Below are 72,089 nucleotides of genomic sequence, written 5' to 3' on the forward strand. Positions count from 1 at the left end.
CCATTGTCCGTGAATGTCAAATGACACTGTCATACTATTTGCTTTGATTCAAATAATCCAGCCTTAAAAATTCTTCCTTAAAAAAGGAAGACATGTTTCATTCTGCAAAGCACTGTTTGCAGAATCATAACTCATAATCAAAGACAATATCGTGAAATTGGATGTTCAAAGAAATCAATTGGTCACAATTTTTGATTTCTTTGGTCACATACTCATCACAGGTGAAATTGGTCTGAAGCCCTGATATCAGTATTTTGAGCAAAACATCAGTTCTGATGCAAATCTGAGAACAGAGACTGAACACAAGCTAAAGAATTTTGTGCTGAACTTTACATGTCGATTAGTGAATATTCTCCTTTCTGCACACTAAATTTGTATGTTTCTGACAGTCACTGTCAGAAAATATAAAATTACATGACATTATAAAATTACATGAATTGCTGCTTCAACTTTGCATTTCCCAATGTGTAAAATTGACTCCAAATGGGGACTTCCTTCTTCTTTCCCAAAGTATGTTATATTCCAAACTTAGGTGCAATTGTTTTAAAAAGCCTCAATTGAAAGAAGGTTTCAGCTGGGTTTGAATTCATCAAGTTGTGTCTGAAAAATGAAGGTAGTTAGCTGAAACACTGGATAAAATAACTACCTCCTTATCTTAGACTTCCTCCCTGAGAACCCTTCTACAAGTGACCAACATGACCAGGGTGCCAGTTTTCAGTGGATGAGGAAGTATAGAATTTCAGCCAGTAGGAGAGAAATTCTGATTCCTGTCTCCATTCCTCCACTCTAAATTCTAATAATTCACATCATTATAGTGATTTGCATCAGAATTTTAAATTCATTATTTCTTATATCCGTATTTTTTAAGTTATTTTGAGTTAGATGACCGCTATTCCCACTTAGCACTTCTACTGCATGAAAATCACGTGTCCACTATCTTTGCGCTCTTCGATGAACCCCCAAGCTATTATATGGGGGTACCAAAAATGATTAAAAAAAAGTTGTCACTGACCCAAAAGATTTTACTATCCTCGACACATACACACCAAAGGTTTTCCTGTTTGTTTCTGGTCTCCCAATTTATCCAAATAAAACATCATGCTTTCCATTCCTCATCAGACCCCAAATAGAATGTATTCTCTTCCAATCTGGAGATGATTTTTGAGCATAAGTGATCACAGATGGTGCATTTACTTCATGGCTACCATCTTCTAAGATATATTCATAGTGCTAGTCTCCATTCCATTTTACATTAAAACAAAGTTAATTTCAAAATTTCTGATTAGAAGACCATTGAGATGTTACACAGTATGATCCACTTGAACAGTCACTTTTCTCTTTGTTAGAAATAAAAATGGGAGTCTTTCCTAATGACTTCTGAGCAAGGATCTGATGCTATTTTAATGCAATTTTTATTTTAATGTAAATTTTACTGAATTTTATCTTAATGTAATTGTTTACTGAATTACTCAATAATAAAATTTTTGACTGTAATTTTGACTGAATTATTTTTTCACTTAATTATTTTAATATTTGCTGAATTTTTTACTGAATTAATGTAAATTTTACTGAATTTTATTTTAATGTAGTTTTCCTGAATTAGTAATGAAATTTTTCATAAAATGTAATTTTTTACTGAACTACCCAATAATGAAATAGTATTAAAATGTAAATTTTACTGAAGTGTATCATACACACAAAAATGTGCATAAATCATAAGTGTGTAAGTTCATGAACTTGAAAAAGAAAGCATAGCAGAAAAAGTATATTACCGACACTTTAGAATTCTCTTGTGCCCACACCCAGTCATAATGCATAATCCCCTTCCTTTTTTTTTACTTCTATTGCTACAGATTATTTTTACCTCTTTCAAAACATTTAGATAAATGGAGTTTATTTATGGCACCAATTTCTAGCAACGTGAGGGCGGTCATTTTGGAAATGCCAGCAATTCTAGCAACACAGCCAACACCACACAAAGCAGAAGAATGATGACCCAGTCAAGTCACAGAATCATGAATAATAGTCAATGCTGGTTGTGTTAAACTGTTACCTTCAGGATTAGTAATAAATAAAACAAAGAGTCATATCTCACTGGTTTTAATGTTAGTATATGTGGTGATTAAAAATGTTGATCATCTTATTTCTGTTTTGGGCCACGTTCCAGTTACTAATGTTGCATAACAAGCCACCCCTGATGTCATAAAGTGCCAGCCAATTCCTAGTAGTCACTGATTTTGTTGGTCAAGAAACCAGACTGTGTACAACTTCTGCTGCCCAATGTTTGGGCTTAATTTGGGAAGACCAGAATGGCTGAAGGCTAGAAACATGTGAGGACTACTTCTTCACATGCCTGGCTGCTAGGCTGGGATCAATCCAGCTTCTGCAGTCAGATGCCCCTTGATAAGAGCACTTACATTTGGGCTTTCCATGTGGTTTGGGCTTCTCACAATATGGACACTGGATTTTAGGGTAGAGCACACCAGAGGGAGCATTTTGACAATCAGGTAGAAGCTCTCCAGCCTGGTATGACCAGGCCTCAGAGGTCACATAACATCATTTCACCATATTCTATGGGCAAAAATGATCATAATCCCATTGATATTCAAGAGGAAGGGCCATACACACTATTTCTTAATGGGAAGGGTGTCAGTGTAAACCCCCGCAGGCTCTTTGAATATCCTCTTAAAATATAATGCTTGTTCGAATCTTTGGGATAAAAAAAAAATTGTTTCACTTAGGCTGTTTTTCTTGTTGATTATGTAGAAATCATACATATGACATATACAAATGTTACATATCATGTATATTTCATATATGTCTCAAATCTATTTTTATATATCATTTCCTCTCCATTTTGTGGGTTGTGTTTTCACTCACTTCATAGTATATTGTAATAGACAAAAATTTGTAATTTTAATATAATCCAATATGTCATTAGTCTTTTTATGTCTGGTTTAAAAAATGCTGTCTTAATACAAAGTCAAAAAGTTAGTTTTTACATGTTACATTCTAGAAACCTTATTTCTCTACCTTACACACTTAGGTCTACGTTGGAATTGATTTTTTAATTTATTTAATGTATTTTTTGTGTATTTTAATGTATTTATCTTTTCTTCTTCTTCTTCTTTTTTGTTTTCTTGTTGTTTTGGAATTGATTTTTGTATATACATTAGGAAAGGGATGTGATTTTTTCTCCCCTACATGGCTATCCAATTGATCTAGCATCCTTTACTGAAAGAGCAGGAGCATCTTTGTCCTAATTTGAGCAACCATATATGTCTGCATCTGTTTCTAGACATTCTATTCTGCTCCACTAATCTATCTTTTCTATCCTTACTCCAACACCACAGTGTCTTAATCACCATAGTTTTGCAGCTTTATAATAGATTTTGATATCTGGTAATGTAAGTCCTATGACTTTGTTTTTGGTTTTGTTTTTGTTTTTTTTTCCCCAAGATGGTCTTCACTGTCTTTAGACCTTTGCATTTTTATTTAAATTTTTAAATCAGCTTGCCAAATAGCACACACACAACCTACTGAGATTTGCATTGAGATTGCAGAGAATCTATACAAGAATTGGGGAAATTTTGCATCTTAAAAAGAATATCTTCCAATCTGAATATGGTATAAATCTCCATTTATTAGGTTTCTTAACTTCTCTCAATAATTTTTTATAGCTCTCAGTGTAGAAATCTTCCATATTTTATTAAATTTATTCTGCACTATTTGATATTTTGTTGCTATTATAAATAATATTCTAAAGTCTAATATTTTTATAGATTTGACTTTTTTTGATAGCATATAGAAACACAGTTGATTTTCATATTTTATCCAGCAAACTTTCTCAATATAATTATTTTTTGATAGATTCTCTGTAGATTTGGATTCTCTACAGAGCCAATCATGTCTGCAAATAATGACAATTTCTTTCTTCCTTTCTAATCTATTTAGAAATCTGCTTTTAATCTCTTATATCTGTTTCTTGCCTTATTGCCCTGATAAGACATGATGTTAATCATAAGTGGTTACAGCAGTTGTCTTGGTATAATTCCTGATCTCAGAGGGAACACATTCATTTTTTTCATCATTCAGTATGATTCTTGTAGTATTTTAAGTGATATTTTTAATATTAAATAAGGGTTCTTCTTTCCCAGTTTGCTAAGAATTTTTATCATAAATGAATGCTAGATTTTTGCATCTATTAAGATATGACTTTATTCTCCTTTATTTTTTGAATTTGCTAAACTACATTGGCTAACTTTTTTTTTAAAGATTATTTATTTTTGAGAGAGAGAGAGAGCATGAGAGAGGAAAGGGACAGAGGGAGAGACTCTCAAGCAGACTCCCTGCTGAGCATGGAGCCTGATGCGGGGCTTGATCTCAGGATCCATGAGATCATGACATGAGCTGAAACCGAGTCAGACACTTAACCAACTGAGCCACCCAGGCGCCCCTACATTGCCTGACTTTGAATGTAAAACCAACCTTACGTTCCCTATATAAATCTAATTTGGTGTTGTGAGATGGTGTAGGCTTGTAGGCCCCTTGCGAGCCAGGGTCATTTGAGAACTGCAGTGAGGTTAAGGACAGCCAGGCAGGCCTGGGCCAGGAAGAGAAAATGTTCTCTTCCCCTTATCTCAAGTTGCAAGTTCTAAATGCCTGGATCAGCAGGAAGTGGCTCTTGCCTAGATTAGAGGTGTTCCTTCTTAAGACAAGAACATGATGACTCCAGAGGAAGGGTGGCTGAGAGAATTCTTTAATGTATCTTTCTTCAAGGATGTTAGCTTAATCCCATTATGTGCTGAAAGTACACGTCATTATGTTTATCTGATTGCTGCAAGTATATAGCTGTGTGGAAAATAAACGACAGCATGCAGTTGCAAGTGCTGCCTTTGCTCTGCATCCCCTGTGTCCTGGTCCTTTCGCAACCCTTACCCAGGGACCCCAACGCACTAGACGTTGACAGTGTTGATGTATTATTCTTTTTTTGGGAGGCTATTGTTTTGTTGAAGGTGTTGGCTTCTATGAATGTAAGTATGCCATGAAGTTTTGGGTTCTTTTCTTATAATGTCTTTGACTGACTTTTATATCATGTTTATGTTCTATTTATAAAATGAGTTGCCAAACATTTCTTTTCTCTCTGTTTTCTGGAAGAATTTATATAAGATTGGTGTAAAAGAAAAAGATTGGTGTAATCACTTTCTTATATTTGTGAAAGTATTCACTGGTGAAGCATAGGATTTCCTTTTTGGAACATTTCTGAAACTATAGATTTAGTTTCCTCAAAAGAAATATTCAGATCTTACACCTTGTGTCAGTGATATGATGTTTGCTTTTTCAAAAAGTTTATCAATTTCACCTATATTTTCACTGGTAAATTTGTTAAGATTCCCTTACCAGTGAATTGTACAAGACTGATGAATCACAGATCTATACCTCTGAAACAAATAATGCAACATATGTTAAGATAAAAAGCAAGAAGATAGCAGGAGGGGAAGAATGAAGGGGGGGGAATCAGAGGGGGAGACGAACCATGAGAGATGATGGACCCTGAGAAACAAACTGAGGGTTCCAGAGGGGAGGGGGGTGGGGGGATGGGTTAGCCCAGTGATGGGTATTAAAGAGGGAACGTTCTGCGTGGAGCACTGGGTGTTATGCAGAAACAATGAATCATGGAACACTACATCAAAAACCAATGATGTAATGTATGGTGATTAACATAACAATATAAAAATTATAAAAATAAAAAAAAAGATTACCTTACCATTTTGATGTCAATGGGATCCACAGTGATATCCCCTTTTTCTTTTTTCTTTTTTTTTTGATATCCCCTTTTTCAATTGAGATTGGAAGCTATGTTAAGATTTTTACTTTAATCATTATGAAATGTTCCTCTTTCTCATCAGTAAAGCTGTTTAATTAATGTCTACTTAGTTTTTTAACATATCTCCATAAGATTGTTTTTTCTTTAGTTTGCAATTCATCTCTTTCTGTCCTTTTACTCCCAGATTTCTCTGTCCTTATGTCTGAGTTATCCTATTAAACAGTGAGTAGCGCTTTAAAATCAAATCTGCTAGTTTTTGTCCTTCAATTGGAAAATTAATCCATTTAGCATTAATGTAAGTGCTGAAATATTGAGGTTTAAATATGCCACCTTAATATTTGTCTTTTACTTCATTTCATCATTTTTTTTTTGTTTTTTCTCTCCTCTCTTGCTTTCTTAGATCAATGAAGAGGTTTTTTTTTTTAAATAATTCTTTTAACTTTAATTGCTCTATAATTGGAATTTTTTGTATTATCCTTTCATTGGTTACCTTCAAGTTGACAATATGCTTCCTTGTCTTATTAGAGTGTACTTTAAATTAGTACTTTTCCAGCTCTTAGAAAATGCAAGGATTTAAAATAATTTAATTCCACTTACCTTTCTCATCCTATGTGTATTGCCCTGTTTCTGAGTTCTAAAAATACTTGAAACCTCACAGGGAACATTATTATGATGTCGTAGCATCAATATTCATTTAGAGTCACTCACATATTCACATCTCCTGATGGCTTTATTTTTTGGTTGCATTTTTTTTTTCCACCCAGGGTCACTTTCCTTTTGACTAAAATATTCCCTTTGGCATTTCTTTTAGTGTGCTTCTGCTGGCAAAAATTATCTCATCTTTTTTTCTTTGTCTGAAAAAAATCTTAATGCCATTTTAAATTTGAAGAATATTTTCTTTTAGTATAGAATTCATAGTTACCAATTCTTATAGTACGATAAAAATGCCATTCCAGTTATTTTGCTCTCACCACTTCTGTAGAGACATCTGCCCTCAAGCTTATTGTGGCTCTTTTGGAGGCAATGTATCTTTTTTTTTCTCTGATTCCTTTTAAGATTTTATATTGGTTTTCAGCTCTTATAGTGATGTGACCTAGATATAATTTATATGTATCCTTATTGGCATTTGTATCATTTCTTGAATCTATAGCTTGCTGTCACTTCTCAATTTTAGAAATCCTTGGCCATTCTCTCCTCAAGTATCACTTCTGGCCTATTCTTGCTTTCTATTCTCCTTTAAGGATTACAATTACATGGATGTCAGGCCATTTTAACACAGTCCAAATATCTCTGATTCTTTTCTCTGCGTTTTCCCTCCTATTTTCTTTCCATGTGTGACACATGCTGTTAATGCAATGTTTTTATTCCTTAAAACTTTTAGTGTGTTCTTGTGGACATTCAACTGCCATTATTGAAAAGTTTGTCCACAAAAGAGTCTTTTCCTTGGAAGTGTAAGAAGCCATACTGTCATATACATTGAAGTCTACCAATTCTTAGAAATTAATTCCTGCTGGGAATAGCCCTCAATCAGTGAGTGTGGGAGCTGATACATAAACATTCCAGCCCTTGTCCCCCAGGTGGGTTGATTCTAAAGCAAGTGTTTTGTACCATCTCTGAGTGAGATTATCTGTACTTGACCAGTAACCTATGGTGTTGGTAACCTGTGGTGCAGGCACTGGTCTGAGGACTACATTTTGAGTAATGGTGAAACCTTGCTTGATAGCCGTTTGCCATGCAGTCAACAGAACTGGTTCAAAATGTGACTCGGTTACCATTAGCTGGGTAGCCAGGGAAAGGTCATTTAACCTAAGCCCCAGTTTACTCATTTGGGTCAGGTAAATAATACCTATGTTTGGGCTTTGTAGGAGAACTCAGTGATAACTAACCTCTCAAGAGGCACTCAAATGTTAGTAGAAACTGAATAACATAGTTTACATATTTAACAGATTGTCTCTGCTTCATCATCTTACTGACTGGTGTTTTTTCCATGAATAGACATCATCAAACATTTAAAGGACCTTGAAACCTTGTTTGATGGCCCTAAATGGAAGCACAGCTACTTGGAGATCCTTGACAAAAACCTGTCCCCTGTCTGAGAAGTGTACCCTCTTCTGAGTTGGCACCTCAACTGGGTGGAAGGAATTCAAGAAGAGTAGAGGAGTCAGAGGGTGCCTGTTCACCCAGATGCACCTGCAGTCAGATACTTCTCTGTCCCCTGTGTTTGAAGAATTGCAGAAGCATTCAACTGTCAGCTCAAAGTCTAGGGAATTACTATAAACCCCAGGAAAGGTTGGCATTTAAACTACATTAGGCCAGATCGAGGATGGCATTTTGTTCTTTGACTCATCATTATAGCAACCATTTACTGTAACTTTCCTATGACAAACATACACGGCTTCAGTCTTTACAACAATCCTGACAGATGAATCATCTTAGATATAAGGACAGTAAGGTTCAGAAACGCTAAGCTGCCTAAATCACAAAATGCCAGTTACTGGCTAATTCTAAAATGCTAGCTAGTAACTTGAGCTCTTTAACACTGTTTTTACCTCATCCAGAAGCACGAGTGCTGCAGCTATGGTGTCCAGATTGGTCTTTAAGTGAACAGAACAAAATCAAACTACTAGACCTGGTCCCAAAACTTACAAAAGCTGTAAAGTCCATCTAAACCACCAAAAAGTACTTAAATGAAAATGCATAACTGCTATACCAGAAAAAAGTACCTCCCATCATGAAAATGTCACTGAGGGTATTAAAAAAATCTTAGTACAACATATCCACAATTAAAAAAAAAAGGGGGGTCCAAAGATCCTATATATCTGATATGAACTATAATTCATATTAAGAAAGGCTTGGAGTTTGAATCCAAGATCACCTAATGTACCCACTTTGACCAATGCAGTAAGTTTCAACTTCTCTCCAAAAATAGTCCTGAGATGGTATGTGGTAATTCTGCCCGGGTGCATTTCTCTTTTTTTTTTTTTTTTTTGCCCTGATGCATTTCTGCTCCAAGGTAGAAAGGCCTAAGAAATCCACAAATGTAAAATCACCCCGTGAAAAACATATATGCTAGTGATAAAAGGAAAGAAAGAGCAGAATTAAAATATTATAAACCAGAGAGTGTTTTGTTTCTGTTAGGTAAAGGGATTTCTTCATAAGTTACTTTAATAAAAGGGAATTTCATAGGTAAAAACCAATATTCAAAATTATAAAACAAATAGAATTCTCTGTGTATAATCACTGCATCAGAAATTTGCAAGATACTGAAGAGAAATTCCTTAGTTGACCAATGTGGTTTGAAGGGGTAATAAAATTTTTTTATGGCTAAAGCAAGAGTCTTATTTCCTGTTGGCCCCAAAACGGATGTTTCATTTCCCAAATAAGTAGGTTCTCCACTGTAAAGAAATATTCTCGTATAGTTGGTTTCTATCTTCTTGAACTCTGCTCCAAGTTCAGCCAACTTCTTATATGTCCTTAACACGAATTTAGAACAGTCATAGAATTCAAACCATGTCTCCGCCTCTCTTGCTGGGCTGGCTTGGACAGTCCATGTCTAGTAATAAATACCTGTTTCATTGTCCCGCTTTACCCACTTGGCCATTTCGTTAAATGTGTTTCCTGTTATGGTTGCTACTAGAACTAACATCCCATTTTCCCTCCAGTGAATATCATCAATTCCTTCAAAAAAGCAGGCAGCTCCTTGATTACACCAGAAAGGGGCATTCATTTCAGGTCAGAGATGGGGAAATGTACAGTTTCCAAGTTGGAAAATTTCATACCATTCCATTGTGTAGTTCTTGCCAGTTAAAGTACTCTTGAATCCAATGGCATCATGGATAATTTTCAAGTGTCCCAGGAGGTTCCCATATTTAAATTCCCATTTGTAACCGAAAGACTTCAATGACATCATCACCTTTTGTAACTGGGATAGGTAAGCCAGTTGGACAGAATGTGTATTTAGCTTGACAATAAGGATCTGGTTCTGGACAGAAGGAAAAGTGTCTTCACTTCACCCACAACACTTGTGAACCATCATAGTATTTGTAAAGGAGAGTGGAGTAAGTGAGGTCATAGGAGACCACATGACCCATGCTGGGGATGGAGGGGGCGGCACTCCATAAGGCTGCTTCTTATATGAGCTTCTGTGAAAGTCACGGACATTGCAATAAACTATAGTGTGGAAAAGAAACTTTAATGTGAGACAAAATTGTAGTCTGGGTACACAGTTTACTGGTTCAGTACAGGTTCAATTCAACCTTGCAATGACCTAAAATAATAAGAAATATTGCCAAAAGTAATTATCAGAAAGCAAAGAGTCCACTTGGTTAAAAAACTTTTAGACATCACACCTTCTTGTATAATTACAATATCTCTTGAAAGACTTTAGAATTTTAATTATCTAAAGGTTATATACAAAAAGCTGGGTTAAGAGAAGCTTTTTTATAACATGTTGTTCTTTTAATTTCCAGGAAGAGAGAAGAAGCCAAAAAGTAATTAAAATAATGAAGGTGTAAGGGAGTATTATCTCTAGAGTATCTTCAAAAACAAAATAAAACAAGATGAAAAACAGAACTATACCCCAAAATAACTAAAACCTTGCTGCTAGAATCTTTTAGGTTCATTGGCTTCCAGTGAAAGACCGTATTAAAGACTAACTAATTACACCAGTGCTTTCACTGTGGACAATGCCATCTAAAAAGTCAGGAGAAAAATAAATCGTTTACTGCTCAGGAGGTAAGTCATGAAAAGGATAATGGGGCTTGTAAAATATTAGGAAACAAAAAGAAAATTAAATGACAGAAAATGCTACTTTTTCAGAAACTATTTGATTGAGTTTTACCACTGTGAAACCTTTCACAATGTACAAATATCACTGAAGGGCGGAGCAAGATGGCGGAGGAGTAGGAGACCTGGATTTCGCCTGGTCTCAGGAATTCAGCTGAATAGGGATCAAACCATTCTGAACACCTACGAACTCAACAGGAGATCGAAGAAGAGAGTAGCAACAACTCTCTGAACAGAGAAGCGACCACTTACTAGAAGGGACGCAACAAGTGGCAGATCCGGGGAGACTCCTCTTCCTCCCCCAGGAGGAGTGGCATGGGAGTGCACAGCAGGGATCTGCTGGGTTTGGAGACTCCACACGGGGTCGGGTGCCAGAGATAGAAACGCTCGGTCACAGGCCGGGTGAGCACGGAGTGCGGCCAGAGACCGGGGAGACGGGAGTGACTGCTTTTCTCTGGGGGTGCACTGAGGAGCGGGGCGCCGAGTTCTCAGCTCCTCGGAGCAGAGAGTGGGAGGCCACCATTTTCACCCTGGTCCTCCAAAGCTGTGCCAGAGCTTGCAGGGAACAAAAGCTCCTGAGAGCAAACCCAAGCAGCTTGCTTAGCCCGGACGGACAAGGGCAGGGCAATTCTGCCTCCGGCAAAGACATTTGGGAACCATGGCAACAGGCCCCTCCCCCAGAAAATCAACACGACCAGCCAGCAAGCCAAGACCAAGTTTACCGATCAAGGAGAACGGGAGAACTCCAGCACTAGGGGAATACTGCACATAGAATTCATGGCTTTTTTACCATGATTCATTAGTTTTTCAAAGTTAATTTTTTAACTGTTTTTTTTTAATTTCTCTTTTTCCATTTTTCAACCAACATCTTATCAATCCCTTTTTTAAAAAAACATTTTTTATTTTTCATTTTTTGAGTCATATTTTATCCCTTCATAGTAGTTACCCTTATTTTTGGCATATATATGTAAGTTCTTCTCTCTTTAAAATTTTGATATACAGTTTCGTCTAACAGATCAAACTATACCCTAAATCACTAGTGTATGGCTTTGTTCTAGTCTCCTGCCTGATCACAGTCGCTCCCATTTTTTTTCTATTCTTTTTTCTTTTTTTTAAATCTTCTTCTTTCTTCTTTCAAACAACTTCTTATCAATTCCGTTTATAAAACCTTTTATAAGTTTCATCTTTACATTCAGCTTCCATCCCTTCAATGTATCAACCCTTATTTTATACACATATAAGTCTTTCTTCCTTTAAAATTTTAGGAGGCACTTTCTTCTAACAGACCAAAATACACCCAAAATCTAGTGTGTGGCACTGATCCCTGCACTAGCCTGATCATATCTGATCATATTCTGTTTTTTTTTTGTTGTTTTGTTCTGTTTTTGTTTGTTTTTATCTTTTTCTTTTTCTTTCTCTTTTTTTTTCTCTTTCTTTTTTCTTTCTTTCCCTTTCTTTTCCCCTGGGTTCAGGTCTTTTCTGATTTGTATAGAGTATATTTGCTGGGGACGTTGTTAACCTGTTAGCATTCTGTTCTCTCATTCATCTGTTCTCCTCTGGACAAAATGACAAGACGAAAAAAATCACCTCAGCAAAAAGAACAAGAGGTAGTACTGTCTGCCAGGGACCCACTCAATACTGACATTAGTACGATGTCGGACCTAGAGTTCAGAATCATGACTTTAAAGATACTAGCTGGGCTTGAAAAAAAGTGTGGACGTTATTAGAGAAACCCTTTCTGGAGAAATAAAAGAACTAAAATCTAACCAAGTCGAAATCAAAAAGGCTATTTAATGAGGTGCAATCAAAAATGGGGACACTAATTGCTAGGATAAATGAGGCAGAAGAGAGAATCAGTGATATAGAAGACCAAATGATGGAAAATAAAGAGGCTGAGAAAAAGAGATAAACAACTACAGGATCACGAGGGCAGAATTCGAGAGATAAGCGATATAAGATGAAACAACATTAGAATAATTGGGATCCCAGAAGAAGAAGAAAGAGAGAGAGGGGCAGAAGGTATATTGGTGTAAATTATAGCAGACAACTTCCCTAATGTGGGGAAGGAAACAGGCATCAGAATCCAGGAGGCACAGAAAACCCCTCTCAAAATCAATAAAAATAGGTCAACACCCCGACATCTAATAGTAAAACTTAGGAGGCTCAGAGACAAAGAGAAAATCCTGAAAGCAGCTCGGGAGAAGAAATATGTAACCTACAATGGTAGAAACATTAGATTGGCAACAGACCTATCCACAGAGACCTGGCAGGCCAGAAAGGACTGGCATGATATCTTTAGAGCACTAAACGAGAAAAATATGCAGCCAAGAATACTATATCCAGCTAGGCTGTCATTGAAAATAGAAGGAGAGATCAAAAGCTTCCAGGACAAACAAAAACTAAAGGAATTTGAAAACACAAAACCAGCCCTAAAAGAAATATTGAAAGGGGTCCTCAAAGCAAAGAGAGAGCCTAAAAGCAGCATAGATTAGAAAGGAACACAGACAATATACAGTCACAGCCACCTTACTGGCAATACAATGGCACTAAATTTTATCTTTCAATAGTTACCCTGAATGTAAATGGGCTAAATGCCCCAATCAAAAGACACAGGCTTGCAGATTGCATTAAAAAACAAGACCCATCGATATGCTGTCTGCAAGAGACTCATTTTAGACCCAAAGACACCCCCAGATTGAAAGTGAGGGGGTGGAAAACCATTTACCATGCTAATGGACAGCAAAAGAAAGCTGGGGTGGCAATTCTTATATCAGACAAATTAGATTTTAAAACAAAGACTGTAATAAGAGATGAGAAAGGACACTATATCCTACTTAAAGGGTCTATCCAACAAGAAGATCTAACAATTGTAAATATCTATGCCCCTAACAAGGGAGCAGCCACTTTTATAAGTCAATTAATAACAAAAGCAAAGAAACCCATTGACAACAATACAATAATAGTGGGGGACTTTAACACCCCCTCACTGAAATGGACAGATCATCTAAGCAAAAGATTGACAAGGAAATAAAGACTTTAAATGAAACACTGGACCAAATGGACTTCACAGACATATTCAGAACACTCCATCCCAAAGTAACGGAATACACATTCTTCTCTAGTGCCCATGGAACATTCTCCAGAACTGATCACATCCTAGGTCACAAATCAGATCTCAACCGATACCAATAGATTGGGATTATTCCTTGCATATTTTCAGACCACGGTGCTTTGAAACTAGAACTCAATCACAAGAGGAAAGTTGGAAAGAACTCAAATACATGGAGGCTAAAGAGCATCCTACTGAAGAATGAATGGGTCAACCAGGAAATTAAAGAAGAATTAAAAAATTTCATGGAAACCAATGAAAATGAAAACACAACTGTTCAAAATCTTTGGGATACAGCAAAGGCAGTCCTGAGAGGAAAGTATATAGCAATACAAGCCTTCCTCAAGAAACAAGAAAGGTCTCAAATACACAACCTAACCCTACACCTAAAGGAGCTAGAGAAAAAAGAGCAAATAGCCTAAACCCAGCAGGAGAAGAGAAATAATAAAGATCAGAGCAGAAATCAATGAAATAGAAACCAAAAAAACAGTAGAACAGATCAAAGAAACTAGGAGCTGGTTCTGTGAAAGAATTAACAAGATTGATAAACCCCTGGCCAGGCTTATCGAAAAGAAAAGAGAAATGACCCAAATCAACAAAATCATAAATGAAAGAGGAAAGATCACAACCAACACCAAAGAAATGCAAACAATGATAAGAACATATTATGAGTAACTCTATGCCAGCAAATTAGATAACCTGGAAAAAATGGGTGCATTCCTAGAGATGTATCAACTACCAAAACTGAACCAGGAAGAAATAGAAAACCTGAACAGACCTATAACCACTAAGGAAATTGAAGCAGTCATCAAAAATCTCCCAAGAAACAAAAGCCCAGGGCCAGATGGCTTCCCAGGGGAATTCTATCAGACATTTCAAGAAGAATTAATACCTATTTTCCTGAAACTGTTCCAAAAAATAGAAATGGAAGGAAAACTTACAAACTCATTTTATGAAGCCACTATTCCCTCGATCCCCAAACTAGACAAAGACCCCATCAAAAAGGAGAATTACAGACCAATATCCTTGATGAACATGGATGCAAAAATTCTCACTAAAATCCTAGCCGATAGGATCCAACAGTACATTAAAAGGATTATTCACCATGACCAAGTGGGATTTATCCCTGGGCTGCAAGTTTGGTTCAACATCCGCAAATCAATCAACGTGATACAACACATTAACAAAAGAAAGAACAAGAGTCATATGATCCTCTCAATAGATGCAGAAAAAGCATTTGACAAAGTACAGCATCCTTTCTTGATCAAAACTCTTCAGAGTATAAGGATAGAGGGTACATACCTCAATATCATAAAATCCATCTATGAAAAACCTACAGCAAATATCATTCTCAATGGGGAAAAGCTGAGAGCTTTTTCCCTAAGGTCAGGAACACGGCAAGGATGTCCACTATCACCACTGCTATTCAACATAGTATTAGAAGTCCTAGCCACAGCAATCAGATAACAAAAAGAAATCAAAGGCATCCAAATCAGCAAAGAAGAAGTCAAACTCTCACTCTTTGCAGATGATATGATACTGTATGTGGAAAACCCAAAAGACTCCACCCCAAAACTGCTAGAACTCATACAGGAATTCAGTAAAGTGGCAGGATATAAAATCAATGCACAAAAATCAGTGGCATTCTTATACACCAAGAACAAGACAGAAGAGAGACAAATCAAGGAGTCGATCCCATTTACAATTGCACCCAAAACCATAAGATACCTAGGAATAAATTTAACCAAAGAGGCAAAGGATCTGTACTCAGAAAACTATAAAATACTCATGAAAGAAATGGAAGAAGACACAAAGAAATGGAAAAACGTTCCATGCTCATGGATTGGAAGAACAAACATCGTGAAGATGTCAATGCTACCTAGAGCAATCTACACATTCAATGCAATCCCCATCAAAATACCATCGACTTTTTTCAAAGAAATGGAACAAATAATCCTAAAATTTGTATGGAACCAGAAGAGACCCCGAACAGCCAGAGGAATATTGAAAAAGAAAAGCAAAGCTGGCTGCATCACAATTCCAGGCTTCCAGCTCTATTACAAAGCTGTCATCATCAAGACAGTATAGTACTGGCACAAAAACAGACACATAGATCAAATGGAACAGAATAGAGACCCCAGAAATGGACCCTTAATTCTATGGTCAACTCATCTTTGACAAAGCAGGAAAGAACGTCCAATGGAAAAGGACAGTCTCTTCAACAAACGGTGTTGGGAAAATTGGACAGCCACAAGCAGAAGTATGAAACTGGACCATTTCCTTACACCACACACAAAAATAGACTCCAAATGGTTGAAAGACCTAAACGTGAGACAGAAGTCCATCAAAATCCAAAAGGAGAACACGGGTAGCGACCTCTTCGACCTCAGCCGCAGCAACTTCTTCCTAGAAACATCGCCAAAGGCAAGGGAAGCAAGGGCAAAAATGAACTATTGGGATTTCATCAAGATAAAAAGCTTTTGCACAGCAAAATAAACAGTCCACAAAACCAAAAGACAACCGACAGAATGGGAGAAAATATTTGCAAATGACATATCAGATAAAGGGCTAGTATCCAAACTCTATAAAGAACTTATCAAACTCAACACCCAAAGAACAAATAATCCAATCAAGATATGGGCAGAAGACATCAACAGACATTTTTCCAAAGAAGACATCCAAATGTCCAACAGACCCATGAGAAAGTGTTCAACATCGCTCGTCATCAGGGAAATCCAAATCAAAACCTCAATGAGATACCACCTCACACCAGTCAGAATGGCTAGAATTAACGTCAGGAAACGACAGATGTTGGCGGGGATGTGGAGAAATGGGAACCCTCCTACACTGTTGGTGGGAACGCAAGCTGGTGCAACTACTCTGGAAAACAGTATGGAGGTTCCTCAAACAGTTGAAAATAGAGCTACCGTACGATACAGCAATTGCACTACTGGGTATTTACCCCAAAGATACAAATGTAGGGATCCGAAGGGGTACGTGCACCCCAATGTTTATAGCAGCAATGTCCACAATAGCCAAACTGTGGAAAGAGCCAAGATGTCCATCGACAGATGAATGCATAAAGAAGAGGTGGTATATATACACAATGGAATATTATGCAGCCATCAAAAGGAATGAGATCTTGCCATTTGCAACAACATGGATGGAACTGGAGGGTGTTATGCTGAGTGAAATAAGTCCATCAGAGAAAGACATGTATCATATGACCTCACTGATATGAGGAATTTTTAACCTCGGGAAACCAACTGAGGGTTGCTGGAGTGGTGGGGGGTGGGAGGGATGGAGTGGCTGCGTGACAGACACTGGGGAGGGTATGTGCTATGGTGAGTGCTGCGAATTGTGCAAGACTGTTGAATCACAGATCAGTACTTCTGAAACAAATAATGCAACATATGTTAAGGAAAAAAAAAGAAGAGGAATATAGCAGGAGGGGAAGAATGAAGGGGAGTAAGTCGGAGGGGGAGAGGAACCATGAGAGACGATGGACTCTGAAAAACAAACTGAGGTTTCTAGAGGGTAGGGGGTTGGGGGGATGGGTTAGCCTGGTGATGGGTATTAAAGAGGGCACGTTCTGCGTGGAGCACTGCGTGTTATGCACAAACAATGAATCATGGAACACTACATCAAAAACTAATGATGTATGGTGATTAACATAACAATAAAAAATTTTTTAAAAAGCTATGGTAATAAAAAAAAATGTACAAATATCACTAAGAAGTCCTCAAAACTATCCACATACACTATGTACACACACACACATACATGGATAGATAGAAACATACATATAAATGTACAGATAGATAAATAGATAGAGATAGAAATATACAGCTGACCCTGAACAACTTGGGATCTAAGGGTGCCAATCCCCCAGGCAGTTGAAAATCTACATATAATTTTTGACTCCCCCAAAAAGTAACTAAATACTAAGAGCCTACTCTCGACCTGAAGCCTTACTGATAACATAAACAGTCCATTAACACAGATTATGTATGTTAAACTTATTATACACTATATTCTTACAATAATACATAACTTTTTCTTAATTTTTCAGTATCTTTAGGCTATGTGGTTTTTCTGCCAGTTTTTCAAATTGTCACAAATCTCCAAAAACTTTTTCAATATACTTATTGAAAAAATGCATGTACAGGTGAACTTGTGGCATTTAAACCCATATTGTTCAAAAAACAACTATATAGGTATGTAGACATACATATATACCTTAATGACCCATTAAAGAAAATATGTTTATTACATAACATGAGACTCTGTGTAAACTGGTGGCTTTTGCAGAGTCAGCTCCTCATCAATAATCCGTCTTGTCTATGGTCAAATCTTGTCAGAATTCATTCCATGTTTGCACATTCAAAGCTTAAATCTCTCACCAACATACAAAACGAATTTCAGAAGAATGGATCAAAGGATGCCTGGTATATACCTATATACATATCAATAAAACAGTGCATTTTCTCAGATTGTCAAAAAAATCACAGCTTCATTAACTGCTGAATAAGAAATTTCAAAATTCAAGCCCCCGTTTTAGAGGAGTGCTTCAACACTTGCTATCACAAGGCTGTTGTCTTGCAAATCTTCCAGAGGTACTAAAAATCCAGCTGAGAATTATACCATGTCATCAGCCTATTGATGATACCAAATGGGAACTCTGACAAGTAATTTAGGCACTCATATTTTAATTAAATTGATATCATTAAAGTAAGTCAAATACAACTTTGATGACTATTACAAAATTATAATGTTATGACTATCAATGAATAAAGATTTGAGCTCTGTGCTAAGTGCTTTACATGCTTATCTCATTTAAACTTCACAGCAATGCTTCAAAACAAAAGTTATTTTTAATTTTAGACACTTTTCACAAATGAAGATAGAGTAAAGAGAAGTGAAGTAATTTGCAGGGGTCACATAGGTAGGGAGGAGTAGAGTCAAAATTCAGACTCAGATCTAGCTAACTCCAGTAGGTACTATTGAACAAAACATGAACTAATGTGTTGGAAAAAAATAATATATATCATTCTGGGTCATTTAGAAAGTGATGAATTAATAATAATAGACAACCTGATAACCATATGAAAATAAATTCCTTTAAAAATAAATTTGTAGGGTTTGTTCTAGCATGAAGAATAAATGAGGAAACATAGAAGTACAAAAAACACATTATGTAAATCCCATTATGCTGACAGAAATGACTTTCTATCCAGGGAAAATGTTAACCACTTACTGCATATCATATTCAAAATTAAATTCCAGATAAGTTAAAGTTTAAAATAAAAAAAGTAAAAAAAAAAGCATGGGAACATTAAGTAAACTTTTGGAAAACCAAAGTATTAAGTAGAATATTTTTTAAATAATGGAACAGAACTTTCGAAGCATGCAGTCAGTTTCTTTTTATTGAGGTATAACTGACACATAACAACATATTAATTTCAGATATACAACATAATGGTTCAATATTTGTACATGTTGTGAAATGATCACCCAAGAAGTCTAGTTAACATCTGGGGCGCCTGGGTGGTTCAGTGGGTTGAACATCCAACTCTTGGTTTTGGCTCAGGTCACGAACTCAGGATTGTGAGATCCAGCCCCTCATCAGGCTCCATGTTCAACATGGAGTCTCCTTGAGGTTCTCTCTCTCACCACTCTCTCTGCCCCTCCCCCTGCTTGTGCTGTCTCTCTCTCTCTCTCTCTCTCTCAAATAAATAAATAAATATTTTTTTAAAAAGTCTAACATTTATCACCAGACATAGCTATAATTTTACCATGCTGTACATTACACTATCATGACTTATTTATTTTATAACTAGAAGTTTGTACTTTTTAACCCCCTTCACTCATTTTGCCCACTCCTATCTCCTCCAGTAACCATCAATCTGTTCTTTTCTGTTCTTTGTATCTATAAACTGCTTTATTTTCAATTCCACATATAAGTGAATTCATATAGTATTTGTCTTTCTTCCTCTGACTTATTTCATGTAGCATAATTCCCTCAGAGACCATCCACCAATTACAAATGACAAGATTTTTTATAGCTTCTTGTTAATGACTAAATAACATTCCATTGTATAAATATACCCCATTTTCTTTATCCATTCATCTATCAGTAGACACATTGCTTCCACATTTTAGCTTCTGTAAAGAATGCTGCATTGAACACCGAGGGCACATATATCTTTTCAAGTTAGTACTTTTGTTTTCTTTGGAATAACACAAAAGTGGAACTGCTGGGTCATATGGTATTTCTATTTTTAATTTTTTGAAGAACCTCCATACCACCTTCCACAGTGGCTGCACCAATTTACATTCTCACCAACAATGCACAACTGTTCCTTTTTCTCCACATCCTCACCAACAGTTGTTATTTCTTACCTTTTGAATGACAGCCTTCCTGACAGGTATGAGGAGATATCTCAATGTGGTTTTTCTATTTTCATTTCCCTGGTGATTAGTGATGTTGAGGACCTTTTCAGGTATCTGTTGGCCATCTGTGTATCTTCTTTGGCAAAATGTTTATCCAGTCGTTCTGCCCATTTCAGATTGGGTTTTATTATTTTTTTTTAATTTAAATCTTTAATCAATTCTGAGTTGATTTTTGAAAGCGATCCAGTTTCATTCTTTTGCCTATAGCTGTTAAGTTGTCCCAACCATTTTTTGAAGAGACTATCATTTCCCCCTTGTATATTCTTGGCTTCTTTGTCACAAATTAATTGACTATATATGCATAGGTTTATTTCTAGGCTCTTTATTCAGTTCTGTTGATCTATGTGTCTGTTTTTCTGTCAATATCATACTGTTTTGATTACTAAAATTTTGTAATGTAGCTTGAAATCAGGAAATGTGATGCCTCCAGCTTTGTTCTTCTTTCTCAAGATTGCTTTTTCTATTTGGGGTCTTTGTGGTTCCATTCAAATTTTAGGATTGTTCTTTTTTTTTTTTTGAAAAATGCCATTGGAATTTGATAGGGATTGTATTGAATCTGTAGATTGTCCCTGAAATGGATCTGACTGTATATTTTGCAGGCTGTTGTCTGAGGATCTTCTTCAAAATTCAGAATTTGTAGTACAGTTTCTACTGAATGTGTATCACTTTTGCAACATCATAAAGTCAGAAAATCATACATCCAACCATTTTTAACTTAGGAACCATCTGTCTACTGATTACGGTTTATTACTTATCCAGTAGTCATCACTGCATCTTTCTTTCCAATATGATTCTGTGTTGCTATTGTTGTTGTTGTTGTTGAAGATACCTGCCCTTGTCTATATACATCATGCTTCCCTCACAGATTCCAAAAGTTAGAGATGCTCATAAGGGTCCCTCATATGTGCTTGACTTCTGTGTTCACCCGTCTCACAGCATGAACAACAATATACTGTATTTTACTTTTTAGCTCAAATATTTCTCTCAATAAAATGTCAGCTCCTCAAGTGAGTGACTGGTCTTAATTGTCTTCATGATCCCAGTACATAACTTCAGGCTTGGCATATCAAAGATACTCAAAAGATGTAGATGGAAGAAAAAACGAGGAGATCAAGGGAAGAAAGGAGGAAATGCAAAGTGAGAAAGGAGTCTCTCCCATGGTCTGTGCTTTGTCCAATTCTTTATCAAATTAAGGTTAAAACTATGAAAAATATTTAAGGCACAGGATCTCTTAAACATTAGTAAGCTACATTTTATAATGAATCTTGAGCTTTTAGGAAGAATTCATTTTATTTTTTTACAGCTTGACTCTAAATAACAAGCCCAGAAGCCAGTAGGGTATCTCTGAAAAGCAGCAGTAAAGCTGTAATCAGACAATACCTTTGCAAGCATTAATTTCAGAAACCACAGGCCTTTCTGTACTTCCATTAAAATAAATACTGTGACCCTGTCTTTTTCTAGTAGTTTTCAAAGTCAAATTAGCTTAAACTTCAGGGAAAAAAAATTCTCTCTCACCACACAAAATACACTTGATATCTATTTTTTTTTTTTCAGTTTGGCAAAATGTAAGTTAGGTTACTTTTTCAGATGGAAATTTAGATCTAGATTCTTACTTAATTATCTAGAAAGATCTAAATAAAACCCAACTTTCCCTGATATAGTGAACAGTTTAGCAATTGGCATCTCAATCCCATATTTTTTAAGACTGGTTTTATTTGCTGAAAAATTGCTCATAGCCCCAGGGATAGATAAGAATATATCCCTCTAAAGAAAGATGCCATTTCTGGAGTAAAATAATTCACTGTTCTTTTCAAATCCTTATATTAAATATATCAATTTTGCTTTTTTAAGCTGAGCTTTTAATTGGCCCAGATGTGACATGTTATAATTCAATCACTTGATATTTAAATATTAGTATTTACTATTTAAAGTTTAAAATTTTATATATTAATATCAGATAATATATATCATCTGTTATATATTATATATTAACATTAAAATTACATACTAAATATGCATTGCTCATTAGATCTATACTTTTTAGATTTGTTAGATTTAGATCTAATATTTCTTAAAGTTGAGATAATGCTTTATATATTAGATCTTTAGACATTTGCTATACCTATAAATAAATGTACTAGGTTTAACTAGGCTTATTTAATTAGGTAGATTCTTTTATGGTCCATGATATCAACACTCATTGATAAACCACTGTTACCAACCTTATCAAACCACTGTCACCTTCTTCCCTAGGCTCCTGAAAAACCAAATAGAGAGTATCCTCCTATACTACTGAGCAGAATTAGTCCTAAAGATCTTCTAATGAGGAACTCTTAATCTCAGAATCAAACTGAGGGTTGCTGGAGTGGTGGGGGGTGGGAGGGATGGGGTGGCTGGGTGATAGACATTGGGGAGGGTATGTGCTATGGTGAGCGCTGTGAAGTGTGCAAGACTGTTGAATCACAGATTTGTACCTCTGAAGCAAATAATACATTATATGTTAAAAAAAAAAAAGAAGAAGATAGCAGGAGGGGACAAATGAAGAGGGGGAAATTGGAGGGGGAGACGAACCACGAGAGAATATGGACTCTGAGAAACAAACTGAGGGTTCTAGAGGGGAGGAGGGTAGGGGGATGGGTTAGCCTGGTGATGGGTATTAAATAGGGCACATTCTGCATGGAGCACTGGGTGTTATGCACAAACAATGAATCATGGAACACTACATCAAAAACTAATGATGTAAAGTATGGTGATTAACATAACATTAAAAAAAAGATCTTCTAATCTGAAGGAGAAAATATAAAACTTAATGGTTCCAAGAACTTGAAATTGTTTGGGATAAAACTGCCTAGAGAATTAGTATCCAATTAATACTTTTTTTTACTTATTGACAGTGAAGATTAGTAAGACATAATTTGTTAGCGTGAATTTAACTTCAGGAAAAGCTCTGGCATCTTCAGTAAATTTGTAGTGTGACAGGGAAGCTATCTGATGTGGAAGTGTTGGGATTCAGAGCAAATGGTCAAGAAAGAATTCTTGAAATGTCTTCAGTGCAAAAAGGTGGTTTTTGTAAAGCGGGGAGAAGACCCATAGGCAGGAAGAGCTGCCCTGGGATTGTAAGGAGGGGCTGATTATATACTTTCAAGTTGGGAGGGGGTTAGGGCTAGCACAAACCTCCAAGGTGTTTTGGAAACAAGGTTTCCAGGACCCTGAGGGGGCTGGCTATTTTTAGGAAAAGGTCATTTATTACTGATTGGTAAAATCTCAGTCATGAGACCCTTCAGATATATATCAGGGGGCCATACCCTTGGAGGATTATTATTAACATATATCTTGGGGGGTAGAGATAAAGGTTAAGTTTCTAAAGGAATTTCTATATGTTTAAAATAGACTCACAGGATCCTGGGGTCAGGGGGCTAAGATTGCCTTTTACCCTCAGCAAAGTGTCAACATCGAGGCAGCAGGGCTCCCAGAGGAATGTCACTCTGACTGTTTGAAAGAATTGTCAATGGGCTGTAAGTAGTAAGGACATTTTTTTTCTTTTGCCTTGGTTTCCCCCATCACTATCTACTTTGGACATTGCTATGAAGTCTGTGCCCTACCAATATTGATGATTTGAAGCCCTAACCCCAGAAATGATGGTGTTTGAAGGTGGGGCCTTTGTGAAGTAATTAGGGTTAGATGAGGTCCTGAGAGTGAAGCCGCCTTGATGGGATTAGTGCCCACATGCCAAAAAGAGCCTAGAGCCCTCCATCCTTCCACCATGGGAGGATACAGCAAGAAACAAGACAGCTGCAAATCAGGAGAAGAATTCTCACCTGATGCCAAATCTCCCAGCACCTTGATCTTGGACTTGACATACTCTGAGAACTATGAGAAGTGAACATGTGTTATTTAAGCCAACCAGCCTATGGGATTTTGTTATAGCAACCTGAAGGAAGACAGATACCTTGAAAAGCAAGCACCCCTTGCTGAGAAATATCGGTCTGCTCCTTAACCTGATTTTAGTTTTCTCTAATTCAGTATCTCATAACTTTAACTAGCTTTTCCAAAATTCCTCTGAATCTGTTCCCCCCTTTAACCTTATTTGAACTCTCTTCATAGCACCATTTTCTGTTCTAAGTTTTCTGTTTGACATCATTCACTTAATTCTTTCTCTCTTTTGTTCCTTTTTCCTTCCTTCCAACCTTTCTCCTTTATTTTGTTCCTCTGTCTTTTCCCTGGTAACTCTCCTTGGCTCTCTTCATTTGGAGTAGTCATTTTCATTGGAAATAGAGAAGCATTTTAAATCTCCAAGTGGATGTAAACATTTATATTTATCATAAGAAGGTACAAATCTTGCATGTGTTTAAATAAAATTGAGGAAGGCTGATGGAAACTGCAGATCCTTCCTTCATCTCTGTTTTCTCTGGAGAAGCTCCAGTTCTCACACAATGAGACTCCCCACTGTATCTTAAAGGCTGCCTCGCTTTGGTATGTCCAAATCTTGGTCTTTCTATTAAAATAAAATGGAAGTTTTAAGGAAACCAAGTGATGAAGACTGAACAAAGTTCTTTTCATTTTTCTTACTGTTTATCAAATGCAACGACGAACAGTACTCTAATGTGGTATGTACAGTTTTCAGCCCTTTGCCTGAAAACGGACACTTAATCATCTGAATACTGCACTTCCCAAAGCAGGTCCTCAGCAAATGGGGATAAATGACAACAAAGGGAAGGCCTTGCCTTTACAAAGAGGTTCCTCAGGTTCTGCCAGCCTACTGTTATAGAAATGGAGATGGAGAAGTTCTGGCCCATTTAATTATGTTTCCTGGGACAGAAATTGTGGGCACATGGTGAAATTCAATTATATTCTCTGCCCAAGATAAAATCCAATTATAACCTCTACCCAATGGTGAAATCCCATCATTTTTCTTTTGCTTCATTTAGGATACAAAGAGACAAGTTTTTCTATAATCTATTTATAGAGGCATACACATTTACAAAAGAAAAAAAAAAGGATCTCAAGTAGGATATTTGCATTTGTTAGTCATTCTCCTTCTGGGCAGACATTCAGCCTTTCTTCACTTGAAAAGTGCTTAGCAACTTTGGTTGATTTTATTAACATTAATGGTCAGAATCCACTGAAATCCCCTGCCCAATGGTGAAATCCTATCAAAGTTTTCTTTTGCTTCATTTAGGATACAAAGAGAAAAATTTCTCTATAATCTATTTATACAGGTATACACATTTTAAAAATAAACAAAAGAGTATTGCTCTAAGAAGAAAAAATTATCACCATGTAGTATTTGATGTCTCTCAGAAACCATTTGAGAACTCTTTTAAGGATCGATTATACCATAATGACTCTTTCTTGCTTTACTGTTCAGTTGGAGGAAAGATATTCAGAACATGTTAGGTTCCCCTAGCCAACATTTTTAAAGGAATATACTAAAATTTCTATCAGATAATACTTATCCAACTGTGTCTTATCTAAACCATGTTTCTTATGGTTTTTTTGTCTGTTTGCTTTCATTAACACTTCAACAAAGAATATGCATTATGAACAATTACAAATTTCTGTTGAGAAATTTGGTATAGGAAAAATGTTTAAATCCTGACTGAACTATGGGCCCATCTATTTATGTTACCATATATAGAGATTCCTAAGGAAACCACTGAAACACTATAAACAATAAACGCTTTCAACAAGGTTGCAGGGTGTGAGAGGCTGAATAATGCCTCCCAAGAATTTCTGTAACTTCAAAACCCATAAACCCGTAAATATGTTACCTTATATAGCAACAAAACTTTGCATGTAAGGTTAAAGATCTTGAAATGGGAAAGTATCCTGGATTATCCAGGTGAACCCAACATAGTCATAAGGGTCCTTATAAGAGAGACCTAAGAGGCCATAATCAGAGAGAAGATGTGGGGATGGAAACAAAATCAGAAAGGGGAGAAGATGATACATTGCTGGTTTAGAAGTGGGAGGAAGAGGCCATGAGCCAAGGAATCGAAGTGACCTTTAAGCTGAAAATGGCAAGGAAAAAAATTCTTCCTTAGAGCCTCCAGGTGGAGGGCAGCCCTGCAGACCTATTTTAAGCTTCTGACTTCTAGAACTATAAAAGAGTACACTTGTATTCTTTTAAGCTTCTAAGTGCATTTGTTACAGCAGAAATAGGAAACAAATACACAGAATATAAGATCAATATATAAAAAACGGTTATATTTCTATACACCAATAATGAACAATGTGAAAATGAATTTAAGAAGACAATTCCATTTCACTAGCATCAAAAGAATAAAACAATTTAACAAGATAAGTTCAAAACATATATCTGAAAAGTAAAAAATACTGTTGAAAGAATTAAAGAATAAATGGGAAGAAACCTCATGTTCATGGATTACAAGGTTTATTATTGCTAACAGGGTAACATGCCCCAAGTTGATTTATCTATCAATGCAGTCACTATCAAAAACCCAGATGGCTCATTTTCAGAAATTGACAAGCTGATTCTAAATACAAATGGGAAGGCAAGCCATACAAACTAGCCAAAACAACATTGAAAAAGAACAAAGTTGGAATACTCACACTTATTGTTTTCAAAATTTGCAACAAAGCTACAATAATCAAGATAGTCTGGTACAAAAAAAAAAAAAGATAGTCTGGTACTGACAAAGGACAGAAATCTAGACAATGAAAAAAGAATTAAGATTCCAGAAATTAACCTTCACATTTACAAAAAAAAAAAAAAAAAACTTCACATTTACAGTCAGTTGATTTTTTTTTTATGGTCAGTTGATTTTTGATAAGGGTAGCAAGCCAGTTCAATGAGAAAAAAAAAATATTCTTTTTGACAAATGGTGGTAGAACATCTAGGTAGTCATATACAAAAGAATGAAGTTAAACTTCTTCACAACATACACAAATTTTAAACAAAAATGAATCATATACCTAAATATAAAATCTAAAACTATAAAGCCCTTAGAAGAAGAAAATATAGGAGTAAATCTTTGTGACCTTAAGTTGGGCAAAACCTTCTTAGATATCACACCAACAGTATAAGTAGAAAAGAAAAATCAACAAATTTATCAAAATTTAAAACTTCTGTGCTTCAAAGGATACCATGAAGAAAATGAATAGGGCCCACAGAGGGGCACCTGTGTGGCTCACTCAGTTAAGAGGCTACCTTCGGCTCAGGTCATGATCCCAGGGTCCTGGAATCGAGCCCCGCATCGGGCTCCCTGCTCAGCAGAGAGCCTGCTTCTCCCTCTCCCTCTGCCTGCCGCTCTGCCTACTTGTGCTATCTCTGTTAAATAAATAAATAAAAATCTTTAAAAAAAAAGGGAGAAAGAAAGAAAAGGGCCCACAGAATGAGTAAAACATATTTGCAAATCTGCTAAGGGGCATTTAATTGGGCTACATAAAGAACACTTACAATTCAACATTAAAAAATAAATAACCCAATTAAATAATGGGCCAATAATCTAGACATTTCTTCACAAAAGATACACAAATGGGCAATAAGCACAAGAAAAGATGCTCAATATTATTATCCATGTGGTAAGTTAAAATCAAAATCATAACATAGCACTTCAACCCTGCTGGTATGGCTATAATAAAAAATATGGATATCAACAAGTTTGACGAGGATGCAGAGAAATTGGAACCCTTATAAATTGCTGGTGGGGATGTAAAATGGCTGATAGTTCCTCAAAATGTTAAATATAGAATTACTACATGCTTCATCAATTCTACTCTTAGGTCTATATCCAGAGAAATGAGTACTCATGTCCACACAAAAACTTGTATGCAAATTATCACTCTACACATAACAGCCAAGTGAAAACAATCCAAATGTCTATCAACTGATTAATGGAGAAATAAAATGTGGTATCTGTAAAATGTAATTGTATTTAGCTATAAAAAGGAATGAAATACTGATACTGGAACATGGATGAACCTTGAAAATATTAGATTAAGTGAAAGAAATGTATCAGAGAATTCCACATGCTGCATGATTCTATTTATATGAGATGTCTGGAATGGACATTAAGTAGATTATTGGTTATTTAGGGCTGGAACTTGTGGTGAGGGGAAAAAAGGGAGTGACTTCAAATGGGTATAGGGTTTCTTTGAAAATGAAGAAAATGTTCCAAATTTAATTGTGGGGATAGTTGCACAATTGTATGAATACTAAAAATCATTGTTTTATATGTACTTTAAATTGATGATATGTGCAGTATGTGAATTATATCTCAATAAAGCTCTCTCTCCCTCTCTGTCTCTGTCTCTGTCTCTGTCTCTCTCTCTCTCTCTCTCTCTCACACACACACACACACACACACACACACACACACATCCCATCAGGAGAGGGAGAAAATACCTAAGAAAATAAAGAACAAAAACATGAAGATTAAAGCTTGAACATCTGTAGCTTTGGTCATTTAGATCTCATTCCATAGGTCTTAGGTATAGACCATCTGTTTCATACTGTTATCTCCTTGATTCAAGGGTCTTGTTGGAATCCATCTCCTCCAAAAGATTACTTGAATCCAAAATAATCCTAACAATCATCATCTTGAAATCTCTGATTGAGGTTGCTTTCCAGGGAGTCAAAGATTATTTATGTTTCATTAACTGAAAGACTGATCTGAGGGTCAGTGCATTGGAGTTTTACTGCTGTGCTAGCTGTTAACCTTGTGTGATGAGAACTTCCCCCATTGGAGTTCTAGGGCTTCTTCTCATGTCTCTTTCAGAGCACCCATTCTCCAGGTTTAGGGTCATGCAAATGTTTTTAAGATTATAATGAAAGTCTGCTCATACTTTTGGATTATGAGGTTGGGTATGTCACATAAATTCCTTGTAGAATTTGATCATGTCTGCTTGCAATAAGCTAGAGCCTACAATTAGAAGTGATATTCCTGGATGAGTATGTAGGCTAACCTGTTACTCATGCATAAAGGAAGAGTCAATGAACCCCAAAGAAATTAGTAACATTGCCAATAAGGCCATAGGAATACCCTTAGGCTATGGAATTTTGAAGGATTCTCTAAGAGCCTTCCTTATTTTAGTACCTGAATCCCACTTTTTCTTTCTTAAATATTGAATCTGATATAGGAAGTAAAGTTTCTGAGAGTGTTCTTTTTTTTAATTTTTTATTGTTCTGTTAATCACCATACATTACATCATTAGTTTTTGATGTAGTGTTCCATGATTCATTGTTTGTGCATAACACCCAGTGCTCCACGCAGAACGTGCCCTCCTTAATACCCATCACCAGGCTAACCCATCGTCCCACTCCCCCTCCCCTCTAGAATCCTCAGTTTGTTTTTCAGAGTCCATCGTCTCTCATGGTTCGTCTCCCCCTCCTATTTCACCCCTTCATTCTTCCCCTCCTGCTATCTTCTTCTTCTTCTTCTAACATATATTGTCTTATTTGTTTCAGAGGTACAGATCTGTGATTCAACAGTCTTGCACAATTCACAGCACTAACCATAGCTCATACCCTCCCCAATGTCTATCACCCAGCCACCCCATCCCTCCCACCCCCCACCACTCCGGGAACCCTCAGTTTGTTTCCTGAGATTAGGAATTCCTCATATCAGTGAGGTCATATGATACATGTCTTTCTGAGAGTGTTCTTTTTAATGACAGTTCTGGTAAAATGATTGCTCCTGTCACTTTAAAGAGGGGTTAAAATTCTGCAGCCTGAGAACACAAAATTAAGTAATATTTACTATTGGAACTGCAAGTCACCAGCAAGGGGAATTTTCAATTCATTCTCAAAAATAAGTGACCACTGAACAGAATATATTTAAGATCTATTGAATGGGTACTTGTCACTTGGAGGTGTTCAAAAGGTAGCTTGAAACTTGGGCTCTTATCCATTTTCCACTTTTATAGGTTGGTCTATATTATGCTGGTGACAGATGAAACATGTAATGTTAGTAAATCTTCACTAGCATTGTTTATTAACTACATTAAGAAATGTGTCCTTTCAGTGGTGGTCAAGTTCATGTAAAAAAAATGTTAAGATTTCACTTGAGGTTCTCCAGAGCCACCAAGAAATCATCATGAAAAGCTCCTGAATTCACTAACCACACTGTGAACTCTATTAACTACATGGTTTTTGTGGTATCGTGGGGCAAGGATGTTGCTGGGGACTGTTATCTACCATAATGATCAGTCATAGCTTTCCATTTATCTTTCATGTTCTTTTTTGGCATAAGATTCTATATTTAAAATTACTCTCTAGTAAGAAAGCATTAGAGCATCTAAATATTATTTATATTTTTGGTCATCTTTATTGGGGTTCTCAGTGAATTCCATAATTTTTTTATTTTCAAAAGCACCTCAAACGTTGGGACTAATTCACTGGCATGCCTCCCATCAGTGTATATATTAACCCTCCTATCTCTAACTAATTGGCATGCTCTGGTGAGTGAAATGAATTAATGCCATTTATCATATTTTGGCATCTAGAATGGGGTGAGTTGATAGTTTTCTGTTTCAGTCTTAAAATATAGTTCATCTAGGATTAGATGAATCTAGATTAATCTAGAGTTTCTAGGAAAGAGGGGTCTAATAAATCTGGGATATAGATAGTTCCCAGGTAGAGGCTAAGCAGTCATGAGTTTCCCCTTCTTCTGGTAACAGAAGAATAGGAGGATTAAATGCACTACAACAGTGAATAGAAGTATGTGAGGAAGAAAGTAATAGAATTTCACAGGAGATATGCCTGAGAAATGTTTTGAACTATCTACAACAAAATTTGCATAGCATGAGGGACCATTAAGTATAAGACTTTAAAACCAAGGATCAAGTGGCCAGAAGCTGCCCTAGCTTAGCTGATTCTCTTATTGGGCTTAGGCAAGGTAGGTGGGCTTTTGCTACTAAGGGAAGAAGAATGCTGTGGTAAGCCATTGGTCTCAGGTGTTTCCCATAAAGCTAATACATCACACCAAAGGCTTGTCTGGACTACCTAACATGAATAGCTAGAAAAATCTTACGATAATTAGGTAGGCAGGGGAAGGGGTAGTTGAAAAACTAACTTTAAATTGCAAAATGCCTGCATATGTTTAGTTTCCCAAAAAAGTCAACGAATGGTAGGTTTGGTTGAGCAATACAGAGGTGTGGCAATTTCAAAAACACTAGGAATCCATTTTTTGCAGTAGTTAGTGAGACCCAAGGACTTTTTTAAATGTCCCCTAGCTATTGGCCTAAGAGAGTTTAAAAAAGGTTAAAAGGTTATAGTCAGTTGAGAAAAAGGGATTTACCTTCTTTAGATAAATCTACCTGAAGTAATGCACCTGGTCTGTAACTTTTCATTAAAAACTTTACACCTTTTAAACCTTCTTGGAAATCACCTCTTCTCTAGAACATAGCAGAAGATCATGTATTGAGTAAGAGTAGAATTTCAGGGAAATTTAAGCTTCTTGAGATTCTGGTTAAGGACTACTTAAAGTAGGAGAATGTTTTGGTAAACCCCTGAGACCAAATGTCCAGGTATATTGTTGACCTTCTAATGAAAATGTAAATAGGTATCTAGGGATGATTAGGAAAGCAGAACAGAAATCTACAACTGGAAAATATAGAGCTTCAAGTGGGACCAAAAAGTAAAATTGTATGTAAGTTTGGTTCCACAGGTATATGAGAAATAACCATATACATAAAAGTTGTATGTCCTCTCATATGCAGTGTAATGATTAGGAGGTGAAGAGTATTATAAGGATTGGTAGAGGGTATGAGATCCTTTCTGCTGCTAAGCTTTTGATTTTTGGTTTTAGACTTTCTTTAGGTTCTGGTATTAAAAGATATTGTAAAAGCTTGGTCATTAGGGGGTTGGGTGGAATAATCTGAGTTTGATGGACTTACTGCATACATATTTGTACACAAGGAGTACAGCACCTAAAGAAATCTTCAATTTGAATTTGGTGTAGACACAAGGATACTGGTAAGTCAATATGCAAATTAACTGTGACCTACTTAAGAGAGTAGATCTCAGGGATTTGGAGGAAGGGCCTAAAAGGGGAGCTTTTAATGGAGCAATATCATTTGCACATAGATCACTTCCTATGCAGTTAGCAGGAGGAGAAAAGAATATCTCTCAGCTAAATGTCCAAGGATGGTGGTTGTTGACTGTAACATGAAGAGTGGTTGAAGGTTATTAGGACTTGGCTCCTGAATTGCTCATTGTCATCAAGACACAGCTTGTGTAACAGTGGAGGGGTTTAAGATTAATTTAGAGAAATTTTCCTTTTGAGTTTGAGGATGAAGTGGGATATTGTGCATTTGATTTCTCACCGGATTATTGGCTCCTGACTCCACAAAAAAACCGCCAGCATAGTCTGTTGATCAAGCAATGTTGTCATTAAACTTACTACAAGAGGGATAACAGTAGTTTCATTAGAAAGGGGTAAGAGGACAGGAAAGAAATTTATAAGTTCTTGGCAACTGGATTCAAGTAGATTAAGCTAGATGTTTCCAGGTAGGTGTCTTAATCCACTTGGGCTGCTCTAATAAATGATCACAGACTAAATGGCTGAAGTGGCTATTTATTTCTCATAGTTCTGGAGGCTGGATGTCCAGGAGCAGTGTGCCTATGTTGTCCAGTTCTGGACAGAGCCCTATTTTGGGTTGCAGACTGCTGACTTCTCCTTGCATCCCCTGTGTGGCAGAGAGCAGGGGAGAGGAGATAAGCACTCTCTTGACTTCTAAAGGCACTAATCCCAAAATGAGGCCTCCACTGTCCTGGCCTAATCACCTCCCAAAGGCCCCACCTCCCAACACCATCTCATTGGAGGTCAGGCTTTCAACATATGAATTGGGGTTGGGGGGCAGATACAAACATGCAGTCCATAGTAGTAGGAAACTGATTGGGATTTGTGATATAATAGTTTAGTCTTAATGGTACAACAAGAGATTACGATGGGTCTTCATCAATGAACCAGCAAGCTCTTTGCCCAGGTGAGGAAATTTGTGCTGGTAGGAAAGTTATTTGCCCAGATACTTCTGCCCAGTTATTCACAGGCTTATTTAGGTAAATCAGTTGTCAGAAATTTCTTGAGGCAAACAGTAAAGTTATTTATTAAAGTCTTACTTCTTGGGTAAGAATGTCATGAAACAAAGAATTCTCAGTCTTGATAGTTAATATATGACTCCAGTGTTCGCAGTTCTCATTTGCACTCTTTCTTCTCTATTTAATAATAATTACATCAAGTTTGAAGTAGCAAGTAGTGCTAGAAATTGATTACCATACTTAAACATTATATTCTGCTGACAGGGCAGAGGCATTAATATCTGGTGTGTGATCTCTACAAGTAAAAATTCACCAAAGAGTACCTTAAATTTATTTCAATAGTCTCTGTGGGGATTAACCACCCACCATGACCTGTTTGTACTTATCTATAATAGTTTCATTTGTAAACTACTTATGTAACTTAGGATCCTGCTGAGACATAGTGTTTTGTGGTTTTATTATAATTAATTATAAATAAATAATATACGTTGATCAGAAAAGTTGCATGGCTTCTTTGAATTGTTTTAATACCCAAATACACAAATGTATCTATTATGTTAAGATTTTTCATCTTTAAATGCATATATGATTACATATAATGTAAAGTTGAAAAGATTTACGGTTAAGTAGAAGAAACAGTACATTGTTATAATTGTTCTATTTTATTATTAGCTAATGTTGTTATGTTAATCTCTTATTCTGCCTAACTTATAAATTAAACTGTACAATAGGTATAAATGCATAGGGGAAAAACATGGCATATATAGAATTTGGTACTATCCATGGTTTCTGACATCCACTGGGAGTCTTAGAACATATCCCCCATGGATAATGGGGGACTACTATAATTTGATTTCAAATTTTGAATTTATATTTTGTTGATTGTGGTAGAGGGACTAAAATCCAGCTAAGATCTGGGAACACTTCACTGGGAAAATACCATTTACCCACAATTTGGACACATTTTGGACTATTTCAAAAATACAAGTAAAGATTCCTGATTTGAAATTACATGAAGAACATCTCTTTTGTTATATTTAAATTTATTTATTAAAGAAGTGACAAAATTCAGATAAAATTAATAGAATAGGAAACAAAATCTATAAAGATGGTTAATGAAATCAATAGAGATTATTCTGACTTCAAGAAGTGAATTACAACAAGAAATTTTTCATATCCTATTGAAGTATTTCGTTAAAAGCTAACTGGAATTAAAATAAAAACTTAAAAGGTATTTAATGATTCACATAAAAAAAAGCTAACACAAATTTCAAGTAGAAGTAAAGAATTTCATTTTGTTTAATAATCTAATTAATGAAAAGCAATGAATCATACAAATGCATAACACCGTCATTGACAAAGATAACATAAAATGCATGATCTATTGCTTACAATATGTTATCAACAACCAATTGGTTAGTGAAACGTTGTTAACTCAGAGAGTATATAAAATAAGCCACTGCAGATGAGTAGTGAATGTTGTCCTAAGGATCTCAAGATCTGTGTTCTATCCAGAGCAATACCCCTCCACCTGCTGGTGACTTTGGCCAAGTTATTGTCTGTCCCCATTTACAATGCTGAAATATGAACAAAATGGACTGCTTAGGATATTTAGAATTAATTAAAAATAGATGAAGTATTTTGAACTCTTTAAAAATGACTGGATTTGATATTGTGGTAGGGATTTGATCATTATCTGTTTAATTGGTTGTTTCTGTATGGCTATATCCTAGACAATGGGCCTGTTAAATTTTCTATAAAGTGTAACACAGTAAATGTTTTATGCTTCATGAGCTGTATGGCCATTGTAATGTGAAAGCATCTGTAGACAATAAACAAGCTTGGCTGTGTTCCAATGACACTTCACTTGTAGACACCGAAATTTGAATATCATACAATTTTTATGTGTCATGGAATATTAATCTTTTAAAATTTTTTGTCATTTAAAAGTATAAAAACCATTCTTAGTTTGTGAGTCATTCAAAATCAGGCAACAGATTTGATTTGTGAGCCATGGTTTGCCAACCCCTTCAATAGGGCAAAATAAATAACTAAATAAATAGACATTGGGGGAAAAAAATAAATCAGTGCAAAAGAAAACATGAAATGTTCTGATATCTTATAGCTCATATACGAAAAACATTTGAGATTTTTCCATATATAAAAGCAATTCTGAAAATTACCAATAATAGCTGGTGAAGCTTGGAGTATGTGGGTGGCTCAGTTGGTTAAGTGTCTGACTCTTGGTTTGGGCTCAGGTTATGATCTTGTGGTTGGTTGTGAGATCCAGCTGCATAGGGCTCCATGTTCAGAGCAGAGTCTACCTCAAATTCTCTATCCCTCTCCCTCTCCCTCCCACTCTGTGTCTCCCCTGCCCCCCCCAACTCATGCTCTCTCTCTCTCTCTCTCGTATATTATTTATTTATAATTAATTATAATAATTAAAATTAAAATCTTTAAAATCCCCCTTTAAAGGGGTTTAGGGGGACCTAAACGATAGAAATTTATTTTCTCCCCGTTGTGGAAGTATAAGTCCAAGATCAAGGTGTCGGCAGGTTTGGTTTCTTCTGTGGCCTCTCTCCTTGGCTTGCAGATGGCTGCCTTTCTCCTGTGTCCTCACACGGTCATCCCTCTGTGTGTATCTGTGTCCAAATCTCTACTTAGAAGGACACAAGTCATACTGGATTTGGACCCACCCTAAAGACACTATTTTAAATTAATTACCTCTTTAAAGGACCTATCTCCAAACACAGTCACATTCTCAGGTACTGGGGGTCTAGGCTTCAAAGTATGAATTTAGGGGGGGACACAATTCAACCTGTAACAAGTTCCCGTAAGACAGTAGGTAAGGAGGACCAGAGGAAGCCCTCTTGCTGATTGCAGGGGAGGAGGAACAGTAGAAGCCAGCGACTGCACAGAAGTCTGCAGAGTGTGGGCAGCCAAATGTAGACAGTTTGAGATCAGCTATTCATGGAAAGCAAGCACATATTGACCCCACAGGGAACAGAGAGATAATAGCTGGTGGAGCCAAAAGAAGGCAAAAGATGCAAACACTAAGGGTCAGGACTGACGGAGCAGCTCTGATCACATGGCAGCGTCTACACCCCACTTCTCCTAGAGGGACTTATAGAGTAGAAATGCTGGAAAAGGCCAAGCTTCCGAGCAACCAAGCAAGCCTGATGCTCAGAGCACTGAGATTTGGGGTATAACTATAAGTGCAACATGTTTGTATTCAAGGGTGTGTGAGGCCAGGGGATCTGAGTTACCTACATTTTGGTATATACTCATTCTTGAGAAATGGGCTTCTTTTGTGTTCTTGCGATGCTGGCAGCGTATTTCCCCACTTCTGTAAATAAACGAAGGCTCTGCAAGTCTCAATGTTTTGTTCTGCTTGCTAATAAGTTCCCACAGAATTTGTCAAAATGACACAACTATAAATAAATCTCTTATGTTGGAATTATAAAAATAATCAAAATACTTTATTTCATGACTTATATGTAAATTCAATAGGAAATCTGGTCCTAGCTGGGTTTCCCTTTTCCAGAGTAGTGAGTTAGCATCAGCATTTAAGACAATCACTTTGGGGGGCATCTGGGTGCCTCAGTCGTTAAGCGTCTGCCTTCAGCTGGGGTCATAATCCCACAGTCCTGGGATCGAGCCCAGCTTCGGGCTCCCTGCTCGGCGGGGCGCCTGCTTCTCCCTCTCCCACTCCCCCTGCTTGTGTTCCCTCTCTCGCTGTGTCTCCCTCTGTCAAATAAATAAATAAAATAAAATAATAAACAAAATAAATAAATAAAATAAATAAATAAATAAACAATCACTTTGGGCCCCCTGGGTGGCCCAGCCAGCTAAGTGTCTGCCTTCGGCTCAGGTCATGATCCCAGGATCCTGGGATCAAGTCCCACATGGGGCTTCTTGCTCAGCAGGGAGCCTGCTTCTCCCCCTGCTTGTGCTCACTCTCTGACAAATAAATAAAATCTTAAAAATAAATAAATAAAACAAGCACTTTAAAATTTTCATTGGGGTTATAATGCCTTTTAAAAGGACTAGATTAGGGGCACCTGGGTGGCTCAGTCGGTTAAGCGTCTGCCTTCAGCTCAGGTCAGGATCCCAGGGTCCTGGGATCGAGCCCCGCATCAGGCTCCCTGCTCAGCACGCAGCCTGCTTCTCCCTCTCCCCCTGCCCCCTGCTTGTGTTCCCTCTCTCTTTCAATCTCTCTCTCAAATAAACAAATACAAGCTTTTAAAAAATAAATAAAATAAATAAAAATAAAAGGATTAGATTATACACTTACATGATTGATTTTAATAAGCTTTTCAATAATTTGAAAACTATACGTAAAAAAAAAAATCAGTATATTAACCTGAAATACATGGACATATTTTCAACTTCGTGTAAACCCTGTTTGGCATCCCTAGCATGATTTAATGTTAATCATGTCATTTTAATCCTGAATTTTCCAACATAATTCATTACTAGGACTACTTTCCTGAGCCCAAAGATGGTATTGAAGAGTGACAATAAGGTAATGATCAAGGACAATGGCTCCAGACTCAGAATGTCCGTGTATAAATCCCACCTCCTGGGATTTAAATGCCCTGCTTAACCTCACAGAATTTCTGTGAAGATTAGATGAGATAATATTGTAAACTACCTGACATGTAGTAAACACTCAGTAAATTTTAGCTGCTAATATCATGAAGAAGCAGCAGAAGGAGAAGCATGAAAAACTAGGATGAGAAAGTCACCGGTTAGGGATGAGTCTCTTCAAGGCGATTCTTACAGTCAGAGGATGAAGGAGGTAGGAAGCCAGGATGCTGATTCCTGAGCTCAGTTCCTTCTCTTTGCGGACAAGCATACGCCTGCAGGGCTGACGTTAGGTATGAGATAACTGGCTCTTCCAGGTAATTGCCATTCTACTCTCCAGTGTATCTTCAGGCAACCAAGCAAGCGTCCACATGCCCTCTGGGACAATCCACCCGAGGAACTTGTAATTACTGACAGATGGTATTCTTCTGCTGTCTATAACATCACATATTTTATGAACTACATTTCAATTCATTTCTTTGTACAATGTCTGAGGTGGGAGAATAAGGGTAAGAATAGCTCAGAAATATGCAGATGGATTTAAATATGTCTGTATCAGTCTCTGAATTTCTTAAACAACGTCCTGTCATCCATATTCAACCAGAAAAACCATAAATACGGCAGAAACTTTGCGCCGTTTAAGTAAATCATAGTCCTATGCTACCTTCATCCCCCCTTCTAACCAGGCACTCACAAATTCTGGCACTTGCTGTGCCCGTGAGTACACCTTTTCCCATATTTTGGCCTCCATTTCTTATCTATATATTAATACACTGTTAGTTGCTAAGATTCCCTCAATTTCCAGAACCTTATGATTTAATGGGATACATCCATAAGGTTGATGGCTCAAGTGGTAACATTTTGTGACAGTAAGACAGATACAAAGGTGAGCAGCATCCCCAGAAATTGAAGCTGCCTCCTTGGCCACATTAGCTCTGCAATCAGGTGAGAGAACCAGGCTCCATGACAAACTGTTTTTTATGTTACTTTACATTTATTACCGGTAGAGATAGACGCATCTGCATAGATTGCTCTGTGAATTATTTTTTAGTAGCATTATGCAATACATTATAGCTAGTTACATTATACAATATGTACCTAAAGTGACTCTCAGGATTGCTTAATATGATACAGTTATTATGGAAAAGGTGTACATGGTTGCCATCTGTGTTCAAAGATAACATAACTCATTCCTGACGATTCTGTAACACAACTAAAATGAAACCCAAGGACAGTCACTACTCTCTTTTGTGTGCCATTGAGCATCTGCAAAATCAGGAATGACAACATGCACCAGGAGCAACTGAAGCTACTGAAGCAGAAAAGAACTTAATTAGCCCATTCTATTATCTCAAAACCTCCGAGAAAAAGCTTTTATGCGATCTCTCCTGATTAGCAAATCATGTTTTTCTTTTTAATTAAAGCATCATTTAAAGAAATACGTACGTGCGCGCACACGCTCTCGCCACGCACACACACACACACACACGCACGCACATTATTTTACTACCAAGAGCAAATCTGGAAGAAGTAGCCAGGGCTGCTGAGTGGAGGGACTCCCGTCGCTTCCAGCAGGCCGCCATATTGCAGGGGCAGCAGGCCCAGCAGGCATTGCTCTCTAGCTGTAAATATCGCCCTCACCCCCACTGGGAAAATGACCCAACCAGCAGGAACAAAATCATGCTCTCTCAGCATCACCTCATCCAATTCTATCTCTCTTTCTGCCTTCTTACCACCACTTGAGAAGCCTGGGCTGTCTTTTGAAAATTCCTTTCCTTACTTTTATCTCTAACAAAGATGTCCTTCAAATCTTATCAAACTTAGCTGTCAAATATAAATTTGGGTGCATCCGGGGCAAATATTTGCTGAAATAGAAGCCTATGACTGATTATTTAAACACCAGCAATTCTGTACAGCATTATCCAGTTTTTCTATTCTTCTGCTGCTTTACTGATATGATTTATTAATATTGCATAAGCCCAAATGTCCCACCAAAATAAAACTCATTTCAACTGAGAGAAGAAAACACCGACTTGTGAAACAGGTAGTTTAGGAAATGGTTAACCACCTTTTAAAAAAATTAATTTGCTTTAGAAAAGGATTTGGCATACTGAAGTTCAAAGTGCAAAGAACAGAGAAAGGCACAGATCCTCCTGGATACATGTAAAGTCTATGTGGATGTGTGTGCATTGACTCTGGATATAATTGGCCCAGCAAAACTGGTAGAGGAATTTCTTACTCTTCCCTATAGGATTTGTGTCTATTGTTTTCTTCAGTTTCAACTTTTATATTTTTGTATAGATAGATACATCTGCATAGATTGTGTCTGTAAACTGATTTTTAGTAGCATTATACAGCTTCAGTTTTTGTATTTTGGGGGGACCTGCATTACTTTCTTTTAAACTTTCTTCCTATTTTGATTTTCCCTAAGCCAATGTAGGCAGTTTTGTGGGGGTTTTTTGGTCACCTATTTAACCTATCACCTCTAGTAACCATCTGTTTGTTCTCTATAGTTGGAATCTGTTTCTTGGTTTGTCTCTCTTTTTCCTTTGTTCTGTTTCTTAAATTCCACATATAAGTGAGATCATACGGTATTTGTCTGTCTCTGACTGACTTATTTCGCTTAGCATTATACTCTAGATCCATCCATGTTGTTGCAAATGGCAAGAGTATTGTTTATTATGGCTGAATAATGTTCCATTGTGTATATAAACTACCTCTTCTTTATCCATTCATCTGTTGACGGACACTTGGTTTACTTCCATAGTTAGGCTATTGCAGTGTAGATTTCAGTGATAGCAATGGGGGTAATCATGATGGAGGAGGGGAGGACAGGGAAGGCAAAGCCTTCCATGCCTCCCTCTGCCCCAGCTACTGACTTCTCAGCCCAGCACTGATCTTCCTTGGGGCATTTCCTCTCATTGCCTTGATGCATTCTGCTCCTGATTCCAACTTCTTTACCCCATTCCCTATACAAAAATGATGTTCTGCTATGTGTGCCCTTATTTTTCCCACAAAGTCTAAAGGGGGAAAAGGGAAAGGAGAGGAAGAAGCAAGAAAGAACAGATTCTGTTTCCTATTGTAGCTCTTTGGTAACATAAATCTTTATCCCCCCAACAACAACAACAACAAAAAAATCAAAAGGCCCTTGTGCAATGTAGTGATCCAAAGGGTCACGTGCACCCCCATGTTTATAGCGGCAATGTCCACAATAGCCAAACTATGGAAAGAGCCTAGATGTCCATCAGCAGATGAATGGATAAAGAAGATGTGGTATATATATGCAATTGAATATTACGCAGCCATCAAAAAATGAAATCTTGCCATTTGCAAGGACATGGTTAGAACTAGAGGGTATTATGCCAAGCGAAGTAAGTCAATCAGAGAAAGACAAGTATCATATGATCTCACTGATATGAGGAATTTGAGAAACAAGACAGAGGATCATAGGGGAAGGGAGGGAAAAATGATAAAAGACGAAACCAGAGAGGGAGACAAACCATAAGAGACTCTTAATCTCAGGAAACAAACTGAGGGTTGCTGGAGTGGTGGGGGGTGGGAGGGGTGGGGTGGCTGGGTGATGGACACTGGGGAGGGTATGTGCTATGGTGAGCCCTGTGAATTGTGTAAGACTGATGAATCAGAGACCAGTACCCCTGAAACTAATAATACATTATATGTTAATTTAAAAAAGGCCCTTGTGCAAGCTCAGGACAAAACCATAAAGGAGGGACAAACTCTGGCTCTCTCCGAAAGCAGTAGTTGAGTTCTGGCTCTGAAGAGGCCATGGGCGCAGGCATTAACACTGACCAGAAGCTTTTGTCCATACCAACTCACTGTCCTACCAAAATGTTTTCATGTTTCATGCTGTAAGAAGAACATGAAGGAGGATATTCGAAATAAAAACTGACCTGCACTTTGGTGCTAGTTTGGAAATAAAATCACTACATATAATGTAATTTCAATGCAAAATAGTCTTAAAAAGCTACCATTGGACCACACCTCATTCATAAGTTGACTGTTGACTACGTACAACAGATCTTCTACACATTCACTGGGCTGAGCACTGTTACGTGGCGCCAGGTAGGTTGTAGTGACGAGAACACACAGGGTCTCATCCCCTGGGGAAGGAGATGACATGAATGACCTTGGGTGTGGTCTGAATGAAATCATGCGAACCCAGAGAACATCACTTGGTAGAAGAAAGTGGTTTATGTTGCTGGCTTTATATCTTGGACATGTAAAAGAAAGGTCCTACTAAGAAAAGAAATACTGATAAAAATTGTGTGTTCTGTTGAGGATTCCACTTCACACAAGACTGATAACTTCTCTTTTATTGTATCAATTTTTAATTCATCAGTTGTTTTTATTTTTTTTCCATTTCACGTTGTGTATTATAGCATCTTCAAAAATATTAGCCAATATAAAAATTTGCAAATTTCACTTTTCATTCACTTGTTCTTGAAATTCATAAAAAGATTCTGTGACATAATTTTCTTAGTAGAATGTTGACTCACATAGAAGTTATAGATTTTGTGTCTTACTTTTCTCTAAAACCTTCACCAATTCTGACTATTCTTAAGGTAATATTCTTTTCTCATCTCTTTTTTCCCCCACCTCCCACGAAAAATTATGGAAAAGCAATGAAGCAACCCTTGTAGGGGTGATTTATGATACATATCTATTGCTTCCAACTGATTTTTGTTCCATATTCTTTCAAATATTAATACCAATGTAGCTTTATAGAGCACCATAAAGTGTGAAACTTCTACTTCTATTTGCATTGTCCTAGATGATGAGGAATAGAAGCAGAAAAATGTTCACCTTTAGCTAGAAGGCTAACCTATAGCCTGCATAGTTTCGATAAGGATCAAATACATGCTGGTTGCTACATTCTTAAAGGGTCTCAGGACTGCTTGTATGTCTCACCAATAATAGTTAATATTGAGCTGATTGATAAGCACCAGGGAAACCTTGCAAAAGTAGTTTTACAAGTAGAAATTCAAAGACATTTATGATCTAACACTCCCTGCACATCTCCTCCCCCATGAGCACTAAGCATATAACTAACTACCAGTTTCATACAGTAAAAGGGCAGCTCTTTCTGCCCACAAGTCCTCTCCCTGTGCTTTAATAAAAGCACCTTTATGCACCAAAAATGTCTCGAGAATTCTTTCTTGACCGTTTGCTTGTGGACCCACATCACTAATTAAAACCAAAATGTATTATTCGCAGGTATTTTTTTTTTAAACACACATCAATACCATTGATTAACTTCTCCACATTGGAATCTAAAACCCTGATTTGATTAAGATCTAGGCTCAGTAGATCCCAAGCTGTTACAGAATGTTTCCATCACTAAACTGCTGATTGGTTCTTTTACCAATTTCAGACCAAATCTGGTTACATAACCTGTAGTAGCTACAAGAACACGACCCCAGCAGCCACATTAGAGGAGCAGTCCCTAAACCTGGAAAATGGCCTTCCTGGTACTTTGCCTCACCTTTACTTTTGTCAAGACAGCTTCCTAATGCTTTCAGTTTCTTCATGATATAATCAAGTTAGCCACAGCCACTTCACCATCTGCTGAAGGAAACAAATAACATATCATAATGCAGTCAAATTACTCTCTGAGTCATTAATCAAAGGCTTGAAGACTTTTTTTTTTCTTCCTTTGGGTTAGCCATAATAAAATTATTCTCTTATGTTCAAATTTATTCTTCTGCAAATGTAGGGTAAATTTAAATTATAAAATACTGGTTGCCATAGAGTTTGGCATGCACACCTCAGAACTGAAATTTCACTTGACCACTTGCAAGCTAAGCAATCCAGATTCCCTGTCTTCACTTTTCTCCATTCCCTTCTAAGTGAAATGCAGAGAAGCATTAAATGAAATGACCAGTCCTTAACAAATGCTACTTTCTTCCCTCCCTATGGCATCCAATCAACTTCTTTTTTTTCCCCCTTCCTCTGCTGTCCCTCTCTCCACTCCTTCAAAAAGCATGTTGATCTCTTAGATTCTGCTGCTTTTAGTACTATCCACAGTGTTTTGGGAAACTTGTCATTTAAATTAAAACAGAAGGAGGCAAACCACAAGAGACTCTTAACTCTAGGGGAAAACCTGAAGGTTGCAGGGTGGGGGGTTGGGGTAACTGGGTGATGGGCAGTAAGGAGGGCAGGTGATTCAATGAGCGCTGGGTGTTATATGCAACTGATGAATCACTAAATTCTACCCCTGAAACTAACAACACAGTATAGTATATGTTAACTAAATTGAATTTAAATTAAAAAATTTTTAAAGATTCATTTTGGAAAACCCCCCAACATTTATAAATGAATAAATCTGTATTATTGTCTAAATTAAATAAATAAATAAATAAATAAATAAATAAATAAATAAATAAATAAATAAATAAATTTTTTAAGGGAATGGGATCTCTTCACATGGCAATGACAGTTCCCAGCTATCTTCAGTAACTGAATACCCCTATTAAAAGGACAGGGTGTGCAATGTTTGTGAATTGAACATACAGTTACTCTTTATGTAAAAGAAAAACAAGCCAAATAAGGTATTGATTTCAGAAACGTAGTCCTTTTTGTCATACTTCTGTGTTTTGAAAATGTCACAAGAAAGAATTCATCCAGTAAGCTAATGCCGAATCTCAGTCTTTTGGGCTATGCCACATTTGGGCTAGTCATTTTACGAGGCGAACTTGAGAGTCCATCTATTCAAAAACATTCCCTAGCTCCCTCTCTCTCTCTCACGCCAAGTGCTGGATCTAAAGTAGGTAGGTACTTCACATAAATTTTTAAAGCCCACAAAATGTGAACCACCGATACCCACAACCTCACAGACCACTGGGGGCAAACAGACAACTAGTCAACTAAAACACATCTATTATGTACTTGGCAGAAGTAAGCATCTGGGCACCCAGCCCAGAACAAGCAAGCAGGTTGGTCAAGGAAGGATTAGTAGAAGTAAAGATAAATAGAAGTAAGATAGGAAAAGAAGTTGCGTAAAGACCTTACAGATAGACAACACTATGTGTAAAGCAAAATAATCAAAGACTGTTTTTTGTTTTGTTTTGTTTTGTTTTGTTTTACTTTTTTCCCCTCCTCTGGGAAAAATTTTAATTTTCCTCATTTTTTAAAATTTAATTTTATTTATGTTATGTTAATCACCATACAGTACATCATTAGTTTTGGATGTAGGGTTCCATGATTCATTGTCTGTGTATAACACCCAGTGCTCCATGCAGAGGGTGCCCTCTTTAACACCCATCACCAGGCTAACCCATCCCCCCAGCCCCCTCCCCTCTAGAACCCTCGGTTTGTTTCTCTGAGTCCATCGTCTCTCATGGTACCAAAGACTGTTTTGAAATGAAGTCAGGAATAGAAGCCTGGAGAGTATATGCCAAACTAAGCCTCAGGACAGGGATGTTTATCCTCAGGACTGAGAGGAGATTAAGAGATGGAATAGTGCTCACCCCACAAAAAGTGAGAAAGATCCTGGTGTATGTATGTGTGTATCAGTGTGCTGGTTATTTTCTTTTTCTAGATGATTTTTAATTGTTGTAAAAACCAACATTAGATTTACCCTCTTTATGATTTTTTAAAAGTACAGTTAAGTAGTGTGAAATATATTTGCATTGTTTTGCAACAGATCTCTGGAACTTTTTCATCCTGCAAAACTGAATCTCTCTTCCTGTTCAACAACAGACCACAAGAGAAACTGAAACAGAGAAGTTTATTTCTCACAGGTCCTAGAGCATGTACATGACATGCTTCAAGAGGCCACAGGGGGAGGTCAAGGCAGAGTGCAGACCAAGAGAGAGGCAGGACCTGGGGACATGTGTTTGTTAGGGTAGAGTGCTTTTGGGTTGCTGGATTGGGGCCAGATCGGCCAATTTAAACCAAGAGAGGGGGGTTTGGGTATGCTGCACGGGAGGCTCCCAGGGCTTAAAGTGGCCCATAAAGTATATGATACTGAAAGGTGGAGAGACTGATAAGGCTGTTGGAGAAGTCATCAGGAACTTAGGTTTGCTTGAGACTCTGCAGGCTGCTGGCATGCGCTTGAATGAAGGACCTAGGGTCAGTTTAAGGTGCCTGCAGGCCATTTGGCCCAACTAATGGATGAAGAGGCAGCAATACTGAGGTGTAGTTGAGCTAAACTCTTGACACATGTGGTAGCATGTGATGAGACTTCCTTCATTTTTAAGTCTGAGTAGTAAGTACTCCATTGTATGCATATACCACATTCTCTTTATTCTCCTATCCACTGGTGGACATTTGGGCTGCTTCCACCTCATGGCCATTGTGAATAATGCTGTGGAGAAAATGAATGTGTTCATTGAATTTTTTTGACTATTATCCAGAAATGGATAAACTTCCTTCATTATTTGTACATAGAAATGCAACAGATTTCTGTATGTTGATTTTTGAATTCTGGACTTTACCGAGTTTGTGTATGAGTTCTAGCAATTTTTTGGTGGAGCCTTTTGGGTTTTCTATATAACATATCATGTCACCCACAAATAATGACAGTCTGACTTCTTCCCTGATGATATGGATGCCTTTTATTTCTCTTTGTTGTCTGATTGCTGAGGCTAGGACTTCCAGTACTACGTTAAATAACAGAGGCGAGAGAGGACATACCTGTCTTATTCCACCATAGAAGAATAGGTCTCAGTTTTTCCCCATTGAGGATGATATTAGCTATGGTTTTTTCACCTATAGCCTTTATTATGTTGAGGTATGCTCCCTCTATCCCTACCTTGTTGAGGGTTTTTATCATGAGTGGGTGTTGAACTTTGTCAAATGCTTTTTCTGCATCTACTGAAAGGATCATATGGTTCTTATCCCTTCTTTTATTAATGTGGTGTATCAAAAAAAATTAATGTGGTATATCACATTGATTGATTCAGGAATATTGAACCACCCCTGCAGCCCAGGAATATATCCCACTTGACCTTGGTAAATGATTCTTTTAATGTATTGTTGGATTCAATTTGCTAGTATTTTATTGAGAATTTTCATATCCATGTTCAATGTGGATATTGGACTGTAGTCCTTTTTTTTAGGGAGTCTTTGTCAGGTTTTGGTATCAGGGTAATGCTGGCTTCATAGCGTGAATTTGGAAGTTTTCCTTCACATTCTTTTGAATAGTTTGAGAAGAATAGTTATTAACTCTTATTTAAATATTTGGTAGAATTCTCCTGTGAAGCTATCTGGCCCTGGACTTTTGTTTGTTGGGAGATTTTGATTCCTGATTCAATTTCTTTGCTTGCTATCAGTCTGTTCAAATTTTCTATTTCCTCCTATTTCAGTTTTGGTAGTTTATATGTTTCTGGGAATTTGTCCATTTCTTCCAGGTTGTTCCAATTAGTTGGAATATAGTTTTTGAAAATATTCTCTCATAATTGTTTGGCTTTATTTTGCAAATTTAATTACAATAAATCTTTGTGTTGGCCTGCTTCTGCTGATTTTGATGGAAGCTCTCTGTGCCTCCTAGATCTGGATATCCGTTTCCTTCTGCAGATTAGGGACATTTTCTGCTATTATTTCCTCAAATAAATTTTCTTCCTCTTTTTCTCTCTCTTCTTCTTCTGGGGCTCCTATGATACAAATGTTAGTACGTTTGAGTCACTGAGTTCCCTAAATCTGTTTTTGTGTTCCTTAAATCTTCTTTCTCTCTTTTGTTCAGCTTCATTATTTTCCATAATTTTATCTTCTATATCACTTATTCATTCCTCTTCTTCCATCCTTGTGATCATTATTACATCCAGACTATTCAGAATGTCAGTTGTATATTTCATTTCTGACTATATATTTTTTTAACTCTTTTATCTCTGTGGTAAGGGCCTTCCTGAAGTTTTCCATTCTTTTCTCAAGCCTGATGAGTATCCCTAAGGCTATTGCTTTGAATTCTGGATCAGGCATATTACTTCCATCTGTTTCGATTAGATCTCTGGTCATGATCTTATCTTGTTCTTTCCTCTGGGATGAATTCCTCTGTTTTGGCATTTTGTCTAGGTCTCTGTCTTCTTCTGTGTGGTAGAAAGGCCTGTTAGGTTTCCTTCTCCTGAGAGTAATAGCTTTATGAAGAAGAGGTCATCTAGGGTCCAGGGCCTGGCACTTCAGGGAGTGTCTCTGGTGTGTGCACGTGTGTTCTGCTCTGTCCCTCAGGACAATCATCTGCAGGGGCTCTCCTTACCTGCAGTGGGCAGTGTTGAACCTTGGCCAGAGTGTGGCGAGTTTTAATTAGGTGTGCTATGATCTGCTTCTTAATGAGACCTGATGCTGTTTTCACTAGAACTGAAGCCTTGCAGAACTCTATGGTCAGTAGAGGATATGCGTGCGGGGGTTTGTGCTGGTCTTCCGGGAGAGGGGCATAGTGCTGGTCTTTAGGCACACTTGCCATAGCAAAAAAGCACCTGCAGAGCTCAGGGGCCGGAGCTTGGTGTAGGCAGGTTAGGCAGACTGTGTTGGCACAGTGCTGTTTACTGAAGTTGGTTTAGGCTGAAGGGCAGGCGAGGGAAATGGTGTCCCTGGAGAGGCGAGTCCCTGCTCGCTGCACTCAGGGAAACACTTTCAGAGGAGTGAATAATTTCCCCTCGTGGGTCACAGGTGTTTTTCGGATCGCTGATTTCACACTGTCTGTCTCTGGGTCACTTGCCTGCCTGGAGCAGTGCAGTGCACTTTGGGTTCTATCCCAGCCAAGCCTGCTGACTTTTTAAAATTCCAGACTTCAGGGACCTGGTGTGGTGGGGACCTGTGCTGGCCCTCTGGGGGAGGGTCTCACCATGCTGGCACTGATGCAGGTTTGACCCAGAAGGGCAGTTGCTCCAGAGTGCAGGGCGTGCGATTTGGAACAAGCAGGCTAAACAGTGGTGTCCAGTTAGCTGCCCTCAACAAGTATTTCTGTGCCTATGCCAAGGAGCAGGGGAGTATAATGGCAGTTGCCAGTTCTTTTGTCCCCAGAGAGGCAATGCCACCTCTCAAAGATGCACTCCAAAAATAACAGTCTCTACTTGTGTGCCCCAGGCAATCCTCAGATCATGCTATCTGCCCCAGTATTTGTGTGCCTTCTTACTCTTCAGGAGTAAGGCAATGTCCTCAGGTCTCTGTCCCAGCCAAGTCCACTGACCTTTAAACCTCCAGTCTTTGAACCCCATTGGTTGCAAAAACTCATGAAAAATGTTGCCTCTCATTTTCCCAGTCAATGGCTTTGGGGAAGTGTTCTTGTGCAATTCCTCGTGCACGTCTCTCTCTCTCTCCTTTCTCTGTGATCAGGACTCCCTCCCCTCCACAGCATTTGAGATCCTTTTCTCCCCCAAAACCATGTCTTTGCATCCTACCTCCTCTATGCAGCCTCTTCTCTCCCTTTAGTTGTGTAGTTTGTTGTCAGTACTCAGGTCAGTTTTACGGGTATTCAGAATGATCTGATAGTAGTCTAGCTGTGCTCTAGGGGTGAGACCATTGTAGAGTCCTCCTACTCTGCTGCCATCTTTCTCCAAAGGCCGTGTTCTGAGTCTCAGAGACTACAGCCTGTTCAAGCCTTTCAGGCATTTTTTGTGACCCACTCCAAAGGGCAGAAGGAGAGAAATTTCAGGACAAAATTCACAGGTAAGAAATCTTGGTGGTAGTTTCCTGTGGCACTTGCAGCTCAGCCCAGGCAACGGCTCCTCCATGTGGGTTTTGTGAGATCACATTGCTAAGCAGCAGAAAGAAAGTCTCAGATTGAATGAGCAGTGGTACATAAATTGTAGATTAAAAGTGGACGCAAAATCACCAAGTGTGCTGAGTTTGACTTCAGTACAAAGCCTTGTAAACAGACCTTCATGTCACTCACTGCTAGCTAATGCATCCTCCAAAGTTGGATGTCTCCATTAAGCCAACTTTCCTTTTAGAAAAGAAACCATGTAAAGCCCAGGAGGAGAAAACAAGCACCCCACTCTTCTTATATCATGATACTACCAAATTGATGGTATCTGTATTTTAATTTAACAACAACAACAAAAAAAATGCTTAAAATTGAGTTTCAGAAAGCCCTTTGCTGTCCTTGTGCTCCAAGAGGATCTCCAGGCCCCTAGAATACCAGACGATTATAATCCATTAGTCTAAGAGCAAGAGATTAAAAGGTAGAAACAAGGAAATTGTTAACCATCAAGATATGAACATCTGTTCATTTCCAGGTATATCATTAGCGAACATTTCATTCAGACAAAATCTGTAACTCTTCAAACACAGAAAAAAAAATTCTCTCACATACAACAAGCTAAAGAGACATTCACTCAGTTCTCCTTTTCCAGTAGGTAATCTTTGTTGAAATTAATGTATAATAACAGTGGCGAATATCACGCTTACATTTATGTTCCACGGAAAGGTCAGGTTTAGCTGCAGTTATTGAAATGGATTCAGAGGACACTGAGTGTGGAATGTCTGTGGAGGTTTTGTATAAAGATAATAAAAAATTAAAGAAGAGAATTCACTTTCATGAATAGTTTCATAGGTTCCTAAATATAAATTTTATAAAGCAGACAAAAATAAAACTGCCAGATACTTGTCATCACTCTCAGAAAAATACCATTTGTAAAAAGAGAACTGACAATATTCAGTCTTCAAAAAGGAAAATATCAAACAGGGTCTCATGCATGAAAGATAACCCTGCATCAGTGAATCAATTTCAATCCAAAAAAGTGGATTTTAGGCAGAACTGCTACTCACGTGTAATATTTGAGAAAATTTCTGGGTGTCAAACTATGGTAGTTATTAACCATTAACCAGAGAAAATAATTAAATAGTCCCTGGGGGTACATTTTCTGAGGAGCAACTACATTTTTCTTCATGACCTTAGATAAGATATTTACCCCTTGTAAGTTCAATTTACCCAAGTGTGAAAGGGGGTGCAGGACAACACCTACTTGAAAGCTGCTAGAAGGAATGAGGAAGGGCACAGGATGTTCTCAACTAGGTTCATGGCAGATGTCAAATAATCACTAATCTTAGATATTGTTTCTTCAAGTCGACCACTAGACAGAATTTTCTTTGAGGCAGGTGTGAGTCAGCATTTTCCATTTTTAATAAGGATAGCACCTTGACAAATGTGTTAACAACAGAAAGAAAAGGATTTAAGGATTTAACTCTTGCAAATCAAAATCATGTCAAATTCTTATTATAATTTTGCAGATTTTCAAACATATTGGCTAGTTGAATTTCAGTTTAAATTTGTGTGTGCTTAGTCTGACAAAACCTGGGATAGACAAATAAATACAATAATTCAGAGGAATGATTGACCTCTTATTAGTTGCTGATGTTTCTAAAAAACTCAACCAGTTAAGCAAGTAGGGAGTTAGTGGGGACATCCACTCAAGGAATACACACACACATAGGGGACAATAAAACAGAAACAGAATTTTTTGTCTTAGGTGTTCTTATAGCCATCTTTATAGACAATTATCATAGAGGAGCAATTAAAGATTGCAGTTTATCTCAGAATGATGAAATTATAGATTCTCAGGAGTTGCTCTGCTTTGTATCTTTTTCCACTTCAGGCATTCATAAGTTTGGTTGAGCTGCAAAAGCAATTTTTTCCTATTGTAAGCAAGAGAAGGTGAAAAGCTATGACTTAAAACCCCTTCATTATTAGAAGGCATAAGACAGTTTCATTTCATTTATAACAAAAACATAGTCCAGGCTTTATGCTCTGAACAAAATATTAGTCTTCGAGTCAGAAGGGTTCGAGTGCCACTTGGTATGGCCTACCCCAGAGCATGCAGCTTAGATGGAATAAGGGTTCAACTACGATGCTATCCAAGCCACTGGTTCCAAGCAGTTTCACTAGTCCATTTAATAACCATCCACACTACTCCAAGTACCCAGGAATTTAGGATTTCAAATTTAGGAATTGTTGGCTTTACCCTTCCTGACTGCAGAAAATACTAGGGTCAAATGAGAAACTTTGGAAAAACAGCTGAAGGAATTAATTGTCCATCAGACAGGAACAGAAAAGAGAACTCCTCAGCCTAGAAAAGATCAGCCCATGCTAAGGTCATGGCATTTGCTGGTACCAGGGTAAGTGGGTGAAGCAGGTGGGAAGGGAGGAAAAGATTTGGGGGCAAATTCTAAGAGTCTAAGAAAACCAGTACAATGGAATGAGAAATGTAATCAATCCTGTTTAATGTGTGGGAGTTAATGCTCATGGGAGAACATTCACACCCCAAGACTATGAAATGTTTAAGGAAAATTAGTGGAAGCCCTAGGTCACTCTTGTTTCTTCTGCCTTCTTGTTCCCTTTGAGAGCTCACACACCAGAGCCTTCTCTGCAAACTGTATCCAGAATCAAAGATTGGAATTTGGACACATCCTGGTATTCATTCTCCTTGAAAAAATTTATATTAGGGGGGGTGGGGGATTGGGTTAGCCTGGTGATGGGTATTAAAGAGGGCACGTACTGAATGGAGTAGTGGGTGTTATATGCAAACAATGAATCATGGAACACTACATCAAAAACTAATGATGTAATATATGGTGATTAACATAACATAATAGAATAAAAAAAGAAAAAAATTTATATTAAACACTTTTGGACAGGGACACCTGGCTGGCTCAGTCAGTGGAGTATGTGACTCTTGATCTTGGGGTCATTAGTTTGAGCCCCACGATGGGTGTAGAGATTACTTAAATAAGTAAATATTAAAAAGAAAACTTTTGGACAAAGATTTAATATATTATTTTTAAAAGATCTTTTCTTTCCCTAGCACTACAGATAGGGAAAAATCATTTAAGCTTTTTTTTTTTTTTCTTTCTCAGAGGTGTGATTGATGTGGTAAATGTCAGGTGGAGTTGAAATGATGGGGCTCAGATATGCACTTTAGGCCCGGCATTCAAAGGACAGCAATTGGGAACCAAAGTAGGCCTGCAGGATGATAGGTTTGAGGAAAGGAGATATAAAAATATCTTGTAAATGCTTTCATTTTCATTTATCTCTTTAAAACTCTAAAGAAGAGATTTAATGAGACAATGTACACTTTCAACAAGCCATTAATATGTATTGTCGTAGTAAACAATGTAATCACATTACATCCATCAGAGTTTTGAAGCAATGATGAATATTTACACATCTAAAGCAATTTGAAACAACAAAGTGGAATGTCACATCTTGTTTACATGGCAATGTGTCTCCTTGATGCTCTGTTGATGAGATGATGTTATTTTTGAAAATAATTTTGGACTTGTTTTTGCTCACATGAAGATAGCACAGTTTTTTCATTTCTTATACACTTCCTTCATATCACGAATGTGGTTCTCACTCACATCAGTCACAAACCCGGATTATTGCAACCCTTCCCCAGAGGGCTTCCAGGTAAGCCACAGGGCCATCCATCTTGCATATGGCTAGTTGGGGAATGTCACTATGGTTTGTATTTTTGCTGCCTGAATGGATCCAGAATACACCACGGTGGCATAAAGATCATTTTGAAAGGAAGACATTTGAGAATCAACAGACACAAGAAAAGTTGTGTGTGTGTGTCTGTGTTTTCTTGCACCCCACTTATCTGCCTAAAAGCAGAGTCTCCCAAAAGAACTTAACTGCTATAAATGCCCTCCCCAGGAGTTTTCCAACCAGGAAAAACAGACGCCTATCACTGGAAAGGTCAGCACAAGAATAAGAAGTCGCCTTAAACAGACATTGTCAGAAAACTATCATATCTTCCAACTACTCTCCTCAGAGCCCATTTGTCTTGCCTAAAAGTCATTTTCTTACCCAGAAGTCTCTTTCTCCCTCTCCCCTTCTCCTAATAAGATGGTGTATAAGTCCCAAATTCTAGCTGCCTTTCTGAGCCACATTTTCTGTGAGATCCCATTTATTTATGTCAATGAACTTTGTCTTTTCTCTTGCTAATCTGTCTTTTATCAGTTTTATATGAGGTCACCCAATTCCGAATCTGAGAAGGTAGAGGAAAAGTGTTTTCCTTCCTGACAGACCCAAGAGGTCACAGACTTGGGTTATCACACCCAAATTTCTCCAAGATGTTAAAAACTGTTTATCATCTGCACCTGCCCTACTCAAGCAACCAAATTCACTACTTCTTCCCAAGCAGAGACTCTTGATTTAATGGAGCCACTTATATTTTTGTCTGTCAACTTACAGAATTCCAATTTCTGAACATTTGTTAGTGCTGTTTGCCCTGCATAGTTTCCAATTCTTCCTCTTCTATTCGTCCATTAAAATTTTGTGGGACAAGTAACCAGGAAACAGCGCTGAGCTATAAATCTCAGCTGCCACTTCCTCACCGCAATACCTCAATGCTGCTTTAGCTCTGATTCCATCAGTGTGCCTTACCTGATACTTATTTTGGGGTACAAATTGATTAAGTGTCACATAACTCACATGTGATCATTTATTAATTATTTTTCAAGTGCTAGTTCCATCTCCTTAGGTTGGCTGTGTGTTAACATGAAAAAAGCCGCAAAGAGAGGCAAACCATCACAATGCTCAAGCATCAACTGTGTTTTTGTTCCCCTACATGTATTTTTTTTAAGTTTTAAGTTCCATAAATATGACCCAATCCTCTTAACATGTGCCCTAGTTCTCTTTCTCTCCTTTTCAAGGAAGGTGTTTTTTCTAGAGAAGATGTACCTTCAAAAAAGTCTTCTATCTTTAGCTATTCATGGACACATTGCAAATTCAATGTCCAGATTTGACCTCAAAGGCATTGTATTCCATTACAAATCATTATTTTTTAATCAATCAACTTTAATGTAAATGTTTCTCAGAATGAAATATAGTAGATAATTTAAATGTAATATGCTTAAACAGGACATGATGTTCATCTCCAAATGACGATTACATAGTAATAACATGGTCAATAAATTATAATTACTAACTAAAGCTTTACAAGTCAGATGTACCCTGGAAAACAAATGAGGACTTTGTCTAAGACTGACAGAATAAACTTTAATTTTTTTAATGTCTTCAGAAGGTTTAAATCTAAAAATCAATTATAGTCTATTTTAAACAAGCAAATAAGTAAGCAGATGGTAGTGCCAAATTTACTCCAAGAAATTCAGTCAAGTAAATTTGGGAGTCACTTAGGTAATTACTCTGAATTTTTAGGACGTAACAGTCTCTTTCCATACTTCCCTACTTCCCTTTTTCTTTGTTTTAAATCACTGACAAGCAGGACACTGGAGTCATTGTAACCCTTCCTACATTGTTCTAGTCGTTTTTATCTGCTTTGATAAAAGCCTTGAGCTTACCACTTTCTGGACACAAGTGCTCAAACTAAAAAAAAAAAAAAGTGTAAGAAGAAATACCTCAGGGAAAAATAGGTGCAAAGAGTACAGAAATTTTTAAAATTCTGCTTAATCTCTAAATCGGTTGCAGGACTAGAATGTTGGACAGTTCTTCCCAAGACAAATATGAGACATGCCTGAAAGTGCTTATGCCAAATGTCTAACTGAGTAGACGTTGCTAAGGGATTCCCAAGCTGAAAGAAACACTGGCAATCTTCGATCCATCCACCTTACCTGATAGAGGAGGAAAGAGGAGCTGTGAGCTACTGGGGCTTACTGCTATCCAAGCTGGGATTAACAACCAGATTCCTGGTCCCAGGAGAGTGCTCGGCCCTCTTGCTCTCTGTGTGCAGTTAGAGAGGTGTTTCTCCTAAAGTATATTACAGAACCCTTTTGTGGGTGTGCTGAATTGGTCACAGAAGTAGCTCATTTAATTTCTGGACCACTTCTAAATGGGCATGAAAAGAATACACAGGAAGAAAAAAAAACTTAGAAAGCTAGAGCTAAAAGAATATTCTTAGTATAATTACATGTTTAAATAAGTAATACATTTACCTGATTTAAAAGCTCAAAACAAAATAAATAAATACAGATCATTAAGTCTCTGTCTTATATAGCTTCTGGACTTTATTTTTTTAAAGATTTATTTATTTATTTGAGAGAGAGAGAGCATTGGGGGGCAGGGTGCTGGGGCAGAGGGAGAAAGAAAATCTCAAGGGAACTTCCCGCTGAGCACGGAGCCTAATTCTGGGCTCCATCTCATGACCCTGAGATCATGACCTGAGCCAGAACCAAGAGTCAGATGCTTAACCGAATGAGTCACCCAGGTGCCTCTGTAGCTTCTGGATTTTAAAATCATAGTTATAAAGCCCTTTCCATTCCAAGGCATAAATGATTTACTCATGCTTTCTTTCTGGTGTTTTTATAATTTCATGTTTTGACATATCCAACTTGGGATGCCACTGTCACCACATTTGAAGTTCTTGTGTGTCACGGTTCTGTTTCTGGTCTTTCTCTAGCATTCCAGTGATATCTGTTTATACATATGCCAGTGCCATTTCGTTTTAATCTTTGAGGCTCAGTATGTGTAAGTATGTGGTAGAGAAGATCCCTCCCAGTTGCTCTCCATTTTCAGATTTTCTCTAATTTTTGTCACTTCTTCATTTTTTTATATGAATCTGAGAATTTGATTGTCTAGTTCCAAACAAACAAAAAGTTGTTATTTTTATTGAGATATTAAGTTTCTATACATTTATAAAGAACGGACCTTCTTCAGATTTGGAGTGCTCCTTTCCAAGGACACGATGTGTTTCCACTTGTTCAAATCTACTTGGGGTCCATCAAAAAAGGTTTCAAGTTTAACTTTTAGTTATCACACATTTCTTGATAATCTCTGTTGCTCTTTAAAATGTACTTTTCTCTTTAATTATATCATCCAGTTCATTGTTATTTGTGTATTTGAAGGCTATTGATTTTTATATAGATAATTTATGTACTACTGCTTTAATTGGTACTTAATTTATTTTTGTGATTTTTTAATTGATGGATTTGGAATTTAGATAATCATATATTTACAAATAGAGGTGGTTTTACCTCTTCCTTCTGATTGTTATATTTCCATACATCTGTACTTATAATTTCATTGACTAATAGCACCAATATAATGTTAAAATTATATTAGAATTTTATGTAATTCCATTTTATATAAAATTATATTGGAATTATATGGGAATAAAACCTACTTGGTTATAATATATAATTTCTTGTGCTATGGAATACTTTTTTTATAAAGACTTTTGCACTGATATTCTTAAATAATACCAATATATAAATTTCCATATTAATACAACCATTATTAGAATTTGGTATCTATATTATGCCCACTTCTTTAAAAAATGAGCAAGTTTTCCTTTCATAATGCTTTAGGACAATTTTAAATATTATTGGAATTACCTGCCTTTCAAAGATTTGGTAAAATTTCCCTGTGAAAGTCTCAGCCTACCTTTAGTTTCAAAGTCTGAGGAGTAGGTCTTTGACAATTTTAATTTTATCTTCTATGGAAATAAATCTATTTTGGCTTTTCATCCTTCCTAGAGTCAGGTTTATTAAATTATATTTTCCTAGAAAAAAATTGTATGCAGAGTTTCAGATTTATTTTCATAGAATTATCCAAAACAGTTTCCTGATTTTTTAAAAATTTCCAGTCTCTATGATCCTGTGAATTTCTTTTGTGAGTTTGAGCTTTTTCCCTTTGTATTGATTAGGTTTGTGAATGGTATATCAACCTTTAATATGTTTGTGCATCAAAACTCCCATTTTTTCTGCTTATTCATTTTTTTACTCATTTTTGTTCTACACTGATTACTTTGTCTTATTTTTCAATAATTCCTTTCTTCTAATTTTATTTATTTAATTGTATTTTAAAATATATTTTTCCAGGTGCTTAGTTTATTTTCCTTTGTTTTCTTAAACTTATATGAGTGTTAAAGGCTACAAATTTTCTTTTAGTATTACTTGAATGTCTTTCATAGCTTTGGATACATGCTATTTTCATTATTGTCTCCTTTTCTTTTTTTGACTTTTTTTACATTTAAATTCAATTAATTAACATATAATGTATTATTTGTTTCAGGGGTACAGGTCTGTGACTCATCAGTCTTATATAATACCCAGTGCTCATTACAACACATACCCTCCCCAATGTCCATCAGCCCTTTACCCCATCCCCCCCACCTTCTTCCCCTCTAGCAACCCTCAGTTTGTTTCCTAAGATTAAGAGTCTCTTACGGTTTGTCTCTCTCTCTCTGGTTTTGTCTTGTTTCATTTTTTTCTCTTTTCCCCTATGATCCTCTGCCTTGTTTCTTAAATTCCACATATCAGTGAGATCATATGATAACTCCCTTGTCCTTCTCTAAAAATTCATTGTTTGTTTTGTATTTTAATTTGACCCAAGTATAAGTTATTAGAATATTTTCAAATTTTAGGTGAAGTCCATTTTTGTTTTGAACTGTGAAATAAAATTCTGGTTACATTATATTGACATAAAACAATGTTGTCTGTAGTAATTCTTCTTTTTAGAATACATTAATATATTTTTGTGTCCTAATGTAAGTTCAATTTTCATGAATATTACATATATACTTGAAAATAAATTTTCTTATCAATTATAGTAGAAAATAAAATATATTAACCTCCACTCTAATTCATTGATTATTTTGCTTATTTCTTCTATATCATTACTTTTTCTTAGCTGCTTGATCTATCTTGGATTAAGAGGAGAAGAATAAAAGAGTTTTTTGAAAATTCTTTAATTACTACTACGTAAGCTTCATTACTTTTATTTGATGCACTGATATTCAAAACTGTCACATTTTTATTGTATGAATTATACATTTTAGCATAATACTTCTTTGTTTCAATTCGTGCTTTTTACTTGACTTATAAAATAGCAACAACATATGCTCTCCTTTATCTGGCATACCTATATACATATTATGTTTAACCTTTCAGAAGATGTGGTTTTAGATGTGCCTTTTGAAACAGAACAGAGTTGAGTTTTGCTTTATGATTCTGAATATATGTTTATTTTTATAGATAAATTAAACCCACTTAAATGTGTTGATATGACTGATATGTTTGGTCTTGCTTCTGTCATGCATATATGCATGTTTTAAAGGGCTTTCATTATGTAAGGTGTTTTCTTTGTTTTGGTTATTTTTAGCTCTAAGAAAGTTTTGTATTATTTTGTTCTTATAGTATCTTTTATAGTTAGAGTTTATAGTCTTATTTCCCTTTTTCATTGGGTAGAATGTATTTATTCTTTATTAAGAGCAACTAGAAAATTACCTGGCCATCTTTTTCCTCCCACCCATTTTAATAGCATTAGTTTTCTCAGAATTTACTTTTGTCTTCTTAAACACGCTGAAATTCTACTACTTGATTGGACAGTTGTAGAGGATACCCTTTGGCTCCCAGCTGTTATGCATGAGGCACTTTGGGTTTATTCTACTTTCCATCATATGTCTCTTTCTTCCATGCTTTATTAGTTGTATTATTTCTGCACTGGCAGAATAGAGAGCATCTCTACTTTACTCTATAAAGCTCTGTCACGGTGGGAAATTAACTTGAAGTATACAATCACTTCCAACACACAACCAAGTGACATAACACTTCACTGCAGAAGAGAAAAGATTATAGCTAAAATTAAATCACTTGAATCCCATGTTTATTTAACACATGCAGTGAGAAGCAAAGGGAAATCACTGGTGGATTCACACACTTGGGAGAGGGTACAAGAAAGAGAAGAAGACCTCACTCCCTAAATTCTGTGTTGTGCCATGTTTCTGTCTGTCCTGTTGGCCCTTCCTGGTGATGGTGTGTTATAAGAGCAGGAGTTGAAGACCAGCCAACAGGGGCAATTATATCTGGTCAATAATTGTAGCTTGCCTCAAAGCTGCTGAGCAGTGGTTCATTTCTATCATACCTATCTCAGCAGAGGCTATGCTGGCCCACAGTGGGTCTGCCCAACAGGTGGCTAACTTAAGGCATGAATATTCGATGCCTTATGAATACCACCAGGCCATTACTTGATCCTTTCATTCCTTCTTATCTATGTTCAAAGCACATATGCTCTATTCACTTTATATTTAACAAGGCTCAAAAACTACTTGCATACTTATTATGTATACTTTGTCTTGTTTGTTAATATTCTTGTCCCGCATTTATTTTAGGATTTCTGTTATCTCTTTGTTGCCAATGCCACTGGTCCTCTACTAGATTCCTCAGAAAGGGCTGGTGGGCCACAGGGGGTGTCTCTCTCTAGTCTCTTGCCTGTCTTCCAAGGGCCATCTGTTTTTGCATTATTCAGAACAAGGTTCATGGTGGGGTTGGAGGCTTCTTGTATCGGAAGTGATTGTATACTCAAGTTAATTTCCCACTGTGACAGAACTTTATAGAGTAAGGTAGAGATGCTCTATATTCTGCCAGGGCATAAATAATACAACTAATAAAGCATGAAGGAACAAGTCTTAATACAAGTATCATGGCCCTCCTTTCCAGGGAAAAGAGTTGGTGAGGCAGTGTGAACCCTCCTCCTTGTAGACCTTCTGGCACACCCTGGCCTCTAATAACTGGTCAGCCTCTCAGCTGCTTTTCTTCTTAACCCTCTTGGATGGCACCACCCCTTCCTCCAAGCATGGCCAGAGCCCAGGTGGTCCACCACTGGGTCCCCTGAAGGGAAAGAACTAACCTGCTCTGGAGTTCTCATCACTTGCTTACTTGGTGGCCTGGAGACCACAGTGATCTAATGGGCTCAACAGAAGAACAAACCTGGGATTTTGTAGTCCATCCAGCTTTGTTCATTGTTAAAGCATTTTTACTGGCTTTCTACATTCAAAGCCTAAGAGTTACATTTAACCATGGATGTTTTATTTGTTTGCTAAAAAACATAAAGGTGTCTTTATATTTTCTATCTTTTATTTCCTATCTTCTTCCCAGTTTTTCCTCAGCCTCTCTCCTCAAATGCACAACGTCTAGAATGAGGCATTCCCAAAGTTTTGTCTTGAAACATCTTAAGAGGAAAGTCAGATAACCTGTCATAGCTTTCAGCATTTGTACAGAACTATTTGATAGCAAATAGATACATTAATAGAAACTTTTGGACAAATTAATAGAAACAGAGTTGATAATGACACTGTATCTTAAGGTCTGAACTTTAAGTAATTTCAGATAGACACTAATAATTTTGTACTTTCCCTAATAGCATCTATGCAAAGAAATCACTGATCAGACATAAACAGAGTTTGAACAGGAAGCTAAAGAGAACTACATAAGTACGTGATGAAAAAAATACCACTGAATTCTTAACGTATGTTTCTAAAGTGCAGAAGGACACTCACACATACTCACCATAAACAGCTATTGTTATTTTGCTGCACAATGTATAATTAATATTCATGTAGATTATCTACATTAATAAAATTTGGAAATGAATAGTTTCTTTATATTAGGGAAAAAGACTTTCAGAGCATTCACATTTTATGCAAATTTAAATGCTGGAGAATTGAGGTCTGTTATATAAACATTATCTTATACCTAAGTTTTGAAATAGTAAATATATTCTACATTTTTAAAAATAAGTAGATTTGGGCGCCTGGGTGGCTCAGTTGGTTAAGCGACTGCCTTTGGCTCAGGTCATGATCCTGGAGTCCCAGGATCAAGTCCCACATCGGGCTCCCTGCTCAGCAGGGAGTCTGCTTCTCCCTCTGACCCTCTTCCTTCTCGTGCTCTCTATCTCTCATTCTCTCTCTCTCAAATAAATAAATAAAATCTTTAAAAAAAATTTAAAAAATCTTTAAAAAAATAAAAATAAGTAGATTATTTCAAAGCCTGTGGATTCAGTAAATAGTAAATTATGTCTAGTTTACTGCTGCAGAACAGCAGTGAATTCATTGGTAAAAGACCTTCAGTATTTCTATTGGGAATTTAACTTGAATTAGGACATTTTGAGGATTTTTTAATTTAGATTCATAGTTATACCAGGCAGTAGTTTTCTTGTGATATCTTTATCTAGCTTTGGTATCAGGAAAATACTGGCTACATAGAATGAGTTGAGAAGTCTTCCTTCCTCTAGTTTTTGTGAATTATTGGTACTCATTCTTCAAATATTTGGCATAATAAAGCAGGAAAGCCACACTGAGTCTATGTGTTTCTTTGTGGAAAGGTTTTAAATTACTAATTTAATCTCTTGTCTTTCAGATACTCTGTTTCTTCTGATGTCAGTTTTGGTAGTTTCTGAGTTTCTAGAAATTTTTCTATTTCATCTAAGTTATCTAATTTGTTGGCATCAATTGTTTATAATATTCCTTTATAATCCTGTGTATTTCTGATTCTTGACTTTTGTAATTTGTGTCTTTTCTCTTTTTCTTGGTAAATCTTGAAAATGCTTTAAAGCAGTTAGACCTAACATCATTTATAGATAATAGGGTTTGTCAATTGTTTTCTCTTTTCAGCAAAACACTTTGTATTTTTGTTGATTTTTTTTTCTATTTTTTTTCTATCCTCGATTTCTCATATTTGTTCTCTAATTTTTATTACTTCCTCCCTTTTGCTTCCTTTACATATAGATTCCTCTTCACTTTCTAATTTCAAGGTTGGGTTGATTTAACATCTTTTCTCTTGTTTAATACACATACTGACAGCCATAAGTTCCCGCCTCCCCGGAGCACTGCTTGCGGCAACCCCATTCATTTTGGTATGTTATTTTTCAATATCATTTATACCCAACTATTTTCTACATTTCCTTGTGACTCCTTATTTGTCCATTGGTTATTTAGCAGAAATTGTTTAATTTCTACATATTTGTGAATTTCCCAAATTTCCTTCCATTACTAACTTCTAAGTTTATTCCATTGTGGTCAGAGAACAGACTTTGTAAAATTTCTCTACTTTAAATGTACTGAGTCTTTTTTTAATGGCCTAACATGTTATCTTGTAGAATGTTTCATGTGCAGTTAGGGAGCATATGTATTCTGCTGTGGTTGGGTGAATTGTTCTATAGATAATCTGTTAGATCTAATTGCCTTAAAACCTTTTCAAATCTTCTATTTTCTTGTTGATCTGCATAGTACTTTTATCCATTATTTAAAGTAGGGTGTTAAAGTCTCCACTGTTATTGATGCATTTTCTATTTCTCTCTACAATTCTGACAGCTTTTCTTAATTGGGGGGGATTTTTTTAAGTTTATATGTTAATAATTCTTACTAATCTATTCCTAATGGATTTTCCCTGCTATCATTATAAAATGTCTTTCTTTGCCTCTAGTAACAATTTCAGTCTTCAAGCCTACTTTGTCTATTAGTATAGTCACTCCAGCTCTTTTGGTGTTCCTGTTTCCATGGCTTAACTTTCCAACTTTTACTTTCTTTTTTTTCCTTAAGATTTTATTTATTTATTTGACAGAGAGAGACACAGCGAGAAGGAACACAAGCAGGGGGAGTTAGAGTGGGAAAAGCAGGCTTCCCACTGAGCAGGGAGCCTGATGTGGGCCTCGATCCCAGGACCCTGGGATCATGACCTGAGCCAAAGGCAGATGTCTAACCAACTGAGCCACCCAGGTGCCCCCCCATCCTTTTACTTTCAATGTGTGTTTTTTAATCTGAACTCTGTCTCCTGTACATAGCATATCACTGGATCATATTTTTTATTCATTGTGCAAATCTCTACCTTTAGATTAGAATGTATAGTTCATTTATATTTAATGTTACTGATAAAGTAAGATTTACATGTACCACACACAATTTTCCTCCAATATCAGTTCATTGTCTCCTTTCTTTTTTGTGTGTTACTGCTGTAATATCAACACAGTTTCATAATTACTAGTTTATTCGGTGTCTTTTAAATCAGGTAGCAGAAAAAAAGTTTTACAAACAAAACAACATTTATACCTCTTTCTATATTTACCTGTATGATTACCTATAATGGTGCTTTTTATTGCTTCATGTGGATTCAAGTTATATTTTATTGGCCTTTAATTAGTCTGAAACATTCCCTTTAGCATTTGCTGTAGGGCAGGTCTTTCAGCAACAACTTCCCTACGTTCTTATTTTTCTGAGAATGTCTTCATTTATCCTTCAATTTGGAAGGATTTTTTGCTGGGTATAGAATTTCTGGCCAATTGTATTTTCCTTCAGAATTTCTAATATTATTTCACTAAGCTCTGGCCTACCTGGCTGCTGATGGGAAGTCAGATGTCATTCTTATTGAGGATCCTTTGTATGTGATGAGTCACTTTTCTCTAGCTGCTTTCAAGATTATCTGTGTTTGGATTTTGACAGTTTGACTCTGATGTATTTAACTGTGGATTTCCATGCATTTATCCTACTTGCAGTTTGTTCAGCATCTTGGTTGTCCTGACTAATGTCTTTCATCAAATTTGGAAATTTTGTGATTATTATTGCTTCAAATATTCTTCCTTCCCCTTTGTCTCTCTCTCCTTGCATTCTTTTGGGTATGCCAAGATACTTGCTGGTATCTCACAGGTCTCTGATGGTCTGTTCATTTTATTGCACTCTTATCTTTAAGTTTCTCAGACTTTATAATCTCAATTGACCTAGCATCAAGTTCATAGATTCCTTCTCCAGTTCAAGTCTTCTATTGGGCCTCTCTGGTGTATTTTTATTTATTATTGTCCTTTTCAACTGTAAAATTTCTGTTTGGTTTGTTTCTTAATCTCTATTTATTTATTTATTTATGTTCTTTTGGTGAGCCATCATCCTCATATTTTCCTTTACTTCTTTCGGTATGGTTGTGGTTATATTTTAACATACCATAGCTGAATTAAAATGTTTTTCTAGTGAGTACATTTTGTCCTTCTTATAGACAATTTCTTCTACTAACTGCTTTTTTTATTGTTCCTAGTCATATTTTCCTGTTTCTTTGCATGTCTCATAATTTTTTCTTAAAGACTGGATATTTCAAATATTATAATATGGAAATTTTATAAATCAGAATCCCTCTAGCATTTAAAAATTTTATTTGCTTGCTATTTGTGATGTTGTCATTATTGTTCCTGGTTTTTTATAGTGATTTTCTTAGACTGATTCTGTATAATCTGTATTCTTTTTTGTGTGCAGCAACTGATGTCTCTGCTTGATTGCATAGCAGCCAGCAAATGACTGGACAGATTCCCTTGAATGCTTTGGACCAGAAAGGCTCTCATCCTTTGCCAAGGGGCTCAGTATGGGTTTTGGGGCAAATCTTCAATGCTCCAGCACATACAACTCTCTATTAGACTTCACTTCCTATTTGTACATAACCTCTAGGTCATCCAGGGGTGATTGATTAGAGTCCTTTCATGTGTTTTTTGGCCATGCACAGTGTTGTACCTGCACATAGCCTTCTAGATTCCCAGGAATGTGCTAGAGTTTACCAAGGCCCCTTATGATCATCTCATTCCCCAATTATTCGTTTTAAGTCTATTCATTGAACGTATTAGCCCCAACTCTGATTGTCACCTCAGGCAGCTGTGATATTACATAATTGTCACATCTTGGGGATAAAGTTGCACACACAAGCTCAGAGTCAGGTCAAATAAAGATAAGCTTTGAGAATTGAACTTTTCAATGAGTGGCCAGATTCATCAGACAGTGACCATTCTCTGGGTGAAGCTTTCTAAGGAACTCCAAACATTTTCTTCCCCTAAAATGCCTATTAGGTTGCTCATTTTCATAGCTACCTCAGTTGCAAGGTTGTGTTTTCACGAATACTATAGAGCAGGGGTGGGAGGGGCACAGAAACGGCAATAATAAGGTAAGAAGTGAAAAATACCACAAAGCTCACAGTTCTTACAGAGCTTCTGCCATTTTTTTCTTAATTAAATGCTCTTTGGATTGTTGCAAGTCTTTCATAAGTTTTCGGAGTCCTGAAAAAGTTGATTTTGGCAATATTTGCCAGTGTCCCCATTACTTTTATGGAGGAGTAATTTGGGGAGGAATGGATTTTGGTAGGTCCTCACCCTGCTATCTTGAAAGTGCTTCTCAAATTTAAGACAGTTTTCCAAAGCAAACTCTATCCTCAGTTATTTTTTGTTAAATATTTACAGAAATCTAACATGTGTTAGACCTATTGGTAAGGATCAAGATAAACTACCTCATGCCTCTTTGGTTAGATTTATTCCTAGGTATCTTATGGTTTAGGGTGCAATTGTAAATGGGATTGACTCCTTAATTTCTCTTTCTTCTGTCTTGTTGTTGGTGTATAGGAATGCCACTGATTTCTGTGCACTGATTTTATATACTGCCACTTTGCTGAATTCCTGTATGAGTTCTAGCAATTTTGGGGTGGAGTCTTTTGGGTTTTCCACATACAGTATCACATCATCTGCAAAGAATGAGAGTTTGACTTCTTTTTTGCCAATTTGAATGACTTTGATTTCTTTCTGTTGTCTGATTGCTGTGGCTAGGACTTCTAATACTATGTTGAATAGCAGTGGACACTCCTGCCGTGTTCCTGACCTTAGGGGGAAAGCTCTCAGTTTTTCCCCCATTGAGAATGATATTCACTGTAGGTTTTTCATAGATGGCTTTTATGATATTGAGGTATGTACCCTCTATCCTTATACTCTGAAGAGTTTTGATCAAGAAAGGATGCTGTACTTTGTCAAATGCTTTTTCTGCATCTATTGAGAGGATCATATGGTTCTTGTTCTTTCTTTTATTAATGTATTGTATCACATTGATTGATTTGTGGCTGTTGAGCCAACCTTGCAGCCCAGGGATAAATCCCACTTGGTCGTGGTGAATAATCATTTGAATGTACTGTTGGATCCTTTTGGCTAGAACTGAGGGTTCTAGAGTGGAGGGGCGTGGGGGTATGGGTTTGCCTGGTGATGGGTATTAAAGAGGGCATGTACTGAATGGAGTACTGGGTGTTATACACAAACAATGAATCATGGAACACTACATTAAAAACTAATGATGTAAGGTATGGTGATTAACATAACATAATTAAATTAAATTAAATTAAATTAAATTAAAAAAGATGGACTACCTCATGGATCTTATAGTCAAAGGTGGGAGACAAAAAATTCAACAAATAAACATAAAATACAATGCCCTGAACAGTTCATGCTTGGCCCATATATCTTGTTTATAGAACTAGTAACAAAAATATGACAGATCATGGAATTTAGGGTCAGATATACCTAAACCAGTGGATGTTGATTTGAAACAAAAGCACAAACTGTTCTGAAATCATAAAGATGAATTGCTAGAACCCTAGCCAAGATGAACAGCATATCAAGGAGTGTCTTGGTAGAAAGTTTCTAAAATGGATAACAAGGAATCACTAATTTGAAGAATAGGTTTCTGTGACTAAATGAGGAAATTATGGGAAAAGGGACCAGACATTACTTTATACCCTAACTCTCATGTGCATTCTTCTTAAAAAATCTGGACACGCTTCCTTGTGGTAATTCACTAATACAATTTTCTCTGCTTTGACTACATATAATCTAAATTTAACTAAATCATAACACCACCCTTCAAGAAACTCCTTGAGAATAAGTTTCTTTAAGAACCCTTTCTGGATTAATATCAGTTGAATTTGGTCATCATTCCATTTGCACCTACCAATTTCAAGATATTTTACATATCATCATTTCTATCTATAATCAATTATATTATTATGTTTAAAAGTTATTATCTTTTGGGGATCCTGGGTGGCTCAGTCGGTTAAGCAACTGCCTTCAGCTCAGGTCATGATCTCTGGGTGCTGGGATTGAGCCCCATATCAGGCTTCCTGCTCAGCAGAGAGTCTGCTTTTCTCTCTCTTTCTCCCTCTCTCTCTTTCTAAAATAAATAAATAAAATCTTTAAAGCATATCTTTCAAAATATTTGTTACTCTGAACAACAAATAAAAGAATGTAGTGGTTTCTTTTTTTTTTTCTTGTGGGATTTTTTTTCTTTTTAAATTTTTTATTGTTATGTTAATCACCATACATTACATCATTAGTTTTTGATGTAGTGTTCCATGATTCATTGTTTGTGCATAACACCCAGTGCTCCACGCAGAACGTGCCCTCTTTAATACCCATCACCAGGCTAACCCATCCCCCCACCCCCCTCCCCTCTAGAACCCTCGGTTTGTTTTTCAGAGTCCATTGTCTCTCATGGTTCGTCTCCCCCTCCGATTTATTCCCCTTCAAGAATGTAGTGGTTTCACTCTCACATTAAGAAAAATGATTAGCACGTTTTTCAAATATTTCCACAAGAACTTCTACTACAATGACCATTTGCTGTATTTCTTGCTTAGGTCAAAAACTATATCCATGTTTCCACATTCGTAATCTCACGTAATATTCAGCAAACTTGCAAGTTAGGTGTTATTTCCTAATTTTCTAAATGAGGAATTTGAAGTTCAGAGGGGCTCAGACAATTTGCACAAGTTCCCATAGCTTCAAAGCTCTAAATTCTTAGAGTTTTAGGGCCAGCTCTCTCCCATGAAGACACAATGGTGAAGTCCTCTATTTTATAGGCCCTCTAGTTTATAGGCCACTCCTAACTCATTTGTCTGGCCTGTCCCTTATCCTCCTCCAGAAGTCTTGATTGCAGCACCCAGCAGAGTGTGGTTCCACCACCTAATTCTTCCATCACAATAATTTACTTACACATTTCTAATAGAACTTATGGTGGTGGTCTTCTCTTATAATACTTGTCTCTGAACTTATAACCAGTCAAATCTGGAAACTGGTCATTCATAGTGTCATTTATTTTTAAATCTTTTATAATGCCCAATATTTCAGAAATATTATATAAATTAAATTTATTATTTCACTACTTTATTAAATATTCTAATTCAGAAATCATCTAGTATCACTGTCTAAAAATAATGTTATTAAAATAAACAATGACTAAAATTTTTCTAAGTAATAAATAGGGAAAAGTAATTATTTTCAACTTAGGTTTTTATTTTTTAACCCAAGTGTGAATAAAAATTAGAAATATGAGTGCTTAAGTGAACTGCCAGTTACATTCTTTACCTCTCTCATGGGATTTACTAAATGAGAGAGGTCATCTATGGAAATGAAACCAATACAAGGCAAATCACAAATATAAACTTAAGCTAACATGATCAGCTAAAGAAGTTGCATTGGTTCTTTTCAGATCCATAGATGCTTTTTGAATCATTTGTCAAAACTGTTTTTAATTATAAATAGCAGCTTTCTTATGATGCTTAAAAGCTTTAATCCATTATACAAATTGTAAGACAATGTCCCTATTAGAAGTAAAATAAAATCTCCTATATTTAAAAGCCTCAAGGCAAATGTAACTAAACAAAGACTTTTCTACAGTCTTCAAAATGTTCAAATATCCATCATTTGTTCCTGTGACGAGGAAAAGCTTTGCCAATTATTCACAGCAATTAATTTATATTTATCATTATTATTGAATACTAACTAAAAATATTTATTTGAATTCAGCATCATTATTAAACACCTACTTTGTTCTTGCCACTGGTTAGTGCTATACTATATACTGAGATATATGAGGTAGACTTAATAACTCTCTGCTGTAAAACAACTCATTTTCAGTTATTGTTATTCCATTAGGAATTCATTAACCTTTTCCAACATCTGTTTCTTGGTAATAAATGATGTTCACACCGTGTAGGATTTGTTTATTCACTGACAATAATTCAAACACCAAAGAAAAATGGAACATTAAGTTGAATGTTAAAATAAATTACATTCATTTTCTGAAGATATTTTCTATTATGATTATTTCCACTTCAATAAAATTATTGGTTAATTAACAACTTAGAAGGTCAAGTATAATCCTGAAGATACAGAAAAGAACAGAAAATTTTAATGTGTTGAGTTTTATGGTTTCAATAAGTTTGTAAAGTTTGTAAAGAAATAATTTAGCAGTACACTAAATTTTCCAGGTCTGTTGGTATGTTATTCTGCACCAAGACTCTTATGCTTAATTTAGGGTATTGAAGTCATATATCACTATGGTAGTTGAACTACATCTTGGTTAGACACCAATGGTTGGGTATACATCAGCCATCTAAAAGATTGGAAATCTGGAGTACTGGAAAGTGAAAACTGCAGGGACTGAGGTGAGGTGTCAGGGAAAAGAGAAAGATGGCATGGGTTGAGCAGGGGCTAAGTAAAGTGTTGCCTTTCATCCACTAACCAAGTCCCAGGAAAGAGAGGTTGAAGTTCAGTGAGATATTAGTAAAATCTGCACTGTTCCTTTTGGGAAGAAAAAAATTAGGTTATTAAGGTAAAGGATGGCAATAAGAGTAGACCAATTAACATGTATATGTCTTTGCCTTCTTTTAAATGCACCAAGAATCATTCCGTCTCATATTAAAGCAGACATAAAAAATCAGCACTTAGTTGTGCTGGAAACTCAGTATATATTTTGTGAAAGCAATGCTTTATAAACTGTGTCAACTTTGGGGTATTTATCTCATAGATGAGAAAAAAATATCAAAAGGTTTTTTTCCTCCTGTGGTTGAAAAATACCATAGATTTTTCAGTTTTTTGTAGCAATTATCCAAAGATTATCTCAACGTGTGTGTGACAAAGTGTGTGTAGTGTGTGTGTGTGTGTGTGTGTGTGTGTGTAGATCTGTATTTACAAATGTAATTTGTATCCATCTGTGCATGGTCTTTTTTTTTTGGTTTTTTCTATGTAAATGGCTATTATGTGCTAGGTGCTTAAAATACAGAGATGAATAAAATATTATCCTTTCCCTCTTGTAATCCTACTCTCAAAACTATGGAAAGAGCAATCTGGATGAGAAAAAAATATATTTTTTAATTGTTTATTTTGTTTCTTGTTAGTAAAGTACCAGTAAAATTGTTATTAATACACTGATAACTTGATATCAGCTAGGATAAATCCCTGATATCTGATAGTAAGCATAGCTGTGTTTTTTGCAATATTTTCCACTGTGTATAATATTTTTCTCCATAACATATATCATGTTACATATGTATTTTATATAATGTAATAACAAATAATTAACATTTAATGTCTATTTAATGTCTTGTAGGTTATAATCTTTGTGAGGACAAAACGTGCCCCTAATTTGTTTTTATTCTGATAACATTTACATAACATACAATTTACCATTTTAATTTATGACTTTTAAGTATTCAATTCAGTGGCATTAAGTACAGTCACAACGTTGTGCAGCCATCACCACCATCCATTTCCACTCTTTGTTCATCCCAAAGAGAAATTCCATAACTATTAAAAAATAACCTTTAATTTATCCCTTACCCCAGCCTCTAGTAACCTCTATTCTACTCTCTGTCTATGTAAATGTGTTCTAGACACCCTCTATAAATGGAATGATGCAATATTTGCCCTTTTGTGACTATGTTTACTTCACTTTGCGTGTTTTCAAGGTTCATCTTTGTTATAGCAGGTATCAAAATTTCATTCCTTTTAAAGGCTGATTGGTATTCTATTGTATGTGCAAACCCCATTTTGTTTATCCATTCATCTGTTGATGGACATGTGGATGGCTTCTACTGTGCTGCTATGAACATGGGTGTACAAGTATCTGTTCAAGTTCCTCTTTCCAGTTCTTTTGGACACACACTTAGAAATGGAATTGCTGGATCATACAGTGATTTCTATGCTAAACTTGTTTGAGGAACCACCAAACTGTTTTCCATAGTAGCTGTACTATTTTACATTCCCAACAGCAGTGCAAAAGAGTTCCAATTTCTCCACATCCTCACCAACTTTTGTCATTTTCTGTTTTTTGTTTAATAACAGCAATTCTGGTTGTGAAGTGGTATCTTATTGTGGTTTTGATTTGTTGTCCCTAATTTGATTTGATGCACTGAACTTTTTAGTGTGCTTATTGGAAATTTGTATATCTTATTTGGAGAAATTACTATTTAGGTTTTTTGGCCACTTTGATTAGATTGTTTTTTTTGTTGTTGAGTTGTAGAAGTTCTTTACATTTTCTGGATAATAATCTTTTATTAGATATATGGTCTGCAAATATATTTTGCCATTCTTCAATTGCCTTTTCATTCTCTTGATAGTGTTCTTTGATTTATAATAGTTTTCAATTTTGATGTTGTCCTATTTATCTATTTTTTTCTTGTTACCTGTGCTTTCGTTGTCATATACAAGTAATAATTGCCAATTGTAGTGCCATAAAGATTTTCCCCTATGTATTTTTCTAAGAATTTTGTAGGCTTAGCTCTTAAATATATGTCTTCAATCTATTTTGAGTTAATTTTGTATAAGGTATAAGATAAGAGTCCCACTTCATTCTTTTGCATGTGGATATTCAGTTTTCACGCTATTCATTAAAAAGACTGTCCTTTCACCAAAGAGGTGAAAGACCTGTACTCTGAAAACTATAAAACATTGATGAAAGAAATTAAAGATGACACAAACAAATGGAAAGACATTCCATGCTCATGGATTGAAAGAACAAATATTGTTAAAATGTCTATACTGCCCAAAGCAGTCTACACATTTAACGCAATCC

At 36.5% G+C, this 72,089-nt stretch overlaps 1 pseudogene; it reads right to left on the reverse strand.

Annotated features, from left to right (window-relative positions):
- Positions 1-8,933: 8,933 nt before the first annotated feature.
- Positions 8,934-48,184, reverse strand: LOC114211991 (bis(monoacylglycero)phosphate synthase CLN5-like; annotated as a pseudogene).
- Between the last annotated feature and the right edge of the window lie 23,905 nt (positions 48,185-72,089).

This window comes from Eumetopias jubatus, unplaced genomic scaffold (genome assembly GCF_037043125.1).
Source record: "Eumetopias jubatus isolate StellerSeaLion01/CBP00866 unplaced genomic scaffold, mEumJub1_p1.0 scaffold_3, whole genome shotgun sequence".
NCBI classification, from domain to species: domain Eukaryota; kingdom Metazoa; phylum Chordata; class Mammalia; order Carnivora; family Otariidae; genus Eumetopias; species Eumetopias jubatus.